The sequence below is a fragment of the Hyperoodon ampullatus genome (assembly GCF_949752795.1).
Source record: "Hyperoodon ampullatus genome assembly, chromosome: 1".
In the NCBI taxonomy this organism is placed as follows: Eukaryota; Metazoa; Chordata; class Mammalia; order Artiodactyla; family Ziphiidae; genus Hyperoodon; species Hyperoodon ampullatus.
The window spans coordinates 221642899-221713929 of record NC_136914.1 but is presented as its reverse complement, the minus strand read 5'-3'; the positions used below and the strand labels follow the sequence as shown (position 1 = coordinate 221713929).

Genomic DNA, 71031 nt, shown 5'->3' with positions numbered 1-71031 from the left:
CATTTCTAATTTCACATGTCTTCAAACAGACTGCATCTTGCTTCCTTGACATACTTTACGTTATAGGACTGTCCTTGCTTTCTTGCTGAGAGCCATGTAGGTGGGCGGGTTTCGCAGCAACCTGGTAAGCTTGTCTCAAGTAGGTTCTACTCTAATGGAAAACCACCGCCGTAGGTGTACAGGCTTGAGTGGAAAATCAAGTACTTAAATCCAGCACCAATTTACATTACAGTTACTACTGGAAATAATAAAATGAGTGGTTAGAAATAGTTTCTCCTCCCATTTGCTTTCAGAAAAAGAAAATTGTCGGTCGTGTCACAAAGACCTTTAGAATCTCGTGCCCATTGAGATTGCTGGGTGACCGTGCAAAGTGAACACAGTGGCAGCCTCTCGTCCACCCTGCCGCTGGTCGTTCTGTGCATTTTAGAGAGACTGGGGCACTGGCTGGGTGTCATCCGTACATCTGGCGGTTGCATGAGGGTGCTGGCGCAGGTTACCCTGTGGGAGAGTGAGCCATCCCAGAGGATATTAAAAGGATCCCATTTGCCCTCCCGCCTTCAGCTGGGTCAATGAGGCAGCCCCATTGTTAGGGTACATTTTAAACCAGCGCTGGTTTCCCAGCTCTGCAGATGCTCAGGGGCTGGTGGGCTTTGGGGCTGCCCTTGAAAGTGGTCTATGATTCTGAGTGGGCTTTTTTCTGGAGCCTTTGGAGCCTTTGTTCTGGAGTTAGATGGGATGTTAACGAGGACCTGGGTTGTGCATTTTTCATATTTGTCGCCTCAACAAACACAGTGCCCTGCACACCGTGGGTGCTTGATAAACGTGTGCTCACCGGTGTGGGCTACTAATAGGAGAGTGCACTGTGTGTTTGGGGGTTAATTGTCCAGCTTTCTTGCCTAGCATAAGGCAAGTACTGCACCAGCTTTTCAGTGCTTGCTGCAAAATTGTTGGCTTCCTAGCAGCCCGAAGACATAATAGATGATGATACTGGGTTTTTATTAGGGAGAAGTTAATTGCAAATCATCCACTCAGGAGTGTTAGGCTGAAAGAGGTAGTCCCGACTCCGTATTTTACATACAGTTTCAGAGATGCAGTGACTTGTCCAGGGTTACCAACCAGGTGAATGTCAGGTCCGGATGGGGACCACACTTGGGAATCTCAGCTCAGGGGCCACACCCCGTGGCACGCTGCCTTGTTGGAGACAGATGATCGCTGTGAGGGGGGCAAGCTTTTCCCAGGGTACACCCACAGCTGTCCCAGGCTCTCCAGGGCTCCCCACCCTGGTTATTGAGGCACCTGAATGATCCCAGTCAGCTCTGCTTTTTAACATCTTGTTTCTACTCTAAAACTTGGCTGTTATTCCTGCACCTGTGTGCCTGCCTGTAGCTGCCACCTGCCTCTTCTCACTCATTACTTCAGGTTAGTTGCAGACAGGAAAATCAGACATCTGTGCTAGAACTATATATACACCGAAAGCAGGTAGCCTGGAATGAAGGTCTGAGGGCCTCTCCTATAATAATACAAAGAATACATATCATTTATTGTGGCTTGGTGTGTGCTAGATGCTGGGTTAAGCATCTTCTGTATATTATCTCATTTCCTCTTCACATCCATGCTGGGAGGAGATAGTTTTATTCCCATTTTACAGATGAGGAAGTAGAGTCACGGAATGGTGAAGTTAGTTACCTGAGATCATAAAGCTGGCACAGACTTGAGTCGGATTGAAATGCAAGTCTGCCTGAGACCTTTGGCAGTCTGACTCCTGTAAGGCTTTGTTATGACTGCTCAGAGAATGTTTTTGCTACATCCCAACTTTCTACCAAGTTGCAAATCATTTGGTTCCCTAGGCCAGATGCACAGGAGGAGCTGGCTGCATATTTGTGGAGATTTGGTCTCAGAGAAAATGCCTGTTTCTTAAAGATATATTTTATGTAATGAAATAATAGTTTAGAATGTGTTTTCTAGACTGTAAATCATGTGAAGTGGTCATTACTCACAAATAAACTGTTGATGATGAACTTAATGTCGAGTCAAGTACGCTTTAAAAATAACTTTAAAAAACTGCCTTTGTTTTGTATGACACACATTTTGAGTGAGCCAGGAAGATCCTGCAGGTCACAGTTTGAGAATCCCTGTTTTAGACAAAGCATGCAGAAGGTGTCTTAGTCATCAGGAAAGATGAAATCTGGCAAGGAAACCATGAGCACAGGATGCAGGAAGGGCTTGCTCAAGGAGAGCAGCAAGGAGGAAATTATAGTGACTCTAAAAATAGGCAGGGAGGAAGGTTCTTCATCAGGGACTGGGGAAAATGTGGTCAGTCATCTGATAACTAAAACATAACAGCTGTGGTTCTTTTAAATACACATTTTGCCAGAAAATAACCTGATGTGTGACATTTGGGTAGTTTTGTCTTGATTTGGGAACAGCTGCCATCTGGGTTTCCAGCATTATTTTGGCATATCTGCTTTTGGTGTTAGCCAAAGCATTCTTCAAGGCCACAGCCTTGATTCAGTTGATTCACTGGGTTTTTGGATGAATTGCTTTGACCTGAATTGCTCACTTTACTCAGATAAAGACACTTTTTGGAACTCTTAAATGTATAATTATACCAGCTTAATTTAGTAACACCTATTGTTTGTAACCTGTAGAAGAGTGTATCAGTTAACTTTTTTTTTTTTTTGAGTTAAGAGATTCTTTTAAATTTAATCATTTTGGTTGATAATAAAGCTTATTTACACTTGTTCTTCCCTTAATAGGAACAGAAAATAAGCACCCACTATCAGTCCTACATTATCCAGTAACATCTTAAAGATTAACCAAATCTCCCTACATTTTTTTCTTTTCTTTTTTTTAATAAGTTTTTTTTAACGTCTTTATTAGAGTATAATTGCTTTACAGTAGTGTGTTAGTTTCTGCTGTATAACAAAGTGAATCAGCTATACATATACGTATATCCCCATAGCCCCTTCCTCTTGCATCTCCCTCCCTCCTTCCCTATCCCTCCCCTCTAGGTGGTCACAAAGCACCGAGCTGATCTCCCTGTGCTATGTGGCTGCTTCCTACTAGCTATCTGTTTTACATTTGGTAGTGTATATATGTCCATGCCACTCTCTCACTTTGTCTCCCAGCGTACCCTCCCCCTCCCCATGTCCTCAAGTCCATTCTCTACGTCTGTGTCTTTATTCCTGTCCTGCCCCTAGGTCCAATAGAACCTTTTTTTTTTTTTTTTTTTTTTTGTAGATTCCATATATATGTGTTAGCACATGGTATTTGTGTTTCTCTTTCTGACTTAACTTCACTCTGTATGACAGACTCTAGGTCCATCCACCTCACTACAAATAACTCAGTTTCATTTCTTTTTATGGCTGAGTAATATTCCATTGTATATATGTGCCACATCTTCTTTACCCATTAATCTGTCGATGGACACTTAGGTTGCTTCCATGTCCTGCCTATTGTAAATAGGGCTGCAATGAACGTTGTGGTACATGACTCTTTTTGAATTATGGTTTTCTCAGGGTATATACCCAGTTGTGGGATTGCTGGGTCGTATGGTAGTTCTATTTTTAGTTTTTTAAGGAACCTACATACTATTCTCCATAGTGGCTGTATCAATTTACATTCCCACCAACAGTGCAAGGGGGTTCCCTTTTCTCCACACCCTCTCCATCATTTGTTGTTTGTAGATTTTTTGATGATGGCCATTCTGACTGGTGTGAGGTGATAGCTCATTGTAGTTTTGATTTGCATTTCTCTAATGATTAGTGATGCTGAGCATCCTTTCATGTGTTAGTTGGTAACCTGTATATATCTTCTTTGGAGAAATGTCTATTTAGGTCTTCTGCGCATTTTTGGATTGGGTTGTTTGTTTTTTTGATATTGAGCTGCATGAGCTGCTTGTATATTTTAGAGATTAATCCTTTGTCAGTTGCTTCATTTGCAACTATTTTCTCCCATTCTGAGGGTTGTCTTTTGGTCTTGTTTATGGTTTCCTTTGCTGTGCAAAAGCTTTTAAGTTTCATTAGGTCCCATTTGTTTCTTTTCATTTTTATTTCCATTTCTCTAGGAGGAGAGTCAAAAAGGATCTTGCTGTGATTTATGTCATAGAGTGTTCTGCCTATGCTTTCCTCTAAGAGTTTTATAGTGTCTGGCCTTACACTTAGGTCTTTAATCCATTTTGAGTTTATTTTTTGTGTATGGTGTTAGGGAGTGTTCTAATTTCATTCTTTTACATGTAACTGTCTGGTTTTCCCAGCACAACTTATTGAAGAGGTTGTCTTTTCTCCGTTGTATATTCTCACCTCCTTTATCAAAGATGAGGTGATCATACGTGCGTGGGCTTATCTCTGGGCTTTCTATCCTGTTCCATTGATCTATATTTCTGTTTTTGTGCCAGTACCATACTGTCTTGATTACTGTAGCTTTGTAGTATAGTCTGAAGTCTAGGAGCCTGATTCCTCCAGCTCTGTTTTTCTTTCTCAAGATTGCTTTGGCTATTCGAGGTCTTTTGTGTTTCCACACAAATTGTGAAATTTTTGTTCTAGTTCTGTGAAAAATGCCATTGGTAGTTTGATAGGGATTGCACTGAATTGGTAGATTGCTTTGGGTAGTAGAATCATTTTCACAATGTTGATTCTTCCAATCCAAGAAGATGGTATATCTCTCCATCTGTTTGTATCAACTTTAATTTCTTTCATCAGTGTCTTATAGTTTTCTGCATGTAGGTCTTTTGTCTCCTTAGGTAGGTTTATTCCTAGGTATTTTATTCTTTTTGTTGCAATGGTAAATGGGAGTGTTTCCTTAATTTCTCTTTCAGATTTTTTGTTGTTGTGTATAGGAATGTCAGAGATTTCTGTGCATTAATTTTGTATCCTGCTACTTTACCAAATTCATTAATTAGCTCTAGTAGTTTTCTGGTAGCATCTTTAGGATTCTCTATGTATAGTATCATGTCATCTGCAAACAGTGACACCTTTACTTCTTCTTTTCTGATTTGGATTCCTTTTATTTCTTTTTCTTCTCTGATTGCTGTGGCTAAAACTTCCTAAACTATGTTGAATAACAGTGGTGAGAGTGGACAGCCTTGTCTTGTTCCTGATCTTAGAGGAAATGGTTTCAGTTTTTCACCATTGAGAACGATGTTGGCTGTGGGTTTGTCATATATGGCCTTTATTATGTTGAGGTAAGTTCCCTCTATGTCTACTTTCTGGAGAGTTTTTTTTTTTTTTTTTTTCTTTTAAATATTAAGTTTCCTAGTTCATACTCTTATTTATTTATTTATTTATTTATTTATGGCTGTGTTGGATCTTCGTTTCTGTGCGAGGGCTTTCTCTAGTTGCGGTGTGCGGGCCTCTCACTGCCGAGACCTCTCCCATTGCGGAGCACAGGCTCCACACGTGCATAGTCGCTCCGCGGTATGTGGGATCCTCCCAGACCAGGGCTCGAACCCATGCTGGAGAGTTTTTTTTTAATCATAATTGGGTGTTGAATTTTATCGAAAGTTTTCTCTGCATCTATTGAGATGATCATATGGTTTTTCTCCTTCAATGTGTTAATATGGTTTATCACATTGATTGATTTGCATATATTGAAGAATCCTTGCATTCCTGGGATAAACCCCACTTGATCATGGTGTATGATCCTATTAATGTGCTGTTGGATTCTGTTTGCTAGTATTTTGTTGAGGATTTTTGCATCTATGTTCATCAGTGATATTGGCCTGTAGTTTTCCTTCTTTGTGACATCTTTGTCTGGTTTTGGTATCAAGGTGATGGTGGCCTCATAGAATGAGTTTGGGAGTATTCCTCCCTCTGCTATATTTTGGAAGAGTTTGAGAAGGATAGGTTTAGCTTTTCTCTAAATGTTTGATAGAATTCACCTGTGAAGCCATCTGGTCCTGGGCTTTTGTTTGTTGGAAGATTTTTAATCACAGTTTCAATTTCAGTGCTTGTGATTGGTCTGTTTATATTTTCTATTTCTTCCTGGTCCAGTCTGGGAAGGTTGTGCTTTTCTAAGAATGTGTCCATTTCTTCCAGGTTGTCCATTTTATTGGTATAGAGTTGCTTGTAGTAATCTCTCATGATCCTTTGTATTTCTTCAGTGCCAGCTGTTACTTCTCCTGTTTCCTTTCTAATTCTGTTGATTTGAGTCCTCTCCCTTTTTTTCTTGATGAGTCTGGCTAATGGCTTATCAATTTTGTTTATGTTCTCAAAGAACTGGCTTTTAGTTTTATTGATCTTTGCTATTGTTTCCTTCGTTTCTTTTTCATTTATTTCTGATCTGATCTGTATGATTTCTTCCTTCTGCTTACTTTGGGGTTTTTTGTTCTTCTTTCTCTAATTGCTTTAGGTGTAAGTTTAGGTTGTTTTTTAGTGATCTTTCTTGTTTCTTGAGGTAGGATTGTACTGCTATAAACTTCCCTCTTAGAACTGCTTTTGCTGCATCCCATAGGTTTTGGGTCATCACGTTTTCATTGTCATTTGTTTTTAGGTATTTTTTAATTTACTCTTTGATTTCTTCAGTGGTCTCTTGGTTATGTAGTAGCATATTGTTTAGCCTCCATGTGTTTGTATTTTCTACATTTTTCCTGTAATTGATATCTAGTCTCATAGTGTTGTGGTTGGAAAAGATACTTGATACAATTTCAATTTTCTTAAATTTACCAAGGCTTGATTTGTGACCCAAGATCTATCTATCTATCCAAGGTCTATCCTCGAGAATGTTCCATGAGCACTTGAGAAGAAAGTGTATTCTGTTTTTTTTGGATGGAATGTCCTATAAATATCAGTGAAGTCCATCTTGTTTAATGTATCATTTAAAACTTGTGTTTCCTTATTTATTTTCATTTTGGATGATCTGTCTATTGGTGAAAGTGGAGTGTTAAAGTCCCCTACTATGATTGTGTTACTGTCGATTTCCCCTTTTATGGTTGTTAGCGTTTGCCTCATGTATTGAGGTGCTCCTATGTTGGGTGCATAAATATTTACAACTGTTATATCTTCTTCTTAGAATGATCCCTTGATCATTATGTGGTGTCCTTCTTTTGTCTCTTGTAATGGTCTTTATTTTAAAGTCTATTTTGTCTGATATGAGAATTGCTACTCCAGCTTTCTTTTGATTTCCATTTGCATGGAATATCTTTTTCCATCCCCTTGCTTTCAGTCTGTATGTGTCCCTAGGTCTGAAGTGGGTCTCTAGTAGATAGCATATATATGGGTCTTGTTTTTGTATCCATTCAGCCAGTCTATGTCTTTTGGTTGGAGCATTTAATCCATTTATATTTAAGGTAGTTATCGATATGTATTTCCTATTACCATTTTCTGAATTGTTTTGTGTTTGTTATTGTAGGTCTTTTCCTTCTTTTGTGTTTCCTGCCTAGAGAAGTTCCTTTAGCATTTGTTGTAAACCTGGTTTGGTGGTGCTGAATTCTCTTAGCTTTTTCTTGTCTGTAAAGGTTTTAATTTCTCCATCAAATCTGCATGAGATCCTTGCTGGGTAGAGTAATCTTGGTTATAGATTTTTCCCTTTCATCACTTTAAATGTGTCCTGACACTCCCTTCTGGCTTGTAGAGTTTCTGTTGAAAGATCAGCTGTTAACCTTATGGGGATTCCCTTGTATGTTATTTGTTGTTGTTCCCTTGCTGCTTTTAATATGTTTTCTTTGTATTTAATTTTTGATAGTTTGATTAATATGTGTCTTGGCATGTTTCTCCTTGGATTTATCCTGTCTGGGACTCTGCACTTCCTGGACTTTATTGACTATTTCCTTTCCCATATTAGGGATTAGGGAAGTTTTCAACTATAAGCTCTTCAAATATTTTCTCAGTCCCTTTTTTTTTCCCCTTCTTCTCCTGGGACCCCCTATAATTCGAATGTTGGTGTGTTTAGTGTTGTCCCAGAGGTCTCTGAGACTGTCCTCAATTCTTTTCATTCTTTTTTCTTTATTCTGCTCTGCAGTAGTTATTTCCACTGTTTTATCTTCCAGGTCACTTATCCGTTCTTCTGCCTCAGTTATTCTGCTATTGATTCCTCCTAGAGAATTTTTAATTTCATTTATTGTGTTGTTCGTCATTGTTTGTTTGCTCTTTAGTTCTTCTAGGTCCTTGTTAAACGTTTCTGGTATTTTCTCCATTCTATTTCAAGATTTTGGATCATCTTTACTATCATTACTCTGAATTCTTTTTCAGGTAGACTGCCTATTTCCTCTTCATTTGTTTGGTCTGGTGGGTTTTTACCTTGCTCCTTCATCTGCTGTGTGTTTCTCTGTCTTCTCATTTTGCTTAACTTACTAAGTTTCGGGTCTCCTTTTCTCAGGCTGCAGGTTTGTAGTTCCCATTGTTGTCGGTGTCTGCTCCCAGTGGCTAAGGTTGGTTCAGTGGGTTGTGTAGGCTTCCTGGTGGAGGGGACTGGTGCCTGTGTTCTGGTGGATGAGGCTGGATATTGTCTTTTCGGTGGGCAGGACTGCATCCAGTGGTGTGATCTGGGGTGTCTGTGACCTCATTATGATTTTAGGCAGTCTCTCTGCTAATGGGTGGGGTTGTGTTCCTGTCTTGCTAGTTGTTTGACATGGGGTGTCCAGCACTGTAGCTTGCTGGTCATTGAGTGGAGCTGGGTCTTATCGTTGAGATGGAGATCTCTGGGAGAGGTTTTGCCGTTTGATATTATGTGGAGCCGGGAGGTCTCTGGTCGACCAATATCCTGAACTCGGCTCTCCCACGTCAGAGGCAGAGGCCTGACACCTGGCTGGGGCACCAAGACCCTGTCAGCCACACGGCTCAGAAGAAAAGGCAGAAAAAAAAAAGAAATAAGGGAAGGAAGGAAGGAAGAGAAAATAAAGTTATTAAAATAAAAAAATAATTAAAAATAAAAAAATTAGAAATAAAAAAAGAAAGATGACAGCAACCAAACCAAAAAACAAATCCACCAATGATAACAAGTGCTAAAAATTATATTCAAAAAAAAAAAAAAGGACAGATAGAACCCTCGGACAAATGGTTATAGCAAAGCTATACAGACAAAATCACACAAAGAAGAGAAGCATAAGAGAAGCATACACATACACACTCACAAAAAGAGAAAAGGAAGAAAAAATATATATCTATATATAAAAAAAAGGAAGAGAGCAACCAAATCAGTAGACAAATCTACCAATGATAATAAACTCTAAATACTAAACTAAGGTAAACATAAAACCAGAAACAAATTAGGTGCAGAAAGTAAACCCCAAGTCTACAGTTGCTCCCAAAGTCCACCACCTCAATTTTGGAATGATTCATTGTCTATTCAGGCATTCCACAGATGCAGGGTACATCAAGTTGATTGTGGAGATTTAATCGCTGCTCCTGAGGCTGCTGGGAGAGATTTCCCTTTCTCTTCTTTGTTCGCACAGCTCCTGGGGTTCAGCTTTGGATTTGGCTTCGCCTCTGCGTGTAGGTCGCCTGAGGGCGTCTGTTCTTCGTTCAGACAGGACGGGGTTAAAGGAGCGGCTGATTCGGGGGCTCTGGCTCACTCAGGCTGGGGGGAGGGAGGGGTACGGATGCGGGGCGAGCCTGCAGCGGCAGAGGCCGGCGTGACGTTGCAGCAGCCTGAGGCGCGCCTTGCGTTCTCCCGGGGAAGTTGTCCCTGGATCCCGGGACCCTGGCAGTGGCGGGCTGCACAGGCTCCCGGAAGGAGAGGTGTGGATAGTGACCTCTGCTTGCACACAGGCTTCTTGGTGGCGGCAGCAGCAGCCTTAGCATCTCATGCCCGTCTCTGGGGTCTGTGCTGATAGCCGCGGCTCGCGCCCGTCTCTGGAGCTCGTTTAGGCGGTGCTCTGAATCCCCTCTCCTCACACACCCTGAAACAATGGCCTCTTGCCTCTTTGGCAGCTCCAGAATTTTTCCCGGACTCCCTCCCAGCTAGCTGTGGTGCACTAGCCCCCTTCCGGCTGTGTTCATGCAGCCAACCCCAGTCCTCTCCCTGGGATCTGACTTCAGTTAACATTTATCACATGACAAAACAAGACTCGGTGACTTAAAACAGAAACCGTTTATTATTTCTCATATGTCTGTGGAGATTGGCTGGGGGTCAGTAGGGTATTGGCTGTTCCAGGTTGGGCTCAGCCAGGCGGCTCTGGTCCATGTGTCTCTCATCCTTCTGGCCAAGCCGCCATGTTCTTCCCACAGCAATGGTCAAGGTGCAGAGGGTAGGTGGACACACTCGACCCCTCTTAAGGCCTGGGCTTGGGACTGGCCTGCTATCACTGCTGCCTCATTCTGTTGGCCAAAGCAGTTTCCAAACCCAAGCCAAAGGCTGGAGAAATGCATTCCACTCCTTTGATTGGAAGAACTGCAATGTCAGTTATGTGGTGAAGGTGGTGAATATAGGGAGGGATAAGAAACTGGAACCAAAATGCAATCTGCTATAAACAGTAATAAACTGCTACTTATCCAATACTTATTGTGGACCAGGACTATGTATATATAATAATAACTAACATTTATTTAGCACTTACTGTGAGCCAGACACTTCTACGCACTTGACATGAATTGTTTCATGTAATGCTCACAGCAGTGCTACGATATAGACCCTAAGGTTATTCCCAGTTTCCATCCAAGGAAACGGGAGGAGAAAGGTTTAGTGACTTGCTCAAGGTCAAAGCTGGGTAACCCTGCATGAGCACCAGGCTCCAACGCTGTACGTGATCTGTTACTTTTGAGAATACAGAGGCACAAATCACTTCAGGGACTTGTCTGCAGTCACTAGGTGGACACAACTTTAGCATCCTGGCCCACGTGACTGCTGACTGTATTCTTCCCACTGTGCTGTCGGCCAATGAGTGTTAATTGAGGAATGTAGCTTTATTCTGTTCACTGACTGTGATGTGGTCAAAGGCATAAAATCCAGGTATGAGATTGAAGCTGATCATCTGTTGTTTGTCCAGAACCCTCCAGTCTTGTTAGCTTTCGTCTCAGTCCCAGTGACAAACTCTAAATGTGAAAGGTGTTCCTTTTGCCACTTGTTGATTAATATTCCTTGAAAAAAACTTATTTCCATACGCATAGCCCAAAGAGAAGTGTCAGCAGTTAGACATACTAATGAGAAAAAGGCTTTGTGTTTTACTAAAGGTTAATTAAGACCCATCAATTTTTTTCCTTTAAAACATTAAAGTAAAATAATGTAATTAGCTATTTTTTTCCTCTTTACTCCCAGAGGGCAGATGTAAATGTTCTCCCTAAATGAAGCTATTTATTTAAATTCATCCAGATTTCTTTGGAAGTTTTGTACGTCTTTCTTCTGCCATATCAGCTTAGAGCTACAATAATTTAATAAGTTTTTCCTAGGGTGAAATTGGATGCCCTTTATCGATCTTACACTGAGGGGGCATTCAATTACTTAATCTGAAGTGGTATATCTGGGTCTCTCGATTACAATTTTGTTATAAACGGCTTGCTAATGATGCTCGGGGTGCATAGGTTAATAGGGGCCATTCTAGCCAGGGCTGGGTAATTGAACGCTTTCTATTTTGGGACCAGTTATGTGATCTCTTACAGTGGTACTAGGTTCCCACAATTACAGCCTGCGTCCACAGGGTACAGTGCTGAGCCCAGGCTGGGGAGCAATCTCACTGAAATGTATACCTGAGAACTCTGGTTTAATACCTGAATGGGAGCGCCAAGGGTCCTGTCTCATCTGAATCCACTGGCACCAAAATGTGGACATTCCAGACAGGTAAAGTGCAGTGATACCCATTGCTTATTTCTTAAGAAAGAATAACCTGAGCGTTAGGTTTTGGAATGACTGTTCTTGGGATAATTTGTGGCATATGGAAAAGGCCAATCCAGGAACAAAGCAGCAATCCATTTTCCTTTCAATCCAGTCACATGAATTTGATTTTTCTTCACCGAGTTATGTTAATTCATAGTTATATTTATTTTAAAAGATCTTTTTGAAACCATACATAGTGTGCATCTATGTATTTGGGCAAATACAAATACTCTTTGTGTTTGGACAAATCCTAGCCCTGACCCAGCCTTCCAGGCCTTCCAGAGTCTTGTCCCTGCCTTTTCTCCCATCCGTTTCCCCCGCCCACACCTGCCGCATAGCCCAGCGGTCTGCTCTCCTGGTGGTCCCCATGGGCTTTGATCTCCCGCTTCTCTTCTTCATGGGGTCTTCACTTCCCTGATCTCCACGTGGCTGGCTTCCTTCTCATCATTCAGAGGTCCCCTCCTGAGTTAGGTCTTCCCTGGCCATCCTCTCTACTCTATCTCCCCTTCCTCTAAGACATCAGCTCTCCCAGGGGATGGAGCCCAGGGATGCTGCTAAACATCCTACAGTGTACAGAACAGCCCCTGACAACAAAGAATTATCCAGCCCTGGTGTGGCATTCAGAGCTCCTGTTCAAGGGTTTCCTTGTTTTCTCCCTTTATATTTTCTTCCTACCCTTTATTAGCATCTGAGATGGTGTTATTCATTTGTGACTTTTTATTGTCTGTTGCCCTGCAGCCCCTAACTCCTGGTGGAATATAAACTCCAGGTGGAGAAAAGCCCTCCCTGTCATGGTCACTCCTGCACCATTGCTGTCGAGGCTGACAAGGGTGGCCTGGAAGCCTCCAAGCTCCAGGTCCTGCACTTACAAAGGCTCACAGCAACGTATTCACCTGGTTATATGGCTGTTGTTTTTATATTTATTTATTTATTTAATATGTTTATTTATTTATTTATTTTCTTGGCTGTGTCGGGTCCTTGCTGCAGAGCGCGGGCTTCTCATTTCAGTGGCTTCTCTTGTGGCGGAGCACGGTCTCTAGGTGCGCGGGCTTCAGTAGTTGTGGCTCGTGGGCTCTAGAGCGCAGGCTCAGTAGTTGTGGTGCACGGGCTTAGTTGCTCTGTGGCATGTGGGATCTTCCCAGACCAGGGCTCGAACCCGTGTCTTCTGCATTGGCAGGCGGATTCTCAACTGCCGCACCACCAGGGAAGCCCTGGCTGTTGTTTTCAATCAAGTATTTGACACACTATACGCTGGCCATATGTTTTGATGGAATTTGTAAGTGTAAGATAGTTTTACATTTTCTTCCTCCAAGAGAGCACCCCCCGGGGTGTTTTCCCACACCAACAAAATCTCCAACTCTTCAGACACCAGCTGGGTGTCCTACAATTCGGCTGAATTCTTACAGTAACTCCCTGGAATTAGCACAGACTTCACGGGTCAAGGGCTCAGTCCTCTGAGACTGCCCCCACTTCAGGCTCCAGTCACAAGTCTTGGGTCCCCAGGCTACCTACACTTCTGTCCTAATTGGCTGCAAATTCAGAGGTTCCCACAGCCCCCTCCTCAGGTTCCATAATTTGCCAAAATGATGCACAGAACTCAGGAAAGTGCCTTACTGACGATTACAAAGGAGATAATACAAGAACAGCCAGATGGAGGAGATGCACGGGGCAGTCTGCGGGGAGGGTCTTGGACCTTCCATGCCCTCTCTGGCTGCACCACCCGCCCAGCACTGCCATGAGCTCGCCAACTAGAAAGCTCTCGGAATCCTGTCACTTAGGGGGTTTTATGGAGGTTCCATTGTGTAGGCACAAGTGATTAAATCTTTGGCCATTGGTGATTAACTCAGTCTCCAGCGCTTCTCCTTTTCCTGGAGGTTGGAGAGGCAGGGCTGAAAGTTCCAAGCTTCTAACCAAGGTTTGGTCTTTCTGGCTACCAGCCCCATCCTGAAGCTGTCTGGGGGCCCCAGCAATAGTCACCTCACAAGCATAAACTGAGGTGTGGTTGAAAGGGGCTTGTTATGAATAACAAAAGGTGTTGTCCCTGTCACCCCTGTCACTCAGGAAGTTCCAAGGGTTTTAGAAGCTCTGCGCCAGGAACAGGGGACAAAGACCAAATACGTATTTTTTACGACATCACACCCCCCATCACATCCTGGTTTCAGGCCTCCACACCTGGACTTGCATCTCGGGCAGTGCCCAGTGCACAGTCTGCCTTCAGAAGGGATCTGGTGAATCACAGAAGGGAGGAATGAATGAATTATAGGAGAGTGTTTCTTTGAGGCCCTTAAGGCATCTGGAATTGTCTCCCCAGTTCTCTGCTCCCTGTTTTACATTTTAAAAGTGAGACGTGGGGGCTTCCCTGGTGGCACAGTGGTTGAGAGTCCGCCTGGCGATGCAGGGGACACGGGTTCGTGCCCCGGTCCGGGAAGATCCCGCATGCCGCGGAGCGGCTAGGCCCGTGAGCCATGGCCGCTGAGCCTGCGCATCCGGAGCCTGTGCTCCGCAACGGGAGAGGCCACATCAGTGAGAGGCCCGCGTACCGCAGGAAAAAAAAAAAAAAAAAAAAAAAAGTGAGACGTGGAGTGGGAGGTCTGGCTGGAGGGTGCAGCCTGCCCAGGGGACAAATCCTCTGGCTCACCAGGTCCCAGGCCTCTCGCTTGAGACTGTCCGCGTCTCTGCCTACTCAGGTCCATTTGTTTATTTTGCTTGTCAAAGGAAACCTTTGTTCTTGTCGAGGAATGTTTTGCCCATCCTGTTGGGTCCAGATTTTGTACATTCTTGTCTTGGAGCTTCAAAGACCATGTTTGGAAAAAAATTGAATTAGGCCTCCTGTAGCCAGAGAGACAGAAGGGTGTGACTGGCTCCCCTCTGCGATGCTGGTTGGAGCCTCATTTTAACCCCACTTGGCCTTGTTTTGGGCGTGTGAAAAATGTTTTCTTGGCCTAGTGAGGGGGTTTCCAAGTAGGGGAGCTTGCCCTGTTGTTTCTCCCATTGGGGAGAATTGTTTGTACCCAGTGATGGGTCAGGGGTGGTTGAACAAGTTGGGGGCAGAGGTTTGAGCCTTGAGGCTCCTGGCACGTCCTCCCACTGCTCTCTGGGATGAGCGGGTGGCGGCCCGAGGCACCGGCCTGGTTCCGGGCTGAACCCTCCCCCAGGCCCTGCTGCTCTGCGCTTCTCAGAACTGCTCTGACCCGCTTCTCAGAACTGCTGTGACCCGTATCTCAGCCTTTGCTCACTAGCATTCCTCAAACTGCTTCCTTGAGACAGCAGTGAGAGTTCTTTGGCCAATGATGTTTTGGAAACGTTGTGTATTATATTCTTCTCCTGTGAAAAGTCCTGCTCTAAAGAAGTCTGTGTAGTTTGGTCCATCTCACCTTTTCTCCAGGTAATTTAAGCACTGAAGACCTATCGACAACACTCAGGACATTTTGTGGAAGATAGTTTAGGAAACTGCTTGGCTATTTCTTGGTCATTGTGTTTTGACAAAACATGGGCCTTTTAGTCCAAGGGGAGGGAATATTTCTGGTGGTGAGTTCTGATTGTTCAGCCTTTCGGCCAATGTGAGAGGGGGCTTAATGCAGGGTTAATTAATATCACCTTCTCTAGGATTGTTGGAGGGGTGTGTGTATGCAGAATTGGAGGCGAGTCTGCCACCCTTGGGTAATTCTGAGGTGCTAAGGAAACATAATGGGATGGGATTACCCATCCTTGAGTCCACTTCAGATGTTCTTGGCATTCATTGACAATTAAAAAACAAGAGTAATAGTCATTGATGATGCTATTATTATTCATGTCATCTACCTTTTATCGGATGCTAAATACCTGTAGGCATTATGCAAAGTCTTCACAAGCATTAGCTGATATAGTACTTGTTACACGCTTGAAAGGGAGGTACTTTTTATCCTAATTTGACTGGTGAGGAAACCAGAGCTCAGAGAGGTTATGTGGCTGGCTCAAGGTCACATAGCTAGCTAGTTAGCATTGTTATACCACTGCTGGAAACTAAGTAGGTCTCCTTTTTTGCTCTTTTTACAACATCCACAAAGAAGTGTCATTTGGGCAACAATACAGTTTATAACCGCAGGATTCTATTAATGGATTTTGAAGAATCATGTTTTCCCCAGGATGATGAAAGTGAAAAATTGTTTCAGGGTCTAAAGTGTTCTGTTGCTCAGGGGAATACTGCACGTTGGATTTAATTGCTTAATTACTTAAAGTCAGAAAAAATTTTTTAATATGATACATTCTACTGAAGGAGAGAATCATTTCAGTGTTTCTAAATTTTCATTAACTTTTGCATCCTAAACTAGTAATAAATGTTAGCTCTAGGTTAAGAGACTGTTGGTGCTACTGGGAGAGTAAAAACCATTTTCTCTGCCTGCTCCCACCCTAAACATTCTCCTTCTTGGATTTTTTGTTGACTTAACAGCACTGATATTTGAATTCATCCCTCAAATTCATAGTCACTGACTGTGCATGAACCTGAGAATGACTGCAAGTCCTGGGATAGGGGGATCCAGTCACTTAGATGTGTCAAGGCAAAGGCATAACAGAATATGTGGGTTGTGCAAAGTAGGAGGTGTTTAATATGGTGCTGGTGGTGCTGGTGTTGGGGCCACATTTGGAGGCAGAGACTGAACTCCAAAACCAAGCACCAAAGACCCGAAACCTCTCCCTTTATCCTGTATGATTCTCTGTAACTTGCTTGTGACCCAGTCGGCTTGGCTAAAATTGAGAAGTGGAAAAGAAGCATGAACATCTCTCCTTGGAAGATGGTCCCAGGGTTACTGCTATCATCACATAATGTAATAAAACCTCTTTTCTTTGTTGTTTAGGTAATCTGACATCTTAAGGATTTTGAAGAGGAAACATTTCAAAGGAACACAGGCTGTAAAAGAAGAAATCTTCATGGACTCTGTGTGGATGGTGCGCCAATCCATCCTTCATTGAGGCCATGAGATCTTCTAATCCCTTGGGTGTTCCCATGTTCTCCAGTGAGAACTCCTCCACTTCATTTGGTGCCATGGGAAAAACCTGAAGGACAGCAAGAATTGCTCCCGACCTTGTGGCTTTTTCCAGGATTGCAGTGGCTCTTACAGACCATGACAATTGGAGATCATTCGTGTTGTCTTTCAGAGTCGAACCAAAGAACATGCTTCCTCATTCTCTGGTGTTTTAGCGCCTGATCATTTTTATATTTGTTTCTGTTGCTTGTGCCTTTCAACCATCGTATGTGATCACGAGACGTCCTTAAAGTTTTCCAGCACGACTTGCAGGCATCTGGACTCCCTGGAGGCTCGCCCATGGCTCGGCGGGCCAGCAGCCCAAGGGCATTACGATGAGGCACTGCATTAATTGCTGCATCCAGCTGTTGCCCGACGAAGCACACACACAGCAGGTCAGCTGCCGAGGAGGCCCCCGTCACAGTCGCCAGGAGTGCCCCACGTGCAAAGGAGAAAACAAAATTGTGTTTCGAGTGGACGGTAAGCAGATGAACTTACTTGCCGTTCTCGAAGTGAGGGCTGAAGGGAACGAGAGCTGGAGTGGGTTTTTGCGCTTCAAGAAGGGGAAGCGATGCAGCCTCGTTTTTGGATTGATAATAATGACGTTGGTGATGGCTTCTTACATCCTTTCTGGGGTCCACCAAGAGCTTCTGATCTCATCGCCTTTCCACTACGGAGCCCTCCCCAGCAATCCCAGCTTGATGGATGGTGAAAATCCGAGTGACACAAAAGAGCATCATCACCAACCCTCTGTAAATAATATTTCGTACGTGAAGGACTATCCAAGCATTAAATTAATTATCAACAGCATCACGGCCAGGATTGAGTTCACAACCAGACAGCTCCCAGACGTGGAAGATCTCAAGAAGCAGGAATTGCACGTGAGTAGCCTGGTGCTCATCTCTGTGGACTGATTTTTTTTTAAATTGCTGCTTCCTTTCCTGTCACCACCTCTGGGAAGAAAATGACCCCAAATTTCTCAAGTGTAGCAATGGTAATTTGACAGCCTTATGGATGAGAGTTCACTGGGGGGTCTGTGTCCACGCTGTTAGCCCAGAGAAGGGAATTCTGTACTGAATGGCGCGGCAAGCAATGTTGAAGGACGCCCCTCCTAGTAATTCCTTTCCGGGACTTTTTGCTTGAAATGTGGCCCTGGCAGTTAAAGTTGCGTTTGTAGATTACCGTCATCATGTTTCTAGTCTGTCCTAATCACAGGGTTTGCCTCTAACGGCCACTTAAATATCCAGCTACATAGTCAAAAGTTCCAACTCTTTAATTTAGTTAGATTGCTGTGTGTGTGTGCATGTGTGTGTGTGCGTGCGTGTGTGTGTGTGCGTGTGTGTGTGCGCAAGATAAATCATGGTAGAATGGATTCTGATTGAACTTTTATTTTCATTCTCTCCAAATTTTATTTTTATTTGGGGTTAAGGAAAAGCCTGGTCATTGGCTGTTTACCAAGTTTTGCTTTGTTTTAGTATTTAGTCATCATCCAATAATACTTCCAATGTGAACGCTGTAACAAGTCTCAGGACAGGATCATACTGTGGACGGAATGTGCTTGTGCTAATGCTTTCCCCTCGGTGCGTCTCTCCTCCTTTTTGTCTTTTGATTTTGCAGATGTTTTCAGTCATTCCGCACAAATTCCTCCCCAACAGTAAGAGCCCCTGTTGGTACGAGGAGTTCACGGGGAGGAACACCACCGACCCCTACCTGACCAACTCCTACGTGCTGTACTCCAAGCGCTTCCGCTCCACCTTCGACGCCCTGCGCAAGGCCTTCTGGGGCCACCTGTCCCACGCGCACGGCAAGCACTTCCGCCTCCGCTGCCTGCCGCACTTCTACATCATCGGGCAGCCCAAGTGCGGCACCACCGACCTCTACGACCGCCTCCGGCTGCACCCGGAAGTGAAGTTCTCCGCCATCAAGGAGCCGCACTGGTGGACCCGGAAGCGCTTCGGTTCGTGCCAGTGCGGTCCCCGGTCCTCGGCCCCCGTGGCGAGGGTGCACATGGGGGGTCTCTCACCAAGCCCGGTGCATCTGCCTCCTTCATCCAGTCGCTCCCTACGTGCACGTCGGGGTCGGGATCAGGGGTCACCGTCAGGTTTGGGGTCACGGTCAGGGTTGGCGTGGGAGCCCTGAGACTGACCCGAGCAGGGCTGTGCGAGTTCCCAGGAGGGATGCAGGGCGGGGAGATGAGAAAACACGCCGAGATGCAGAGATCAGACAATTCTCTGGTTTAGGGATCCCCAGGCAGACATCCAGCAGGACTGAGCACCCAGCTCCCGACCGCCCGGTGAGCATGTATGGAGCCCCAGCGGTGTGTAGGGCGAAGGAAAGGGGGCAGGATCAGCAGCTCTTCTTGTTCGGAAGGGCACACGCAGCACCTGGGAGCAGTGAGTGCTGGCCGGGTGGACGTCTGTCGGGGGCTGTCCATCCAGCTCCCAGCTCCGTGCTGTTCATGCTAGAGCCCGGCACCCACACGCCCACCCCCGGAGGTGGCAGGAGAAAGAAAGACGGCTGTATGAGCGGGGTTTCCGCTTCCTGCTGGTTCATCCCAGGGCCCGGAGCCTGTCATTGAGCTGCTTCGGGCTTCTTTTCTCTGACCTGACCCTTCGGCTTCGCAGGGTCAGAATGAAAGCCCCAGGGAGATAATTCTGGGAGACCCTGCTCACAGCACCCCACCCCTTTCCCGCGGGGTTGGCATGCAGGCTGCTTTCTGCTCGAGCCACCCGTCCGCCCTTGGGTCACTGTTTCCTCTCCTCAACCTTTTCCCTTCTGCCAGGAGACGTTTGGTCACTGGAACTAAGGGATGACAAATGCCAAAGTTCGGGAAGCCCTCGAGGGTGGTTTCCGTGCAGAGGACCTAGGCTGCTTGGAAGGGAATTTTGAAAGTTCTCCTTAGTACAGCCTAAGTTGAGACCAACTCTTAATGTGTTTCCCGACAAACGTTTGACTTAGTCCCTTTGATGTTCCTCCTGGAGTGAACAGAAGCGTAAATGTGTCTTTTGTGCTTGGCAGCGGCAGCTGTGGGAGCCAGGGTTTCTCTACTCGTCTGAAGAGCAGCCTCTCCTACGCAGCTCACCATTTTCCCCCATGAAAACCAGGTGCCCACTGGCAGAGGAGAGAGAGGCACGGGGGCATGTGGGCCTCTGGAGTCTGGGCTCCAGTGTCACCTTGAACTTCTTGCTGTCTTGCCCCTGGATGCTCTCTCTCCACTTTCCATTAACCTTGGTGGCTGTGGTTTAGGGCAGTGTGTTGTCAGTACATTTTCAAGTGAAATGTACCCACTTCTGAGGCAAGGGCAAAATTTAGGCTGCATGTGGCTGATGCCAGAATAATAATGCCAGGTGTCCGTCCGGGGACCATCGATTCCCCTTATTGTTTGGACAGATGGACAGACTGCTTGATGGTATAGAACCTCAGGAAGGTGCTGGTCAGCCCTGGTGAAGAAGACTCATCTGAGCTTCAAAGGATGCTGCCGCTCCGATGGGCTGCCTTTTCTTTTGATCCAGTGTGTGTATCCTGACACCACTGGTGCACTGCCCCTGGGGGCGCCTCACCTGGTGCACATGTTAACCAGCCCCAAACTCTCTGTTCCTCCAAGTAGACTCGATTATAGTTCTTGAACAGGCATCCCAGCCTTTCAGTGGCTACCGTGCAGCTTAATGGTGGTGCCTTCCACCCCTCGAAGTGCACGTGGGTTAAAAGATCATGGCCCATTCACAGACGCCCCACCCTCTCTTGCAGCTCCTTGGGCTGAGCCTTGGCTGCTGCAGCTGGGCCCTTGGACCTTTCCATCCCCCCGTGGTCACTCCCCAGAAGCCATCAGCCCAGCCGTGGCAGCTTTGTCCTAACTCCTGCTTCCTGGTTCTTGTAGGAATCGTCCGCCTGAGAGATGGTCTGCGGGACCGCTATCCCGTGGAAGATTATCTGGACCTCTTTGACCTGGCTGCACACCAGATTCATCAGGGACTGCAGGCCAGCTCTGCAAAGGAACAGAGCAAGATGAATAGAATCCTTATCGGTATGGCTTCCGTGTAACTCCCACGAGGGCCCCCCCGCTTCTGCTTGGGCCAGGCCAGGCTTCACTGCACCTGCGAGCATTTGCATGATGCCTGCCGGCGGCTGCTGAGCACACACTTCCCCGCTAACCATCACTCTCCCCCCCGTGTAAAATGTTCATAGTGCTCGTGCAACTTCAATAAAGCAGAAATGTTTAGTAGCCTCTCTAGTTCTGTGGAGACTCAAGCACACCTGAACTGGCTTTTTAGAAAATTTGCTATTTCTTTGCTTTTACTTGAATTAAGCTTGCATGCTTGATTTCTTTTCATGATACACCCTCACCCACCTGAGTAAGTTTGGTTGGGGGATCATGAACGTAAAATGAACCAGTTAGTCATCAGTTTAATTCTTGTGGCTTTTGTACTCCCTGGCCACTGGGACCCTGCAAAGACAGAGGTGGCCTCTCCTGAAATAGGCGCCGCCCTATTGCATCGTGGGTGACTAATTGCTGTTGAAAAAGCTTAGGCCTTGTCGAGCTGATGCCTGTAGACATTCAAAGTGAGGTGGTTTGATTAATAGTCATTTTTTAAAAATTCACAAGAGTGTTTTATAAAAAACATATCTATTCACTCTCTCTATTGGATTCAGCTTAGGAGAAGACATTTATCCACTTACACCTCTGAAAGGGAGAAATCGAATCACATATTTTGCTTAAATTGATTACCTGAGGCAGTGATCTATTTTTTTATGCTCCTAAATCTGTTATATTTTGATTCTCCAAATTCGGTGACTCTGTTAGTGACTAAAAGGAATTGTAATCAACCATTTGAAAGATGGATCTTTACTTGACTCCCATATCCAGGGGGACAGGCTTACATGCCTAAGCCCCAATTTATTTATTTATTTATTTATTTTTTTTTTTTTTTTTTTGCGGTATGTGGGCCTCTCACTGTTGTGGCCTCTCCCGTTGCGGAGCACAGGCTCCGGACGCGCAGGCTCAACGGTCATGGCTCACGGGCCCAGCCGCTCCGCGGCATGTGGGATCTTCCCAGACCGGGGCACGAACCCGTGTCCCCTGCATCGGCAGGCAGACTCTCAACCACTGCGCCACCAGGGAAGCCCCTATTTATTTATTTTTAACTCAAAGAAATCAAGTCCTAGGAGCCAGATGAGATCACACTCTCTCACCCAGTGTGAACTGGCTACTAGCTATTTTCTTGCAGCCTTGAGTTCTAACACCCCAAATTACAAATCTTAATTAATATTTGACTGTGACTCCCATACCATATGCCTCTGGGAAAATCTCATGTTCTTAGGAAAGAGCTAAAAATATGCATCCTAGGGTCAGGAAATAGAGCCTAAGATAATGATTGAAAAAGGAAGGCTTTAGTTTGGTTTCCTAGTTTTATTTATTTCTGGATTTAGAAATGAAAACTAAGGAATATATCTACGGCTCTGATGTTTACCTGAAGCAGAGTTTATTGAGTTTTATGGTAGATGGAAAGCTGGCATCCAGCTCTGATCGTGCCACCAGCCAGCTCTGTGCCATGTGACAAGTTGGTCTTTGTGTTTGTGAACTCAGTCTGCTCATCTGTAAAATGGGCTTGTTGGACCAGATCAGTTCTGGGCTCTTCCCAGCCCTGAAATGTGATTTAACTCTGCTTCAGCTTCTTTTGTTAGATCCTTGGTAGAAGCATACTGGTCTTTTTTCATCTTGGCCGATGGGTCAGAGAGGGCCTTTTCTCAATGGTCTGGGCTAATGGCTGGAGTCATGAAGGACTCAAGTGGCTGGGTTCTTTGGGCTGGGGAAAGGCCAGAGAACCTTTCCCCAGCGCAGAGAAAGGCCCCTGCCTCTGCTCTTATGGCCACCCGGCTCTGCCCTGTCAAAGTGCTCATGTGGGGCTCTGATTGTTTACTGAATTATTGATCTTCCCCTAGATTGTAAGGTTTGAGAGGGAAGGGGATTGTCTGTCTTGTTTCCGGCATCTATCCCCAATGCCAGGCATAGTGCCGGGCACATGTTAGACACCAAATCAGAGCTTTCTGCCTGGATGGATGAAGGATGAATGAAGGAAGGATGGATAGCTGGACGGGTGGATGGACAAGCATAGAAGCAGTACATTTATGGGACTAACAAAATTTGTGCTAACTTAGTTTTAGATACTTCCCTTGTCCTAATGTTTCCTTATTCATTGTGAGTAGAATTTTCAAAGGACTTCTGATTGACTTGTTTTTTCTGTATTCTATGGTATTATCACTTTAAAAAAATAGAAATAAAGATCAGAATAGTAATGCTCACCTGGACATGATTGCACATCCAACAGAATAAATAAGGCCCTGCTAACACTCTGCATGACTGTGATGTGCTCATCCCTGATCAAAGAGACTTAGTCTTTTGGCTCAGATTTTCACTGAATAAGTGACTTGGAGATGTATCATATAGTCCCATGTACAATGTTGGGAAATCGAATGTATAATTAATTGATTGATTTGTTTTTCTTTCTAAATCTATGAAGACTGTCCTGAAAAAAAAAAAAGTCAGGGAATTGGTTCAGTTATCTGAGATAGAAATGTTGAAATGTCTGTGTCTTGGCCTCTCCCCTGTCCTAGAATGTGTGTTTAACGTTATCATGCTTCATTCACACAGACTTTGATCAAACAGGGGCTAGAGCCAGCTTCCTGTTCATGCAGTCAGCACTGAGTGAATGCCACCTGTGTGCAGGGTGACGGGGTGGGTGGGCACGCAGGACCGAGGTTGCATGAGCCTTCCCGCAAAGTCTTCCTCTCGTTTGGTCTTAGAGTGTGCACTGGGACTGACCCTTGTGATTTCAAGGGAAGATTAATGCAGATTGCATGCGGTTTCCTCATGAGAAATGAGGATAAAAACAATGCCGGAAGCAATAACTGTCATTGAGAGGGAGAAAGGTAAATGATCAGCGAAAAAGGCTGCCACAGCAATTTCAAGGAGCAAAATTATTAATCCAGAAGTTTGGATCCCCGAACTTCTCCTTCATCCCTGACACTTTCTGAAGGGAACCATCTAGTACAGTCTCAGCGGGCCCTTAAAATGCCATGGAGCTATGCACTGTTAGCAAGTTAAACATCGTGAAATTGGGAGGCCAGATGCTAGCAGAGGTTTTTTGGCACATCCTGGAGAAAGGAGCTGGGAGGAAGAGGGATGCTCCGTGTTGCGTGGATCACCTCGATCTCCAGATGGAGGTCGTGGAGGGGAGGGGGTGACACAGCGGCAGAGGGTGGTCATCAGCCTCCTTCTCCCGGAGTCCCGTCTGCCAGCGTGGCAGACCAGCTCACCCGCTAACACCTATTTAAGAAGGTGTCACATCCAGGTTTGGCCCCTAATTTGGACTGCTCTGTGGGAGCCCATAACTCAGCACTGCTCACTCGTTTTCCGTTTCCAGGGGAGGCCAGCGCCTCCACCATGTGGGATAACAATGCCTGGACGTTCTTCTACGACAACAGCACGGATGGTGAGCCCCCCTTTCTGACCCAGGACTTCATCCATGCCTTTCAGCCAGACGCAAAACTGATCGTCATGCTCAGGGACCCCGTGGAGAGGTGAGCAGTGTAGATTTTTTGTTTTGGGAAAAGAAAAGGCATTTTGAAGAGCAGTCTTCCTTCTCATCAGAAACAAGATTTTGCTGCTGCTGCTGCTGCTTTTTTTTTTTAAAATAAACAAGCTTAACTTGCAATGTTACTGCTATTTCTTATGTAAACATTATTCTTGGGGCAATCTTCACTGCATCTAAACAAACCGAGGATTTTTTTGTTAGCCATTTTGACCCTGGCCTGTGGGCCTTCAGCCTCGGCCGGTCTGACCTCAGTACATGCCCCTTGGGTGATGTCCGACCATGAAAAATGCCCTTAGAATCGAGGATATTGAGGTTCTCCGCAGGGTTTAACTCCTAGAATTCCTTGTCTCCCGACTTGATTGATGCCTTTATCCTGTTGGCTCTGAATGTGCAAGCTCCACCTTTCCTTGAGACACCAAAAGGCAGAAAACGACAGACAGAGCTGCTTTGTTGTAGAGGGCAGGAGGTGCCCGGTGCAGATGAGGCCAGGCTAGCATGGTATTGAGCCGAGGGCTGTCTGAGGTGGCCAGGCCGGCACTGGGTGATGCTGAGGTCACTGATGATGCCTGTGTGGATGGCAGAGTCTTAGGGCTGCCCGGACTTTAAAATCATTTAGTCCACCCCTACCCACCCCCCGCCCCCGCCCCGGCCAGTACCCCTACACTAGAGATAAGAGGTTCCAGTATGGTCCAGGAGTTCCCCACCCAGGATGGCCAGTCCCGCTCAGACAGCTCTGAAAGAGCATCCTTCCTGTTTTGAGCCCAAGTCTGTCTCTTGGGAGCATCGACACTTTGGACCCATTTCTTCCCTACGCAGACCATGTCTACTCCTTCTAAATGAGAGAGCCTGCCAGATATTGAAGACGGCGGCCACAGCCCTGTGTCTTATTTTCCTTTGAGCTAAATGCCTCTTGTTATGGGTTTAAATTACACCTTCGCCCACAAAGATGTATTTGAATGTGACCTTGTTTGGAAATAGGGTCTTTGCTGACGGACTCACGTTAAGATGAGGTCACACTGGATGAGGGTGGGCCCTAATCCAAGAGCTGGTGTCCTTATGAGAAGAGAACATTTGGACACCGAGACCTGCAGACATAGGGACCGAGACCTGCAGACACAGGGACCGAGACCTGCAGACACAGGGAGGACACACGTGAGGATGCAGGCAGAGGTTGGAGTGATTCTGCCAGAAGCCGAGGCTGCCCGGGGAGGCCGGCAGCCCCAGCAGTGGGACACAGGCCCAGAACAGATTCTCCTCAGAAGCCCCAGAGCGAACCGGCCCTGCTGACACCTGGATTTCAGACTTCTGGCTTTCAGAACTGTGAGAGAATAAATTCCTGCTGTAATAAGCCACAAGTTTGTGGTAGTGTTACAGCAGCCCTAGGACACCAATACCCCCCAGTTCCTTCCTTGGATGGCATACATTCCTGGCCCCGTAGCCTTGCCGATGATGACAATTTAAAAAACACCTATAATCTCCCACCGAGATAGTCATCATTTTTATTTTGCTTAGTTTCTTCCAAAGTACGTATCTTTGTAGATAAGTGTAGTGTGTGTGTGCGTGCGCACGTGTGGTGTGCAGCTGTGTGAATATCCAGTCTTACATCTTGCTTCTTTCATTTCGAATTGTTGATTTACCTCCTTGTCCCCCTCATGGCGTCTCCGAACGGCCCCCGGGCACCACAGTCATCCGGTCAGAGAGCTGGATGGCCCTTGCTCCGTCTCCACCCCTGCAGCCCTCTTGTGTCACACCATGGGGCCTATCTCCATGCTGCACCTCCTCCAGCCTCAGGAATCCATCTGCTCTGCTAATGAGGCAGCCCTGACCTCGGAGCAGCTCGCCACGTCCTGCCTGCTAGTTCCCATACCTCGGGAGGCAGGAATTTGGCCCTTCTGCTCAGAGCGTGGGCTGGTCCCCCACGGCTTGAGAACACTTGACACAAACCAGCCATATTCTTGTGTGGACACAATTACATAACCGTCAGCCTTGAAAGGCCTGGTGATTAAGTGACCCCACGCTGCCCACTGAGGTGTTTTCACAGCTGCTCTGCCATGCCCCACCCCCCCGCCCCGTGGCCGCCCCTGCTGCAGTTCACGAGGCCGGAACATTCTCTCTCGGGGGTGCTCACTGATCGCCCAGTGTCTTCCTGTCACATCTCCCTGTTCCTCCTTCTGTGGAAGGTCACGCTGCCTTGACTCCAGAGGGCCAAGAGGGTGAAACTTCAGCCTCTGTCACTCCCTGGGCACAGAGGTGGGAGCCTTGGGGATGGGGCGCTCACAGGCGTGGCCGTGGTCGTTACTGTCTGTGGTTCAGCCTGGGTGGGGAGGGAGGGCGAAGTGTGGCACCAAAGAGGGAAGGCGCTCCTAGTCGGGGGTCCAGAAAGGCTGTTCTGGAGGAGCTGAGGCCAGGTGGGGTTTTGAGGGCTGAGTAAGAGTTTGCCAAGCAAACAGAGTAGAAAGGTGGTCAAGGGGAAGGAGCATTCTGAGTAGGGAGAATGGAGAGCACAAAGGGAAGGACCGTGTGTTCTCCTGGAGAGCGGGGCCAGCTTCCCTGAGTGTGTCCCTTTCTCCCCGCAGTCCTGATTCCACCTCTGAGGACACATGCACCATAAAGGCGAGCTTTTAATAGGTGGGGTCGTCATGCTGCCTGGGTTCAGACACTGAGTGGGGAGCTGGACCTGCCTGACTCTCCTCTCAGACCCCAGCCCCAAATCCCCCTTTTAGAAGGCTCTCGGGCCCAAGATGGCATCCTCTTGTTTCCTTTTTTTTTTTTAAGGAACAAATACTCTATTTATACCAGGAACTGAAGGTTCTTAACTTCCTGGTGCTCACTTAACAGAAAGAGTTCATCAGTTAAAATGTTCATCGATTCCCAGTCACATGCTGGGCACCGTGCTTGGTGCTGAGCAGACATGTGTAGGTGCCTGTCCTCCAGGAGCTGCACTTGGTCAGGAAAGCAAGACATTGACTCTCATGATGCATGTGATGGTACCAAGGAGAAGGGCAGGTTGCCATGGTGACAGCCTCATCAGGAAGCTGACCCAGTCGTGGGGTTGCCTACTGTATCTGTCATCTACTGCTGCGGAACAAATCACCCAGGAACTTGGCTGCTTACAACACCACACTTACTATCTCACACTATCTTCTGTGGGTCGGAACCTGGCACAGCTTTCCTGGGTCCTCTACGTCATGGTCTCTCCCAAGGTTGCAGTCAACGTGTCACCAGGGCAGGGCCTCATCCGAAGGCTTGGCTGGGTAAGGATCTGCTTTCAAGCGCTTGTGGTTGTTAGCAGAATTCAGTTCCTCAAGCGCTGTTGGAAGGAGGGCCACCGTTCTTTACCGGCTGTCAGCTAGAGGCTGCCCTCAGTACCTTGCCACTGGGCCTCAACAAATCGGAGGTTGCTTGCTCCATCAGAGCCAGCAAAGGAGAGAGCTGCTGCCAAGTTGGAAACCTTCACCTTTGGTAATCTGAGCATCAGAGTGACAGCCCATCACCTTTGCCACGTTCTCCTGATGAGAAGCAAGTCACGAAGTCCAGGCCATAGTCAAGGGGAGGAGATTACAGGGAGTGAATACCAAGAAGTGAGGCTCTTGGGGACCATCCTAGATGTTACCTCCCGGGACTTCCCTGGCGGTCCAGTGGCTAAGACTCCACGATCCCAATGCAGGGGGTCTGGGTTCGATCCCTGGTCAGGGAACTAGATCCCACGTGCCGCAACTAAAAGATCCCACATGCCGCAACTAAAAGATTCCGCATGCTGCAACTAAAAGATTCCGCATGCCGCAACTGAGACCCGGCGCAGCCAAAGAAATAAATAAGTAAATAAATATTTTTTTTAGAAAGGAAGTTACCTCGCACACCTCCTTTGCCCGTGCTGCTCTCTGTTCCTCCAGGAAAGCACACCCTTAGAGCCAGAAGAAGAGCAAGTACCAGTGTAGCACCATGTGTAGTGGCAGGGCCCGCACACGCGTAGGGGAGTGTGTGTGTATTTTCTGTGTGGGTTACTGACAGTAGCAGCTGTTCTATTGCTTTTTAAACATTTATAAAAGTATGTAGCAATAGGAATTTCTTCTTTTTTGAACACCGTGACTCATGGCCTGTCTGAAATGACTGGCTTATTTCCCATCCCAATCAGAAAGGATGATAAATTCTGGGTGGTTAGGTCACTCTTGAAGAAACAAACACTTGGGACCCAGGTTCCTATTAGTCTAACTGGGTCCTGTGCCGTTAGCCACTTCAGCCATTCCGTGACCTTGCACTTCTGCAAGTGGGAGATTCCCTGAGTTGCTTGCTGCCAGTGAGACTGGACCAAATTTTTCTTTCCTTCTACAGATAGGCTCGGAGAGGAGTGGGGAGAAACCTTTATTTCTAGTTTTAGATTGACATTTAGCCTTTATTTCTATAATTGATCAATGGCAGAGGGTTTGAAAATGTTGGAATTGTAAGCAAAATCAAATCAATCACTTTAAAGTTTCCAGAGGAGGTTGTAAACAGCAAGTCCATTTATTTTTCTGGAGGGGAAGAGAGAATAGTGGAAAGCGGATGGGATGGTTCTTAAGGGCCAAAAGGGCCAGCCAGGAATTCCTGTTGCAAGTTTCTCTATGTTAGAGATAACGATACTTTAAAATTCAAGTTAATTAATTTGAATTAACTAGGCTAAATCGGCCCAGTTAATTAAAAAGAAGCCACCAATTACAAGCAGGATTTTCCTTCATTTAGTTCAGTGCTTAAGTGGAAAGACTTCTTCTCAACAGTGATCACACTGGCCTCCTATCTCTTCATTTGTGAGACGGTTGATAGAGGCTGACTCTTAATGCAGAGGTGGTTATCTCCAATGTAGTTCATTCAGAAGGCGTTCGGAGAGTGGTCCTGCGCCATGGGTCACGGACTTTACCGTCTCTGTATCTTGGTCTTAATCCTGGGTGTAGTTTTACCACAGTGCACGGAAATGACCACCTCAGGAGCCTTTGGTTTTCACGGTTAATGAAGGTAAGTCAGAAGGGAAGGAGAGCTCAGCTCCATTAAGAGTAGAACTTGATTTTGACCCAAATGTTTTGAGCCTTGGAACCTAAGGAGTTGTTTTCTTCCTCTGCTTTTATAAACTGATTTCTTTTAACAACTCACTGGGCTGGTTAAATACTTATTCTACTTATGGTGATAAACTAGGAATGGAAGGAATGAAGCCCTAAATGAAATGCATCCATTTATGTACCGTTGGTCATTCAGAGAGTAATGAGTGGGCATGAACCTTTGGACTAGAACCTTGAACCTTTCATGAATTTCACTCCATCTCCAGAGTGGCTGGTGGGATGTGTGGGTGGTGAACAAGGACCCAGGATCACTGTGGTAGAGAGACAGCCTCAGGGACCAGATGGTCTGTATTTGAACCCCAGCTCTGCTACTCACTGGCTGTGTGACCTTGGGCAAGTTACTCAGTCTCTCTGTGCCTCATGTCCACATCGGTGAAATGGGGGAAAATAGTCCTACCTCTAGAGTTGTGAGAATTAAATGACTTAATGTGTGTAGCATGTTTAAACAGTGCTGGGCACATGGTAAATATTATATAATTATTAGCTATTATTGTTAGGCCACATTAGTGGCAAATAATAACAATAACCAAACTGAGCACTCATGTACTCATGAGACATTTATTGAGCACCCTTGATATGCTAGATGCACTGCATAGATTGGAGAGCAAAGTCCTTCCTGTCTGCCCTCCTGGAGGCTTCATCCAGTGGAGGGGTGGGAACCTAGCATTCATTGAGCACTTACTCCACCCTGGCTCTGTGCTAAGCCCTTTTCAGGCATCGCCTCCTTTGAACTTTGCAAGCAGGTGAGAGGGCTGTCATGATGCGTCACAGGTGAGGTGTGTGGGCTCACTGGGGTTAAGTCACCTATCCACCGTCACCTGGTTAATAAGTGGCCAGACTGGGATTCAGTCCGTGTGACCGAGGATCCAAGCTTTCCACCTCTATCGTAGGTCAATTAGTGGGATGCAGACTCTGAGACGGCATTTTGTGTGCAGGAGGTTTATGAGTGCTTTCGGGACAACCGCTGTGAGGGGCGACAGGGCAGGACTGACAGAGGGAGGGGTCACAACAGAGGTCTCAGCCAACCCCATGGGGAGCTGTGCATCTGAGATGGCCCTTCCGCGAGGCATCTCCCACCCACCAGCCACTGGCTGTGTCTGACCTGGGGAGGTTTAACCTCGGGTGGGGCAGGTCTTTTCAGTGAAGGGACTGAACTGCAGCCACGAGCAGGATGGCTCCCCACTTCTGCACAGTTCGTGAGCAGTAAGGATGCCAGTCTGTGTAGGTACCTAAGCCTGGACTCTGCTCAGTCACGTATCTCCATATCAGTGACATCAGGATGCTGACCCAGGGCAATAACCAGGTCTCGCAGGAGGGAACTGAGCCGGACTGAAGCTTCTGAATTGCTGTGGACCTCTGACTCAGGACGAGAATTTCTATCGTGACTCAACAGGTGCCAAAAACCTTCTCCAAACAGCCCAACTTCTCCAGGTCTCTGGAAGCACCGATTTAGTGCCAGAGACATGTTCTCAGGCAGAAGAGGAGTTCTGGCACTCCAAGGCCGTGAGATGTTTTCTCAATAACGGATTTGCACGAGGATTAAAAAGCAGGCTGTTCCTTAGCACCAACAGATTGATTTTTAATGTAAACTATCTCAAAGGGAGATTAGGAGAGCTCCCCTGTGGGCAAGAGATGGAGTTGCGGGGTGTAGGGGCGTTGGAGTATAAAGGTTGTGACAACAGCCACAGATCAATTTCCAGTTCCCCCCCCCCCCCGCCAGGTCCTGCTCTCTACCCTCTTCCGCCTTTAAGACCTTGGAGGGTTAGGGATCCTAAGGCAGCGGTCTTGAGGAAGACTGTTGCGGAGCGTCCTAAGCTGCTTGTTAATTTCCTGGTGAATTCAGGCATTTGGCTTCTCAGAAGCTGCCTGTCTGGGTGTCACTGACACACCTTTGTATGGGCCCTAGAAGTGGTGTGAGGTCACTTTGATAGAGCTGCGCTGTGAGCTGCCCAGGGCAGGCAGGGGGAACTGGCTGGGCCCGGGCTGGGGCCACGCGCCCTGTTCTCTGAAAGCCGTTCAGGCGTGACCGCCTGGGGAGGGACCACATCTTGTTGTTGGTGGGAGAAAAACCATCATGCTGAAAACTCCTGTGTGGGGAGCACTGTTTAGTTTGGGGGAAGTGTTTACAAAGTCATTGGCAAACCTGAGTGTTCCCACATGGATGGTCTGCAGAGGGGGTTTCTGTGTGCCGAGGGGCGCTGTCCTCAGTCTGCAGAGACTGGAAGGGGATGCGGGCACGGATCACTGACTCTGGGCCACCAGATGAAGTTCAGGCACCTCTGCTACCCAGAGTACGGGGCTGATGAGTGAACGCGGCCCGGGTCACGGCCTGGCCAGCCTGGGGGGTGGTGGCTGTCGCTCTGCAATGAGGTCCACCACCTGGGGATCTAGGTCTGGCTTCGCTGCTGCTTTACCCAGGGGTACCCCACCCATCCTCTGTGCGCCTGCCTTTCCTCACCTGTAGAGACACCTGGTATCGGGATCACGGGCGCATCAAGTGAAAGTGCTTTGTGAGCCATACCGGGCTCGTAGGTAGAGAGGATGTTGGCGTTGCCTCCATCTGTGGATGTTCACCAGGGCCCCGTGATTGGATGCCCAGGGAGAAACGGGGCGGGGGGGGATCCAGAACCCCTTTCGTGCTCAAGGGGAGCAGAAGGCCTGGCCCAGGCAGCCCCCATGAACTGGAAGCTTTGCATCCCTTTGGACCTTTTTAGGCCCAAGCCTGTATGTTCTTCTCTGGCAGAAAATGAGCTTCATCAGTGTCACCCGCAGGCACAGCCTGGGTGACTCGAGACATTTCCTCCAAATAAGCTGCTCTGGCCAGTGTCCTGCTTCAGTGTTTCTCGTGATGAGATGTTCGCGGTGTGTGATTCAGTGGACGAAAGGGCCTCCTTCCCAGCTACATTAAAGGGTGCTTTTTCCTGTAGGAAAAATAAATATAATCATTATTGATGACACCGTATCGGAGGTCGGGAAGTGATCAATCAGTGATTTGGATATGGATGCCAGCAAATGGAGAGTAATGTCGGGCTGCTCTGGCTGTCACTTTGGTAACCACGTGTATGTGATGGAACACTGTGCTCTCATGGCGGGGTGGATTAGAAGATGTGAGTGAGCCCACGCCGCGGGGCTGCTGGTGATGAAATGTGACCTTTCACACGTATGCGGCTGGCCGGCAGGTGCTCTGGGAGCACAGGGAGGCCGCGGCGACAACGGCCTGGGGTGAGCCCATCCAGCAGCCGTGGCCACCCCCAGCCGTCCACAGCTTCAGCATCTGCCCCGGGTCTTTCCTCCAAGCACGGCTCCCGAGATGGCCGAGGGGTGAGCGGAAGCCAGGAGAGATGGCGAAGCTCCAGGCCTCCGACAGCGTGCACTTGTCTGGGCGGACCTGACCCTGAGGCTCGAGCTTCTGGGGGCCTCTTGGGCTGGGGGATCCGAGTGACTTCTGACCCAGGCCCTCTGGGGACCGACAGGTGAAAGCCATCAGTCCCTTTGGGGTGATGGAAATGTTCTGGAATTAGATGATGCTGGTGTTGGCACAAGTTTGTGCATTTACTAAAAACCACTCCGTCGTTCACTTTAAAAGGGTGAATTTTACAGTGTGTGGATTATCTCTCAATTTAAACATGGTATGAACAAAAATATCACAAAAGGAAGAGAAACCCGCCGCAGGGGGTGGTCTCGCTGAGCAAGTAACGGGCGAGCCGGAACCTGCAGGGGCCCCGCCTTGAGGGAAGGCTGAGCAGCGTGTACTTTATCCTCTCAGAGCCACACGGGTAAAATCCAATGAACTGTTTGCAGTGACCAGTAGCTTATCCAAGTGATGAAAGGTCAGGAGGTGAGGATGGAAGCTGTGACAGGGACCTGAACCTCTGTTTGTTGTTGCTGTGATTTCTAGATGCCCGTGCAGTGCTCCGTAAACGCATCTGCTTTTCCTGGTCACGCCAGTGCCCCTCCTGTTCGTCCTGAAGGTTTGCTGCTCTATTACACGTGCAACTGCTCTTCAGTCTCCTGTAACTTACTGAGTAGCTCCGTAACAGAACTGACTCTTGCTCCCAGATCACTCTGCACCTAAAACAATAAAATCTTAAAAACAAACAAAACCCCCAGAGCATCAGCTGGCTAGTGCCCCACTCAAGTCAGCTGCTGATTTGGCTACATCCCTAAACTATGAGGCTGGGCCAGGTCCTGTTGGGTCAGTGAGCGTTGGGGTCAGGCAGGCCTGGGTTGGTTTGGGGCCAGCCCTGAGGCTTCCTGGGCCGCATGACCTTAGGAAGCTCTGTAAGACGGGTAACGACAGTGCACATCTCAAAGGCTGGCTATGAACAGGGCAGGAGAATACACGTGCAGTGCCGAGCACAGAGCCGGGGGAGGGCAGCCCTCAGTAGCCACGAGCAGGCATGCGGCGGGTGGACACCAAGAGGATTCTGGGAGCTGAACCTGTACAGCACTCGAGTGAGCCTGGCTGGAGGAGGGGCCCATGGAGTAGTGGTTGCCCCTGTTTTCCGGATGATCAATACACCCATATCTCTGCTCACCTGGGCTCATAGAGCAGTGCCCTGTCGCTGTTGGGTGCATTCAGCTGTGACCTTGGGTAACCACCAAGATTTTACATGTTGAGACCTGCAAGCTCACTGATGGCCACTCTTCTGTTCCCTTGGGAAGAGACGCGATCCCTTCCAGAGGCACCAGGTGGAGGGAGCCCCTGCCACATGCACTCCACTTCCCAGCAGTGTTGGGGTCCCAGGACCTCTGCCCTGCACAGAAAAGGTGCCTCACCATATGAGCAGGCCTGCTGTCCCAGGGCCACCCCAGCGGCCTTCAGAATAACCGTAGCACAGAGGCCTGGAATGTCTTTGGACTTATACTTGGAATTGCTGTTGGAAACAGTTCTGGCCACATATAACACCCATCTGTTTGGGAGGGTTTGAGAGTCAGAAGATGAGGTGGTCCCGAAGGAGGGGCGTTGGCAGCACCAAAACTCAGGGCTGGGGGCAGGGATCAGGGTCAGCTGGCCCTCACCCAGCCAGGGAGCTCTCAGCCCCTCCAGCCTTGACTTTTGCCGCTGGGGCTGCTCCCGTCATGCTGTACGGGATCAAACCAGCCTTTCTTCCTGACCCTTCTACCTAGGGTCAGTCCTTCAGGAGTCTGGGACCTGTCTTTTTCCAGCTCCGAATACCCTTTTAGCTGTTGAAGCTGGCACCCTTCTGGCTGAGTCCTGCTTCTCCAGATGGAACAGCCCCTTCCCCCTTACTGTTTGTCAGCCAGCACTGAAGGCAAGTGTCCTTTGGGGCTGGGACCTGCCAGGGTGGAGGAAGCAACACCCTCCCGCATTCTCAATGCCATACCTTTATTAATGTATCCCGAAGTTGCATCAGTGTCCCTGCAGTTCTGTGAGGATTCGTTATATACTATGTCAACTAAACCCCTTGTGTATTTTCCAGGTTGGCCTCTTTTCCCTACTTCCTCATTGTACAGTTGGTTTTAAAGACTCAAATGTGGACACTTAGGCTTATTTCTTTACATTTCCTCTTGTTACATGAGTATGCCTGTAACCGAAAGTGGGGGTCTGGCTGCTCGCTGCTCGAAAGCCAATAATAAAGAGGCCAGGTTGGTGGAAGGGAAAGTTTGCTTTATTTTGGATGCCGGCAACCAGCGGGGTGGGGGAGGGCGGACGCCTGTCCAAAGGCCGACTCCCCCCTCCCCTGACAATCAGAGGGCAAGAGCTTCTATAGACAGAGGGAGGGGGCTGCATGCAGAAACAGCACAGGCAGCTCTGACAGTCATCTTGAAATTGGTCATCGGTGGTCTGACCAGCATCATCTTGATTGTTTTAGGTACAGTTAATCTTCAGTTCCAGGGTCGGTTTGTTCCCATTTTCCTGAGGCCGGTTCTTGGAATTGTGGCAGCTTCTGTCGTGGCTACAGTCTGGTCATCATGTAGTTAACTTCCTCCACCTGGTGAGGGTTTCAGTATCTATAAGACAGCTCGCAGGATACGGCTCAGAATATGATCTATAGTCCTTGAGGAGGAACTAAAGGTCCTTGACTTTGCTTTATGACTAAACTGGTATTATTTAGTCTGTTGGACTGTTTTCCTTTGTTTCTGCATTTTCTCACTTCTCTGATTAAACTTATTCTTCGGCTACAGTTTTTCCACAGACAAAAGGCAGGCGGAGGACACGGGGGACGAGGACCATAGGGTGCTCCTCCGTTTCATGCTACTCTGGCGTTTCGAGGTCCGTTTGGATACTTATTCATGATATATTTGCTGTCCTTCTCAACGTTTTCTGAATGGTTTTAGCCCATCCAAGTGGCTCGCACTAATCCAAGGTCATTATCTGACTCTTTTTCTCTAGAGAGTAGTTGTGGGGAAATCATAGTATTGTTTATTGAAGACATTCTTATGACGCACCAGCCTGATATTTCGGGAGGACCCAGTAGCGCCCTCCGGGAAAGCAAGGGTCCTGTTTTGCTTTTCCTCCTTCATATTTCTCTGCGGAAGAGCTGGCCACATGGCCATCGTCCTCCTGTACACACAGGTCACTCTTCTAGGGTCTTAGGGTGGGAGAGAGGGCTGGCAAAAATGACTCCTCAGGAGTCCGGGTTTAGAATCTGGACTAGTTTCTTAGGGGCTCTTGTAACAAATTATCACACATTTAGTGGCTTAAAACAACAGAAACGTATTCTCTCATGGTTCTGGAGGGCAGAGGTCAAAATCAAGGTACTGGCAAGGTTAGTCCCTCCTGAAGCTCTGAGGGAGAATCCATTCCATGGGTCCCCAGCTTCCTGTGGCTTCCGCAATCCTGGCGTCCCTTGGCTTGTAGGTAACACTTCAGTCTCTGCCTCTGTCTTCACATGCCTTCGCCCCATGTGTCCCTGTCCAAGCCTCTTCTTATAGGGACACCAGTGCTTGGATTTAGGGCCCACCGTAAATCCAGGATGATCTCATCTGGAGATCTTCAACATAATTAGGTCTGCAGAGACCCTATCTCCAAATAAGATCCCATTGGCAGGTACTGGAGGTTAGGACTTGGGCATATCTTTTGGGAAATCTATAGAATCCAAATGGGAGAGGGGAAGGGGAGAGGCCCCTGCTCAAATAGGGCATGAAGGACTTGTTACAGACATGCATCTCAGCATGTGTGTGGGCTCTAGGAAGCCCACCACCCACCCTGTGGGCAGATCCGGGGTCCCTGGGGGACTGAGGGGCAGGAGAAATCTCCCCTCACCCTCCCGAGGAGGTGGGCCTGGCCATGAACCTGATTCACAGAAGGTGGGGTCCCGAGTTCATTTCACTGTACCCCAAACAGATGACAATCAGTATTCTCACCCCGGTGGGCCTGGGCTGGCCTGGTTGGACCACTGAACACGTCCCAGTTTGTCCCCTAGAATTAACTTCTTGATCTCTAAAGAACTGGAAAGATCCTTCATGAAGTTACTATTCATGAAGTTTACTATGTGTTTAAAATTCAGCCAGGTTTAGAGGCTCTTGTTTTATTTATGAGCCACACGCCTACAAGAAATGTTATTACCACAAAATAAACTCAGCATGGAAAGCTTGAGCCGAGGGTTGGGTTTTTAAGTGGCAGTTTACGTGATACAATTCCAATTCTGCCAACGAATTTGGATAGCTGTGTGGGAGTCCTTGGTAAGAACTCTGGACTTGGACTTCCAGTTAGGTACAGATTTTGATGACAGTTTCAGAGGCGTCTTTCTTGGACAAAGTTGTCATATCGACAGCACTCATAGGAAATGTGTGAGCCAGAAGAAACCTCCATCAGACCCATTGCCACAAGGTGCCCAGTTGCGTACAGCTCAACTGCACTTTGAGGTCCATGCAAATCTGGTTTTGGCGTTTATCCATCAGCTTTTAGATTATACTGTGACCGATCCTGCAGTGACAGGTGCCGTGTTTCAGTCTTGATGGAGGTCCTGTTTTTGAAGGGGGAAAACAGCACAGCCAATGTGGGGGGACACTTGTAATGGGGGGACAAATTAGTGTCATCTGGGTCCTGTATTTGGGTGAACATGGATCTGGGGGAGGATCTACTCACCTGAGCATCTCTAACGACTAGTCTTGAAGCAAGTCATTTTGGAGGTTTGGCTGACCAGGCTGAGATGTACGAACACTTTCCAGTGTGTGTTCGGATTCTAGGCAATCTGTGGGCAGGTCCCAAACATCTCAAGACTTCTCAGAGGTGTCCTCTGTGGACGCTGGCAGTGGATGATTTCTAAAGGGCCGTGTAGAAGGCACTGTGCCAGACGCCAGAGGGGAAGACAATCTGGTCCCTGAGAAGCACTGCTCTTGTTAGGAAATCTTTGGAAACGCCTGCAGCTGTAGCGAGAGGTGAGGGGTGCTGGAGAAGGAGTGCTTGCGGCTGACCTGTGCTCCAAAGGCACTGCTGTCTCTGCAGGCGTGAGGTTGGCTGAGTGCCACGATGGAAACCCTGGGTGCAATCAGCGGTGCACATCTACAATCCCCAGACCTGTGGGTACCTAATACGATTTGCTGAATTTCCTTCACTGGAAAGAGAGAAGATAGGTTGGAGAGGTTGGCAGAATAGAAAGTATAGAGCTGAGAAAGAGAGAAACATGACACCACAGAGCAGGGAGCCAGTCTGAATCAGCCTGGTTTCTGGGCAGCTGGGGGTTGAGTGTGAGTACAGGGTGTCGGGTAGAGCAGTGGGGGGCCCTAGAGGGTGTGCACTGAAAAAGGCATAAGACAGAAACAAAGGGGTGATTTTTGAAAAGCAAAAAAAGATAAAGACTTACCCTTTCTGCCTGCAGAAACAGAGGAGAAAAAGGCATAGGAAACTCACTCATGCATGCTCCGCAGCATGTGGGATCCTCCCAGACCGGGGCACGAACCCGCATCCCCCGCATCGGCAGGCGGACTCGCAACCACTGCGCCACCAGGGAAGCCCCACCCCTGGGATTTATATGGATTATCTTGTTTATACGTCAGGAGGAAAGCACAATTAGTAGTCCTGTTTTACAGACGAATTTAATGCTAGACACCGCCTCCCCCCTATGACTTAGAGTACGGGAGAGAGAGCGGGCCTGGGGATCAAAAGTTGAGACCACAGGGGAAATTGGGGCCAAAAACGTTGAAACAAAGCTGTGCTCATTACAGTGTTGTAACTTGTTTTGTTTTACTTTTTGTTTATTTGATATAAGAAAAGAATTATCCCATGGTAAAAGAAAGCATCTATCTGTAATGTTGAAAGTCCAGTAAAATATATTTCCAGAAGATTTGTGGAAAAGAAAGAAAGAAAGAAAATTATTCTGACTCGTGTTGAAGAATGGTAAGGCAGAGTTTATTCAGGGCTGTAGCAATAGGTGTAGGGACCACTGTGGTCGGGTCTTGCAGCAGGGGAAGGAGATTGTGGTCAACTCCAAATACAAGGAAGAGTGGGAATTTATAGCCAAGGAGAATGTGGGTCGGTGGATGGGAAGTTACTAAGAAGCAACAGCAGGGGTAAGGGGGATTTTTGGCTAAACCGACCTAGCAGGATTCTTGTTGAAATTGCGGGATACAGAGACCCACAAGGAAGTCTAAAACTCAAGGCCAAGTTGGGAAGAAGGTTCAGAGGAATCTGAGAACGGTTTGGTCAAAGAGAGACGCTGTCTGCTCCTGCGTGGAAACACTTACATACGTGCGGTGGGGTTTGTGTGAACAGATCCATGTGTGTGGACACACATGTAGGCCTACAGGCCTCTGCATGCGTACATGGGAGTATTTTTACACTGTGTTAAAAAAATAGGTCCCTGTCAACCTAGAAAGATACGTTTCATAATTTTTGTTTTAACGTTCAGAGCCTGTGGTAAGGGCTGGGAATTTCACGCGGAATTGTAATACGGGGAGAGCCACAGCTGTTCCGTTATTACTGCTGCCGGCAGAGGAGAGAGGAACCGGAGGGGACGTAAAATTTTCACGGCCTCTCTCTGCCTGAGGTGCCTAGAAAGAACCGGAAAAAAAAAAAAAAAAAGAAAAGAAAGAAACCACAGAAACTAGGGGTGTCTTGTCTGGGGCCAGGAGAGCGGGTGGCCCTGGGAAGGGTGAGGGTGTCCAGGGTGGTAGGGAGTGGCTCTCTGCCAGGGTGGGGGTGTGGCGAGAGGAATGGTTGTGTTTTAATGAACCAAATGAGGTCATATAATCGCTTGTAGATTTCCATTGTCACTCAAATGGCGAGATTTCACATTCCCGGTGGTAAAAGATACCCATTTGTTTTATTCACAGGTTGTACTCAGACTATCTCTACTTTGCAAGTTCGAATAAATCTGCAGATGACTTCCACGAAAAAGTGACAGAAGCCCTGCAGCTGTTTGAAACTTGCGTGCTGAGTTATTCACTGCGCGCCTGTGTCTACAACAACACGCTTAACAACGCCATGCCTGTGCGTACGCGGAGGGGGAGCTCGGCGGTTATTATGCCAGGGCGTTGTGCATCGGGATTTTAGCAGATCAACAGAGAGGCATTTTTTTTTTTTTTTTTTTTTTTTTTTTTGCAGTACGTGGGCCTCTCACTGTTGTGGCCTCTCCCGCTGCGGAGCACAGGCTCCGGACGCGCAGGCTCAGCGGCCATGGCTCACGGGCCCAGCCGCTCCGCGGCATGTGGGATCCTCCCAGACCGGGGCACGAACCCGTGTCCCCTGCATCGGCAGGCAGACTCTCAACCACTGCGCCACCAGGGAAGCCCCAGAGAAGCATTTTAATGTGCAAATGCCTCTCCCCGTGCCTTTGAGCGGTGGCTAGTGCAAAACAAATATTCATGGATGCAAAAACTGTAAAAGCTGATGGACCCTCTCAGCTGGCTCCCTGCTTTCTCCCGCGCCGATCTCCCAGTTACAATGCTCTCTCCTCCCTCTGCAAGAGAATGAGGGCGCATTTAGGAAGATTACTATTTAGTGAGGCTCCGAAAGCACACCCTGCAATTAGGGTTGGCAGACCAACTCTCTGATTGTCTTAAGAGCGTTCTCTCCAATGCTGGATTGTTTTGTTGGTTTAAAAAATTACCCACCGGTGACTTTCAGTGCTTCTCTGACAGGGTCTCAATGGAAACATATTTTCCATTGATCCCTTTTTTCTTTGTTCTTGTTCGCCTCCAGGAATATAGCTGTACGTTTCTTGCCCTTTTTTTTTTTTAAAGCGAAAGAAGCTGTTAATGGTGAATTCAGCACGGTTTAGCTAAGGGATGGTTTTCTGCTGCACGGCACCCGGGGTTGCCCTAAGTGCCTTTTCAGCAGGTTTGGCGCAGTGGGTAAGCCTTCTTCAGCGAAGCTAATATGGCACCTGCCCCGGAGTGTGGTTCACAGCCTTGCTCCGCTGAGCGTGCCATGTGGTGAGATCTGCTTGAGGTGGAGGCTTGGGAACCCCCAGGTGCGGTGGGGTTCAAAGTCAAGAGGGTTCACCCCCTCTTCCTCATTATCTAGGCCATCTTATCTGGCAGGATGCGCAGAGGCAGTAGGTAGGATTCCAGGCTGTCCCCTGGAACTTATAGCTTGGCAGGGAGGAAGCACACAAAGGCTCAACACAGAATCTGGCTGGGGGTGTGGGGTAGGAGTGGCCTTTGGAGCCAGAGAGTGGTGTGGGTTCAGTGTCCACTCGGGCAGCTGACTCTGGGCAGTTGTCTTAGCTTCTCTGAGACTCAGTTGCTTCATCATAAAACGGGGTAATAGCACTGCTTTACTAGGCTGTACTAGAGAGTGGTAGTTCATTCGCATTTAGGGGGCGAGAAGATAATCCTTTTCCTCTACCCATCTCAGGTTCGTTGACCGGGGCCCTGTAAATTAGACTGACGGAAGATAAACAAGAGAAATTAAACAGAAGTTTATTAACACGTGCATATGCACACGTGCACATATACACGGGAGCCCCGGTGATGAGTAACTCGGATGGGTGGTTAGAACTCGGGCTTATATAGCGTCTTAACAAGAGAACCATAAATATGTAGAGAAGTGATAAGACAAAGGAAAAGGACTTTGACTTCCTAGGGTGGCAAATTGTGGGAAGGCAGATGTCTGTGGGAGCCAGTGGTCAATAAGGGCTAGTTTTAGCAAGGTCTGTCATGTGGACTCCCTTGGTGCTGTCTACAGGCTGATCAGGGTCTAGAGTTGTCCCCAGTGATTAACTTCTGTCCTTCCTGCTAGAGAGAGGACGAGGGGCACCTTGCAGGGCATCATCGTGTTCAGTCCTCTCTGTTTCCCTGAAATCCAAGCCCATTTTACAGATGAGAACACAGAGGCTCACAGAGGTTAACTCTCCCAGCCAGAGTCACGTAGCTGGTGATGGGCAGGCTCAGGGTTTAATCCCAGGTCCCATGGCCTTTGATGAGACTCATGGCACTTCCACCTTCCCTAGCTGGCTCCTAAAAAGGAGGGTTTGAACCGGCGGGAGGCATGTGCTTTTTCATTCAATTCCATGTGTTGCTGAGGATGATGAGGCATCTCTGGTCAGAATGAGACCCCAGGGCAGGATCAGTGACAGGATGGCAGGGCCGTGATGTAATGCGGATCGCCGTGACCCTTCGGTCCCTGGGGAGCTCCTTCACAGTGGGAAGAGCCAGGCAGGCAAGAGCAGTCGGAAACCCTCCTCTTCGGGGTGAATCTTCATTTCTGGGATGAGAGAAGCGAATTTCCCTCCAGCTGTGAATCCCAGCTCAACCACAGTGCAGGGAGGCCCATCTTTTTCAAACGTACGTGGAGCGTGGCGCCACCCCGCTTAAGACCTTCCCTGCCTTCCTGTGGCCCCTGAGCGCACGAGCCCGCCCCGCCCACCTGTCCACCTCCCCCAGGCCACCTCCCCTGCCTCCCTGTCCACTGCCGCTCTCCGGCCACGCTCTCTCCTGCTAGGTCCTCGTGCCTCAGAGCAGGGCTTTGCAAGGTGCGCTCCCTGGACCAAGAAAATCAGCCCCCCCGGGAACTTGTCAGAAATGCAAACTCTCAGGTCGAGCCTCAGACCCCAGAATCAGGAACTTTGGGGGTGGGCCCATCAGTCCAGTCTGTTTAACAGCCCTCCAGGTGGGTGTGTTGTGCGCTTGGCTTGGAGAAGGCTGCTTCCAGAGCCTTCCACACTCCCCTCCCCTCCCCGGCACACGCTTCTCCTGGTTTTTGCAGGACTCCTTATCCTTCAGGTCTTGCTTTAATCTGACCTTCTGTTCTCTCTCTCTCCACACTATTCGTTTCCCCACAGCATGTGTCACAACTGGCGATTATAGATCATTGTTTCTTCACCATTTTAGCTCTGTCTCCACTAGATTACAAGCGCCACGTGGCCAGGGGCCACGTCTGTTACATAGGAACGTCTCTCCATTGCTTAGCAGGGTACCTGGCGTGCAGGATGCACTAGATTATTAGCAGAATGAATGAATGAATGAATGAATGGGGAGTTTGTAAAACTAGTGGAGAGGCTGAGTAGAGAGTTCCAACCAAACCCCTAATGGGGACCAGAGAGGTTTGGCGTGTGCCTGTCGGGGGGAGACCCTGCACTGGCTCCTCAGCTGCTTTCCCAGCATGCGGGGGACGGGCCCCAAGCGCAAGTACCTGGCTTCAGGACCAGGCTCTGGAGGGTCTTCTCTGCTGACCCTGGGCAGGCAGGACCCCGCACTCCCTGGGCCTTGGTTGGTTTTTCCATCAAGAGCCGGCTGAAGCAGATAACCTCAGAGGCTTCTCTCCGCTCTGGTGTTTTAAAATTTTAAATGTATCGGGCACTTCCCCTAAATAACCTTTTTATGTTCATTCCATTTTGATTCTCTGGCTGATACTGGGGAAGGGTGCGGAAAAAGTGTTGCGTGGGCCTGTCTTAGATTTGTTAGTAGTGATGCTGCACACACCGGAAACTGTCACCCGAGGTGAGCGGCGCTTCCCTTAACTGGTAAGGGGGCTGGGGGTTGGAGTAAGCCAGAGGATGGAGTGTTCAGGGGGCCAGGGGAGGCTTCCCCACCTCTCTTCCCCTGCAGAGCCCCCAGGTTTGTTCCCTGCCTGCCCCCAACGGCCCTTCCGCTGCTGGACCAGCCCTCCTGGGAAAGAAGACTCAGCTGCTGGAGGCCTGGGCCAGTGGAGGGGGCTCTCCCCACGAAGACACAGACACGCTTTCAGGGAAATACTGTCACCCGTGGACAGGTGCAGGGACCTCTGCAGCTACTTTAAAACACCCTCATCCTGCCGCAAACTCCCAGCTCCTTTCCTTCTAGAAGGTTCTGAGTAGCAAAGGCGGGTTCCCTGGAAGATATAAAGCTTATCAGGCTGGTCCTCCCTGGGAGGGGCCCGCCTGGGAGCCTGACAACCGAAAAGCTCTCAATGACTGAACAAGGAGACGTGCTCATAGCGGTTTGTCTGTGTTGGAGGCGACTCGTGTATTTATTTCCGAGGCTGGCACGTGCTCATTTTCTCTTTAGCTCTGGCCCAGCTTGACATCTTTTCCTGAGCTGGTGTCTAAGGTAGTGACAACCTGAGGGCTGTAGGCAGCTAATGGATTTTGGAGACAGCTTCTCCCCTCTAATTGTTTTTCTTCCTCCACCACCTCCCACACAATTAGAAAAACAATGAAATGGAGAGAGACTAGCGAAGAGATGAAACTAGCGTCTGTACCTATTTTGTCAAGCGTTTCACCGTCTTATTGTTGCCACCGCGTTCAGTGTGAGTGGCTGGGCGCAGGCCACTCGAGGCTGGGATGGTGGAAGAGCCTGGTCCCCGCCCTGCCCTGGAGGAGCTCAAGGTTGAGCTGGGAAGGAGAGGAAGTAGGGTGTGAACGTGTGGGCCGCAGGAACTGAGGCTGGACGCTGGGAGGGGGTGGGCCGGGAGTCCAGTCAGACCAAGGACCTGCCCCATGCGGAGAGCCAGGCGAGGCCAGGCCTTGGCGTGGGAAGCTCACGCTCAGAGACTAGAGGTGGGAGCGCCAGTCGGGGGGCTGTGACAGCGCCAGGCAGGCGCTGACGTGGCCTGAACAGAGACGAGACGGGGGCAGATGAGAAGCAACTGGGAAGACCACAGCAAGGCAGAGCCAGAGGCAGGACACGGAGCGGGGTCCCAGAGGACGTGGTGGGCAGGGCTGGAGAAGGGGGGCCTCAGAGCAGAAGGGGAAGGGCCTGTTCTTTTTTGGAGCCTTGCCAAGAGTTTAGAGCCCACTTTGAAGTTAGAGGGGGCGGTCCCCAGGACCTCTCTTCCTCCTGACACCATGTGCCAGTTGGGTGCAGTCCCCCAAACCACTGTCGGGTTCAGTAATTCACTCGAAGGAATCACAGGGCACGCTGATGGCTGTTACACTCGAGGTTACCATTTACAGCAGAGGAGGGACACAGACTAAGCTCAGCCAAGGGAGGAAGCCCATGTAATGATACACACAGAGCGTTGCCATCCAGGGAAGCCCACCCAAGCCTTCGGTGTCCCAAGCACTTCTTGAGGCTCCTCACGTACTAACTGTCTGGCCGACCTTTACTGTCCAGTCCCTCCTGGAGGTCAGGCCGGTACTGCGTGGCCTAAAGCCCCCATCGTAACTCACACTGTTAGACTGTCCAGTGGCCAGACCCCCCCAGGCAAGCAAGATACTCTTAGCAGGCAGGACATTCCAGGTGGCCTAGAGATCACCTTCCGGGAGCTGAGGACAAGGGCCAGACCTCTCTGTGGTCAGGTTCGTGCTTCACCACACACGCTTGCAGTTTGGCATGAGACAAGGCACAGGAGGAGGACGAGAACCCCGACGCATAGGTGGAAAGGGATGGCTTCGTACAACTCTGCTTATATTGGGGTGTGCTCACACACCCAAGGTCATGGACGTCCGTGTGGCGCCAGGCATTTGGCTGTTCCCTCTCGGGGCTTGTTGCTGGAGCATTTGCCTCCGGACCCTTTTGTCATTTGATTTTCTTTTTCCTTTTCTTGGAGAGCTTGTAATGTGATGGAGTGTGATTACTTTTTCCTTTTAAGGCCTAGAACCATTTGTCTTTGATTTGGCCACCTGTAGACTCTGTCACATTCATGAGCTTGTCTTTTCTCACGGCTGTGGTGCGCTGGGCATAGGAGCTGAGGCAGCCGGGATATGTGCAAAGAACATTCGCACCATCGGTGGGTGTGACCTTGGCTTCTCCCTTCTCCCCACTCCTCACTATGAAGTGGTGTGGAGCTACCTACAGGGTTAACCTGAGGATGACATGGGACCCTGAGGGTGGGAATCCTTTGTGCGGGGGACAGCAAACCCAGCGTGGAGAAGCAAGAACACGTGGCGTTTAAAATCCAACTTCTGAAGGCGGTTGTTTGCTGGGACAACTCTTCACTGTTGGTTTATAATGACGTGTGTGATACGTTTGGAAAAGCGCCGTCGGTGTCGGAGGAATTACCCCTGAACTAACGCCTGCCTTCTTCGGTCCTAGGTGAGGCTGCAGGTCGGGCTGTATGCCGTGTACCTTCTGGACTGGCTCACGGTCTTTAATAAAGAACAGTTCCTCATTCTCCGCCTGGAAGACCACGCCTCTAACGTCAAGTACACCATGCACAGGGTCTTCCAGTTTCTCAGCCTCGGTATGAATGTCGCACTGGAGGCCCACAGAGCAGGGCGCGAGCTCGGAGGACACCGGCTCTGTGAGGCGCTCCCCGCGTCCCACGCAGACCCCTGAGCCGAGCAGGGTGGGCTGAGCCGGGAGGCCCGTTAGTACCTGTTTGTCGAGCACCACGTGCACACGGGGCCTTGCGCATGGTGTGGGGAGCCGTCTCTGGGGAGGAAGAGGTGGCCTCTCGTCTGGGAGCTCCCTCACTGGAGGGAGAGGAGGAAGCCGAGGCTCGAATAACGGAGTATCTGGTAGAGTGACATGGGGGAGGTTAGCGATCTCCCAGTGGGTCCGTACACGTGACTTGGGGGCCCAGCCGCTGAAGAGATCCTGGAAGGGAGGGTGTGAGCTGCGCCTTGAGGATGGACAGGGTGTCTGGGCTCCTGTGACCGTCTTGCAGAGGCCTCAGGGCCTGGGGGAGGGGATGGACAGGTCCAGGCTTGTCTCAGCTTTGCTGGGAACCCCCGGAGGCAGAGCCATGTGCCTGGGTTTGGGCTCCTGGGCCTCTGGGGAGGGGAGCCTACCCCCAGCCAGAGGAGACCATCCCCCAGAGTCCCAAGTGGCACTTTGTGGCATCAGGCCAAGTCGCTGGCCACGGAGACGGCCGGTAGAGGCGTGTACACGGGTGCAGAGTGCTTCCCCGTGGATGGCACCCAGGACCGCTGCAGAGGCTGGAGCATCCTGCACACTCCTCCCCAGATGCCCCCCGCGGCCCTGTCTCATGAGCGTGCCTGGGAATTTTGTTAATTGAACTTTTCCTGAAATCTGTTTGCCCGCCACTGGGACTAGGGACCCTTTTGTCATTTGATTTTCTTTTTCCTTGTCTTGGAGAGCTTGTAATGTGATGGTGTGTGATTACTTTTTCCTTTTAAGGCCTAGAACCATTTGTCTTTGATTTGGCCACCTGTAGACTCTGTCACATGCATGAGCTTGTCTTTAATCCCTAAGATGGACAGTAAGGCCAGTTCTGTTCCTTCCCTGTCACGTAACCCGAGGACGCTGGGACGTAGTTTTTCTGTGCATGGGCTCAGGACTTCAGACTGATGGAGAGAGGCCGGGGCACAGAGGCCTGAGCAGTGGTCCTGGGGGTTAAGCCAGTGAGAGGCTTGCAGTCCCGAGGGCTGAGGGTGGAGGTGGCAGCACCAGCTGGCTGGTTCCCGGCCTCTCCCCATGGATGTGCCTGCTGCAGGTGGAGATTCAGCCAGTGGGGGGGTCTCTGGGCACAGGTGGCCTCTCCCCTCCCCCCATGGCCACTTCACAGCACGACACACAGGATGAAATATGGCCCCATCACGAGGCCCTTTGCATTGGCCTGAAGTAGAAGCAGTGGGGGCAGACTTCCAGTGGCTGGTGAGCAGGAGAGGCTACGTGCAGGGACTGTGTGTGGCAGGTCGCCCAGTTACCCAAGGACAGGCTGGCTCCCGTTTACGGGCAATTGGAAATGAAACTGCACCCCAGAGCCCCAGCCTTGCTTCCAAGGGCGGGGTAACACACCGGACCCCAGAATCTCTGCTCTTTCACCCTGGAATTTCCACCTTCCACCCTCAGCAACTCAGAAATGGATCCAGCCAAAGAATTTGAACCTCCAAACACATTCTTACGGGAAACTCCTGTCTCAACAGGAAGCACGGCTGGGATTTTCTCAAAGTTTCTTTTGCCTCCTGCCTCATTGGCTCTTTCCTTTGTGTTCCAGGGCCCTTAAGTGAGAAACAAGAGGCCTTGATGACCAAGAGCCCCGCATCCAACGCGCGGCGTCCCGAGGACCGGAACCTGGGGCCCATGTGGCCGGTCACACAGAGGCTCCTGCGGGACTTCTACGGGCCTTTCAACGCCCGGCTGGCGCAGGTCCTCGCCGACGAGGCCTTCCTGTGGAAGAAGACGTGAGGCCGGGTTCCCGCTGCCGCCATGATTTCCATGCTTTGAAAATCTCTCTTGGTGGGGAACCCTTTCGCTCAGAGCCTGGAGAAAACCTCTCCCCAGGCCCACGTTTATGGAAACCAGTTCAGAATTTCCTTTGTGATGTTAAACAGCCCGGCGATGGACCCTTCACCGAGCCTCGGATGGAGGCTGTTGGAAATTCCACCTGGGAAAGGGTCCCCTCTGCCCCGAGCGTGGCTGGGGTCCGGGGTGAGGCCGGCGGACGCTGGGCTGGGTGCCGGGAGGGAAGCATGGAGTCTGGGCTTTGGCAGTTCTGGGTGGAGGTCCCGCCCCGGGGCTGGCCAGACGTACACTATACATTCAGCTTCGAAACCCTCTGTTTAGATCACTAACCTCATTTTGGCGGAGAATGGAAGCTCCCATTTTTTTTTCCCTTTTACCCCAGAGTCAGCCCTTCCATCTCTTCAGATTTAAGCCCTGTTAACTTCACTGTTGACGAGAAAAAAGACACAAGTCGATGTTTGGTAGCACATTCGTGTCTCGGACCTCCTCCCCTACTGGCCTGTGGACTTCACTTACGTTTAACAGAAAACGAACGCATTTAAAACAAACCACTTTCTACACGTCACTGGCTGGAGCTTTCTTTGCTGCCCGTTTAGATGTTTTCTCAAGGGTTTTTTCAGTTTCTAATTGGAATATCACTTCAGTTTAAAATCGGAAGGGAAATTTTTGCTGTTAATGCCAGACCGAGCACCTCGAAGGAACTGATGGAAAATCTGGGCATCTTGGCGCTCGCCGTGCATCTGAGGTCCTCAGAGAACCGCAGCCGTTTGAGGTTTTAGTTCTGGGTGCGACAGGCTCCGTTGCTCTGCCTTTCCTCCCAAGTGAACTTGTTATCACATTCTCCGCCGTGTGTGGCCAGAGGTCCTTCCTCACTCAACGGACTGCAGGACTCTTTTTTTCTGATTCGGAAGCACAGCACATGAGCTATGCCTGGGCCGGACGTGCTGTGCGTTGATTTGGAACGAGAATGCCGGGAGCTGTGTCCTTGACAGAACTTTCTGGGCCACCTGGCAGCCTGGTTTACTGTTGGATGGGCCGAAGGTCTTGCTGTTACTTGGAGGTGATGGGAAAGATTGAACACAGTCCTTGCACGCAGCCCCAGGCGGGACCCCAACCAAGCTTTGCACGTGGTTGTCAAGGGAAGTTTCTGCGAATCAGAGCTCTCCAAGTCGAGGTCCCGGATGCACACCAGTCAGAGAGTGCAAATGCCTACACGCCCAGCCGCCAGTCATGGGAGTGAGGATTTGCTGAGCTGTCCAGCCCTAGTGCCGTTGGAGATGGGATGCTCGGCCCATTTGAAGGCGTATGGAGGGCTCTGAATGGCACGGCCGGGCTGTTTCTGCTGTGAAGGAGCCATGGGCCTGAACACCCGCTTTCAGGGACAGGCCCCCATTTCTCTCCTGGTGGCCCTCGGAGCAGCAGCCAGCAGGCAAACCTGGCCTGAGCACAAGGTGCCGTAGGGGACGTCACTTGCATGTGCGTGTGTATTTATTTGCAGCGCAGGTGCGGTGTGCGTGGGTGTGTGTGTGTGCGTTTCTGAGTGGGTTCCCTTCAGTTCTGTTGCTGGTCAGCTTTCTCCGCTCTGGACACACCCCTTCATGCATTTATTTCTCTTTCAGTTCGCTTGTCACTTTCAGCCCAGATTTTTGCTCTTCGGCCCCGACTGTAATTACAAGGACTTTTCTTACGCACCCCTGTGCATGTGAACAACATGTAACGTAATTCTGCTTCTTACAGAAGTATTACTGAAAGTCTTATTTCCAATATTATTTGGTTTATGATACAAATCTTTTTATAGATGATCCCTTGGTGCCGATCAGCGCCGTGCAGACCCGGGTTCTCCAGGGGCCTTTCTCCAAAGGGCTGTCTGTCTGTTCCTTTGCTTTCCTCTGCTCTCTCTCACTCGAGGCCCCACTCTTGGTGACAGCACAGCTGCCCTTTCGAGCCATGGTCCTCGAGCCTGTCATCCCAAACCAAAGCGAAATGGAGGATTTCTCACGGCCCCGTCTGGAAGTTCCTTTGTGTCCCCAAAGCTGTGCATCGGGTTGTATTAAATTGTACTCCCTTAGTCGCGTAAGGTATGTTAATGAACCACTGTTATGCTGTACGTTTATTAATGTTGAACATAATTAAATGTGGACCCCTGTGACCGGGACCCGGGGGTGCATGCCCTTCCTCATAAGCCGTCAGAGGGCTTGTGGGAGGTTTTCCGCCGTGTCCACTGTGCGTGAATGAACCACGGGAGCAGTTCTGTGTCTCACCTGCGTGTGATGTGCACCCGGTATGCAGGGGACCTGCCGCACGTGGTGACGGCGCGAGAGAGAAGAGCAGGCAGGAGAGGCCAGATGTTACCAGGGCCTCCCACGTGAGGCCAGCCAGGGGTGTGAGTCAGGGCGGCGAGGTCCAGCCCTGCCCACAGACGGGCCTAACGTCGTCCTCAGATGTTTAGATTTGATGGCTGGGTGACCGCAGGACCTGCTGCTCCCAGCAGGCTGCTGCCCTCATTCCGGGGGCCTGCCTGGCCCCTGGGGGCTGTGAGTTTGAGACCCCTGGTGTCACTGGGGGCACAGCATTGTCTGTGGACACTCAAGGCCCCCACGTGCAGCCAGGGCAAGCCTGAGAGATGAGGTCCTCTCAAGTTCGGGGCTCTGGAAGCCGGGGCCATCCTGGGGGCAGCAGGGAGCCTGGGTTGGTCCCCGAATTCTGGAAAGACTCACCCTGGGCGAGCGTCTCCCCAGCACTGTCCCCCCCATGGTTGTGTGCTGGGGGAAGAGGGGCTGGCGAGTCCAGGCCTGCAAATGAGGAGGACCCCAGCTCTTGCTGGCAAAGCCGGGGCGGCTTCACTCAGCACGGAAGATGCTGTGCCTGGGAGGAGAAGCGGCCGGTGGGAAACGGGGGTCTGGAGAGACGGGTGAGTCTGGAGGGCTGATGGCACAACCCCCTCCCCCGGGGCCTGTCCAGAACCCCCTCTGCTGTGGGACCACCTCCCGCCCTGACTCGGGAACCAGCTCTCAGGGAAACATTCTGACGAGGATCATCTCTGTCTTCGTGGAAACCTCCCCTCGGAATGACCTCTCCCCAGATGATCCGTTTGGGAATTGAAGCAAAGGCCACGTGCTGCTGGAGGAACCTGGACCTCGTCCAGCAGTGAGACGCCTTGTGTGTGGGCGGGTATTTTTCTGTTGCTGCAGAATCCTCACCCTGTGGGCAGATCCTGTTGAGACTCTAGGAAGACCTCACTTTCCCAGAGCTTCACCTGGCAGGGCTGCCTGCAGAGCAGCCTGGGGAGCTATGTAAGCTGCAGCAGGTTACACCGGACCGCGTGGCTTAAACTAACACCACAAGGTCATTACCTCACAGGTCTGGGGTCAGAGATCCAAGCTCAGTCTCACGGGGCTGAAGTCAAGATGGCGGCGGGCAGGACTGGCGCCTTCTGGAGGCTCTGGGGAGAATCCGTTTCCTTGCCTTTTCCAGCTGCTAGAGGCCGCCTGCATTTCTTGGCTCGTGGCCCTTTTCTCCACCTTGAGACTCTCTCTGACACTGTTTCCTTCATCTTGTCACCTTCTCTGCTTCTCCCCCTCTGGCCTCTTGCAAGGACCCTTGCCATGACTCTGGGTCCACAGGATGCTAATGCAGGATCATCTCCCCATCTCAAGGTCACATCTGCAAAGCCCCTTTTGCCAGATAACGTAACATTTATAGGTTCCAGGAATTAGAATGCAGACATCTTTGGGAGCCGTTATTCAGCCAGCAATAGGGGGGTGGGTCCAGTAGGCTGGTCGGCAGTCAGAGGATGGAGTGGGTGCCCACTGGTCGGTCCCTTGCGGCTGTGCCCTGAGGGGCCCACGCAGGTCTGAGTGCCTAGCAGAGGGCTGAGCTTCCCGACACGTCTGTTCTGAGATGGCGCATCTTCCTGTCCAGGCAGGACCCTGTGACTGGAGTGGGGGACAGGGTGAACGGCACGTTGTCCTTTTGTATGCTTCTCCCGAGTGAGCCACGTGGTGGCCCCAGGCCCGGATAGGGTTCTTTCTCCCTCAGGAGACCCACAGAAGCCACATGGGCAGTTTCGAATTTCTCCAGTTCAGCTGTTTCTGAGTGAGTTATGCTCCCAAGGGAGCAGCTTGTGAAAACTACAAATATGGTTAGAATGTTTTCTGGCCCCTGAGAGAGTCTCGGGGGCCAGTGGCCTCATGGCCCCATGCTCCAGGGATGCCTTTGGAAGGCAACCGCCAACCTCACTTTCAGTGCTCGTGCCTGATGGCCCCCGAGCTGGCCTTGACTCCACGACCTCGACTCTGTCCCTGCTCCCGAAGCCCCGCGCCGTCAGCCTGGCCCTTGTCCCCAGCCCTCCCGCCCCTCCCCCTCTGGGTTCCCATCCTTTGCAGAACTGCCCCTGCTCAGGTTCCGAGTGGCAGGGTGGAGGCTGGGCGGTCCTGGGTCTCTTAGGCCTGCAGGTTGCTGTCCTGAGAGCCTGCAGGTGACGGGGACGCCATAGGGGCGGAAGTGGTGGCATCTCAGTGACTGCAGCAGGCCCCCAAGGAAGAACAGTTCCCCCTCGGCCGCCACCTGGGAGTGTCTGAGTCTTCCTGCCGGGGGCCCAGGACCCGCTCAAGCTGCACCTGTGCTCATTACCCGCACGCTTGGGGCGAAGCAAAGAGTAGGATGGTCCATCCCGTGTGACCGCCCTGCTCTGTGGGTGCCCAGCTCCGAGTCTGGGGCACAGAGGAGAGTAGGAAGGGGGCTTCCTTCCCACGGTGGAGGACCCCATGGGTGCAGCGGCACAGGGAGCACGGAGGCCTCTGGGGCTCCTGGGGCTTTCTGGTGCACCCCCGGCTCTGTGTGCTCTGAGCAGCCCCTTTGAGATCAGGACTCAGTCAGATCTAGAAGTAGGTGAGTCCGAAGCCTGGGCCTCTCTGAGTCTCACGACTTTCCCAAGGCCTCACGTTGAGGTGGTAGTGGGGACCCAGCACCTCAGCTCCCTGAACAATTCCCTTCTCGCAGAGCAGAGAAAGGCTGGGTCCAGGGAATCAAGATGGGGAGGCTTCCAGCATCTTCTCCTGGAGTCATGACCCACCTTTCTTCACCATTCTTCCCCTAAAAGGGACAGTCTGACTTGCACCCATCAAACTCGGCTCCCACAGGAGGACAGGGTGGGGAGGGGGTGAGCCTTGGGCCTTGAGCCAGATGAGCTGGGTTCAAGGGCTGTGTTGTGTCCACCCCATAACCTTGGGGACACTGCGGGTCCCTTCCACATCTGCAGGTCTATGGGCCTCATGAGTGGGTGTTGGGAGTTAACGAGGCAATGGTACATGAAAGTATAAAGTGAGGATCAGAGAGGCTACACACCTGCCTGAGGTCACACAGCTCCGATCTCCAGAAAGAGCAGAATGTCAACTCAGATTTTTCACTTTTAACTTCATAGTCAATGCTTTTAACCATGGTGCTACAGCGTACATCCCCCCTATTCCCCCATCAGGCTCCCATCCCCAGCAGCCTGTCTGCATTTCACCTGTCAGCTCCCATCTCAGATGCCCTTAAGGTTGGGGCAGCAGTTCCTGAGTCTTCTGAGGCAGAGGTTTCTGCAGACCTGCCCATCCAGGGGTCTAGGTGGTGACTGGGGCTTCTAGGGAAAACAAAGGGAAATAAACATGGCTTTGTTTTGCCGAGAAGGTCTCGCAGCTGAGAGTCCTGCTGCCAGAGGCGTCCTCCCTGCCCTGGCCGGCTAAGCCTCCCACTCACAGGACCAGGCTGACCTCACAGGACCTCGGGCTGGCTGTAGCGGGGGGCTTCAGAGTCACATCAGAAGTGGATGGTCTGACCCTGGGCTCAGCCCCTCCTGAGGGCCTCAAAGGCACCAGGGGACACACTCAGCTAGAAAGTCTGCAAAGAGTCAAAATTTAATTTTTTAGCAAGGGTTTTCTGAACATCTCCTTTTCACAAGGCGCTGGGCCAGGCATTAGGGTGGGTGGGGGCTGGTCGTCTGCTCATTCAGTGATTCTTTCACTGGTTCTTTCACCACGTATTCGTGGAGCCCAGTCTCCGTGACGCGGGAGGCGGGGAGGCCAAAGGCCAAATGGTCAGAGGCCAGGATGAGGCGCGGAGCTGGTGTCCACGCTGGGGAGGACGGGCTGGGTTGGGTCAGAATTCTCAGAGCATCTGTAAATCCTACTTAACCACACATACATTTCTTAAACCTTTTATTTTTACTTAAAATATTTAAAGTACACTAATTTGTCTTTTGATAAAAGGGCCAAAGCCTTTTACCCAAACATAAGTCTGCAGATTGGAGGTTTGGGTCATCTTTCTGGCTGAAACCGCATCACGATGAATCAGCACTGGTTTCCGGTTTCGGTCCTCTAAAGGGGCATGAGAACTGGAAGGCCCCTGCGAAGCCTCTGAAAACAGTCTTTCATTGTATATGTGGTTATTCCCCTCATGTGTGCTGCGACTTTCCAAAACTTCTGACCTGGTTTTTAGAAATTGACTCATATTTTGCACTTGTAGTTCATTTGTTTACATCAGTGGTTCTCAAAGTGTGGTCCAAGGATGCGGGCGACCCTCGAGGCCCTTTGGGGAGATCCACCAGTCAAAACTAAGGCGCTGCATGATCGTACCAAGACATCATTCGCCCTTTATCCTCTCATTTACTCATGATGTGCACGTGATCATTTCCAGCGGCTGAGGCCCACTCTGATGCCTGATGGACTATGTGCTTGTGCATTCATGGGCTTTGAAAATCTTTCAGCTTTAATTTCTAATATAGTAAATACTGATAGATGTGAACCACATAAACAAAAGCTCTTTGGGAATCTTCGATAAGTTTTGAGAGTGTAAAGGAGTCTTCATTCTTAACAGTTTGAGAGCTGCTGGTTTCTATATTTATTAAATCACACATTTCTAATATCAAGCACAACTGGCGAAAGACTTGGGAACAAACAAAACTGACTTGTAATAAACTCAGAACTGACTGGAGGGCATTTTGCAGAATGGCCGAGAGCACTGAGCATGCCCTGAACATCAGCAAGGGTGCCTAGGCGACGAGGAGGCAGGCATCTGTCAGTGGGGAGGCCGGATGAGAGGCATCTACGGTATAAGCGGTGACAGCAGTAATACGGGTGCCAGCTGTTTACTGAGCACATGCTGAGTGCCAGGCCCCGGGCTCAGTGCAGCTCCAAGTGTTGTCTTGGATCCTCACCACCACCCTAGGAGAGAGGTCCTATCTTTCTTCTGGTTCTGTCATTGTACAGGTGGGGGAACTGAGGCTCAGAGGAGCCAAACAACAAGCCCCAGGCCCCCAGCCCCTAAGGAGCAGAGTTAGTCCTTGATCTCAGGTCTGTGGATCTCCAGGGCCCGAGTCTTCACCTGCACTTCTCACCTCTGAGTCCCTGAAGTCTCTGAGTTTCTAAGGAGGCAGAGCCTCAGGGGAAATCGGAGGCTGCTGGTACCTTCGGGACAGTCTGGGCTGGGAGGCCGACACACGCACCTGGGACGAGGTCAGGGCCAGTTGGCCTCTTCAAGGTCATTTTCTTGTGGAAGCAGCAGAACTGACCCGGACAGCACCCCACCCCACCTCCCAGCACCCCATCGGTGCCCAGCCTTGCAGGGGCCCTTGGGCAGAGACTCGATCCTGGCCTCTGCCGCCCTCTTACTGCATCCCTTCTGTGTCCTGCGTCCACCTGGATGGGAGGAAGCTGAGCTGCGTGTGTGCTGACCCTCAGGAGGAGCCCCTGACTTTTTGGGAGGTTGAACAGGTGGGACCGGCTGCTCCAGAGGCCCTTCCGTCTCCCGGTCTGAGGCTTTCTCAGAGCCCGGGAATCCCGGGCTGGTCCTATCCTGCCAGTTCTGAGGTTAGTCAGGGGCCCCCTGTGGCCCCCCGTGGCCAGCCGCTGCTGCTGCTGCTGTGGGTTGGAGCCGTGGTTGAGGAATGGGGAGTGGCAGCTGCCCTCCTCAGGGCTGGCCTCCACATCTCCGAGGGGCAGCTGGACATCCCAAATGCGGGGCCACGGTCACCATGGAGATCTTTTGTTTACTCCCGCCTCCACGTGAGATAATCTGCAGAACTGCCGTTTTCTACACTTTCAACATAGCGGAATTCAGGAAAATTCCACAGCCAGGCCAGCCTCCAGTTCTAAAGGCAGCAACCCAGGCAGCCTGCACAAGACCTCAGGATGCAGGCGAACTTCTCTGGCCTCTAACCTCCTACTTCCCCTAAGAGAGCACACGCTTTGCTTCTGCTCCACGTTTTCTGCCTCCGTGCCTTTGCTCAAGCCAACGCACCACCAGGAGGGCCCACCCTCCCCACTGTTCAACTGAGCCAGCTTCTTATCCCACCCCAGGGCCAAGGGCAAGTGTTACCTCCTCCTCCATGCTGGCCTCCTGGATTCCACCCTGCCTCCTGCCTCCCACCTCCTGACCTGCTTGAGGCCTCTTCCCCTCCTCAGTCTCCCTCCCATCTCGTGTGGTGTTGATTACTTTCTACGTGACTCTGCAGTCATTTGTGTGTTTTCATCTCGCACCCAGACAGCGAATCCTGGGGGCACACAGGCTGTTCCTTCCCCCACCCTCAGATACCCAGCCGTGGAGTGATGTCCCCAAGAGGGAGGCAGTGAGTGCCTAGAGAGAGAACTGACCTGGGGATGACAACGGAGCCAGCGACTTGACTTCTCTGAGCCTGTTTCCCCAGCTACTGAGCAGGGTGGGGGCCTGGAGGATTTCAAGGGGCCCTTTCAGATCTGCCCTTCTCTTTGTCGCCTTTTGAAGACTTGACACTTTCCCCAAGCTGCTTACGAGCCCAAGGTGTTTTGCAGAGGAAGTGTCTGGAGAAGGGGTTGGGCCGGGAGCGGCAAGCCCCTCCCCACTCTTCTGGGATTCCAGGCTGGCTGCCCTGGGAGCAGAAGGCACCGAAACACAGCCCTGTGCTGCCCCCGTGTGGCCTCTGTAGGCACTGCACCCAGGGGGCCTGTTTCAGCCAGCCTTTCCGAGGGCTACCCTGGCAGATGCACATCACCAATCTGGATGGCCCGCTTGACCCTCCACTGTCTTCTTGCTCAACGTTCACTTGGGCCAGGGAGCTCCTGGGGACTAGCAGTAACCCTAATAAAAGGACGTCCAAGGGTGGAAGGACTGCGGTCTCAGATCAGCCAACCAGGAGCCTTGTTCTGGGGGTGCCATTATGTGCTGAGAAGGATGGTCATAGGAGCCCTCAGAGGTGTTCACATATGCTTCTTGGTCTCCAGGCTCTCCCCCCGCCCCGACCTCTGCCGGGTGGCCTGCAGGCCGTGTAGGATCACGCCCACAGTGCCTGCAGGGAAAGGAAGGCTGGGAGAGGACCAGCCTGGCTCTCCGTCACGTGCTCCCGCCGCTCTATCTGGCGCGGCCAGAACACAGCTCCTAGTGGGCTGAGCGGAGCCCCTCCTGCCCCTTTGGGACTGGTAGCTGTCAGGCACCTCCCCAGCGCCTCCCCATCTTGATCCTTCCCACGCGTAGGTCTCCCCTTCTCAGCCACCCTTCCTAATACCCTGTCCTGAGCTGACCTGAACCTGGGTCCCGGGCACCCTCCTAGGACTGTGCATGGCCCAAGAGGGCCCTGGGGGAGCCCTCACCCGCCCCAGGGGGACCTCAGACGCGGGAGTATTGGTGACGGGAAGGGGCCGGGCTTGATGCTTCTGCCTGCAGACCTGCAGAGCTCCACCCTCGCCCGTCCCTGTTCCGCCGTCTCCACTCCTCCCAGCATCACCTCCTTCCTGGGCTCTCCTCTCTCCTCCCTGCAAGATGGCCCTCCTGGCTCCCGGCTCCAGGCCCCACCTCCATAAGCCGTGCTCTGTGGCCTCTTAGCCCTACCCAGGCAGGTTCCTCTGTTACCCTTGTCCTTGCCAGATGCGGGGGAGGAGCTCAGGGGTCCTAGGGGACCCCTTCTCCAGGGGTGTCCTGTGCTGACCCCCGTCCTTCCTTAGTGTAGATGAGCTGAGGTCTGGGACCTCCACGTGGCAGTGGGTCCTCCTCTTCTTTTTTTTGTGTGTGGTGCGCGCGCCTCTCACTGCCGTGGCCTCTCCCGTTGCGGGACACAGGCTCCGGACGCGCAGCCTCAGCGGCCATGGCTCATGGGCCCAGCCGCTCCGCGGCATGTGGGGTCTTCCCGGACTGGGGCACGAACCCGTGTCCCCTGCATCGGCAGGCGGACTCTCAACCACTGCGCCACCAGGGAAGCCCTCCAGGGAAGGATTTTATCTTTGCTTTGGTCTGGATCCAAGGGATCATTTCTCTAAAAACAAATTTTGCAATAACTTTTTGGTTTGGGATGTCCTTGCTTTATGGAAAGTATAAATTAAAACTGTCCATCTGGTTGGGTGGGGTGGGTTTGGAGCTTCCGTTTTTTTTTTTTTTTTTTTTTTATTCTCCAAAAAAAGTTTTATTCTGGAAAAAATCTGGCACAATTTATCCCATTTTCCATTTGTCCATAATGTGTAAAATCACTGAAGAGCACAGTGAGAGCATGGTTATTATCTGATACTTATTTGTTTCCTACAGTGTGGTGGTCTAGAATTAACTAAAGCAGCATTGGTCCTCATATCTACTTTCAGATGACAGCCAATATTTTGGAGCTTCCATTTTTAATGGGAGCTTTTATGCACCCTCATCTTTTCTGAGCAGAGTCAAGCTTTGCTCCTGAGATTGTGCCTGTATTTTCTGAGTCTTTCTTATAAGGAGAGGCCAGTCTTCCAGGGACCTGACTTTATTCAGAGTACCCAGTTCACCTCTGCCTCTTCTATGTCAGGGATGTGTTTCCTCTCTTCCCTGAGTGTTAAAGCCCAGCCCCTAGCCCTTAGGACACATATTTACCTTTGACCCCTCCCTGGGCTTCTGTGGTGTTGGCTCATGAATGATCCTTCTGGCTTGTGGTTCCTACTTTATTTCTGGCTCAAGAAGTGCCCTCTTTCCTTCTTCCAAACTTGCCTATGAATTAGAAAGAAATTGACATGTTTTGGGGTGCAGAGATGGCTAGCAGGGCAGAGGTGGGAATTTTCTAGTCAACTTTTGTTATTAATTCCTAGATTAATTTTGCAGTGGTCAGAAGACATCTCTGAATGATGTAAATCTTAAAAGTTGTGAGGTTGGCTTTATGACCCAGCATATGGTTCATTTTATTAAATATTTGTGCATTTAAAGAGTGTGTATTCTGTCATTGTTGGATGTAGTATAGTTCAAGCGAATTGTGCTGTTCACACTTATATCCTTATTGCTTTCCTATTTTTATTGAGAGGCATGTGCTAATGTCTTCTAACATTATTATAGATTTGTCTCTTTCTCCTTTTGGTTTAGGGCTTATCTGGCATAGTTTTTTCCCTAACCTTTACTTTCACCATTTTTTGCTTGTTTTTGAGGTAGATCTCTTGTAACCAAAATATAATCAAGTTTTAAAAATCTGATGTGAAGTTTTAGTCTTATTTGGAGTATTTAGTCCATTTACATTTAATCTAATGATTAATATATTTGGATTTATAGCTACACTTTTACTATTTGCTTTCTATTTGTTGTACCTGTTTTATGTTGTCTGCTCCCCGTCCCTTTCCCCCTGGTATTTGGCCATTTGGTCCTGTTTCTTGGCATACCTAGTAATTTTTCATTGAATTCTGGGCATCGTTCATCCTTTTCTCTGATGGGTGGATAAACTGTGTGTGCAGGGGTGGGGGTTAGTCATCTTAATCCAATCAGGAACTGAGTGGATGCTATTCAAGTACTGCTACTCAGGGCTGGGTGGCAGGATTGGAACACCTCTGCTCATGTCTGCTCCTACAGCATGGTTTTAAGGTGTGTTCATCAGGGCTCTTGCCCCATGACAGGTCCTGAACTCTAGTCCTTGTGTCCTCAGCACAGTGAGAAAATTAAAAAACTTCACTTACTTTTCAGGCTCTGTGTTTACCTTTCTAGTTTTCATCTTGTTCAGCTTCAGAAATCTTCAGATATTTTGAGGGGGAGATTGACTGAGATCTGGGCTTAGTTCTTTGCCCCCCCAAGAATCTCATTTTTGTCTTTCCAGATCCATAAGCCTATCAGCGTCTTTGTTAGTTTCCTTGATCCCCTGGTAGCTCTAACCTGGACCCCTTGCCTCTTGCTCTGTCCAGGATTCCCAAGTGCCCTGAGTAGAAAAGTACACATTTATTAAAAATTTTAAGTTTAATACAAAAATAAAGAAAAAAATTTCAAGACCTAATACTCAGCAAATGAAGCTTTTTCAAGGTTCCAGTGCAGGACCTTGGCCTTTTAGGCTTGATTGCCTCTCCAGGGCCTTCAAACAAATGTTTTTTGGTGTGTCATCAGCCTTCTTGTTGTCCTCAGTATTGGTCCTCTGCAAGATCTCCAAGAAACAGAAGTCCCTTTGTATTATGTTTCAACCACTTTATATTTTGGGGTCTATATGTTACCCCAAACTTTCCTATCCTAACTAATACATATTTTACCAGCATTTCTATATATTTTTAGGAGGAAGTCATCCATAATGACTAGTCTTCCAGTTGATTGAGCCAAATGGCCTAATATTGATTACAATTAGAAAATATGAAGGACGTACTGTCATTGGTCACGTGGTATAGGATACACAGTTAAGTACGTGTGAAGAGAAATGTTTAAAAATGATACGTCTTATTAAAAAGATAATGCACATTTATTAAACATTTTAAGTTAACACAAAAATAAAGAAAAATATGTCAAGACCTTGTACTCAGCCAATGAAGCTTGCTCATGTTGGAAACTCTGGACCCTGGCGTAGAACACAAAGCTCAGCATTTTGCATTCATCGAGTCAGGAAGTTATGCTACTTATCCAAAAAATCCTTTTAAGTATTTGCCCATGGGAGTTTCTAGAGGGCATTTACACCCAGCACTATACATATAACACTATACATATATTATAAATACATGTATGCATATACACACATTTATATATATATATATTTGTTCATTGCCACATACCCAACGCCTGAAAGAATGCCTAGAAGAAACAGGTGTTTAAAAAACCATTTGTTTGGGCTTCCCTGGTGGCGCAGTGGTTGAGAGTCCGCCTGCCGATGCAGGGGACACGGGTTCGTGCCCCGGTCCGGGAAGATCCCACATGCCGTGGAGCGGCTGGGCCCGTGAGTCATGGCCGCTGAGCCTGCGCGTCTGGATCCTGTGCATCCGGAGCCTGTGCTCCACAGCAGGAGAGGCCACAACAGTGGGAGGCCCGCGTACCGCAAAAAAACCAAACCAAAACAAAAAAAAACCATTTGTTTAATAAATGAATGAATAAACTAAAAAAAAAAAAAAAAAGCCCTTGCACTCTGTGGCAACTGCTATTGTCATATTTTTTTTCAATCTTATTTTTCTACACTTTTGATTAGTTGAGTCATATTATATAGACAATTCTATATGCTGCTCAAAGCAAAACACACATAAAAGAAAACTTAGTACAGCATGTGCTGTGTGCCTCTGGCCCATCCAATTCACCACATAGAGCCCCAGTTTCTTCCTCTGAAAAACAGACATATCATGACAGGGTTGTGGTGAAAATCCAACGGTAAAGCTCTTACCATTATTCCAGAGGCATAACCGCACAATACACTGTAGCTATTAGAATTTTAGGAGCAGTAGTATCAGTAGTGCCCCCAGTCTAGAGAGGGGTTAACCAACCTGCTACAGTCATGCCTGAGGTCCACACTCTGGTCTGCCCGACCCCAGGCTCTTCCGTCTCCACCTTCAGCCTCAAACCATACCTGGCACCATGCTGGGTCCTGAGACTTCAGAGAAACTGAAAGCTTCCTCTGGCAGCTGGAGTTGGAGTGAATCTGTCATCGCGTGCCGCGATGATGCTGCGTAACAAAAACCTCACCAAACCTCAGTGTCCCACTGTTAGCATTGATTTAGCAGGTTATGAGTCTGGGGGTCAGTGACATAGGCTGGGCTCTGCCAGACAGTTCTTCTGGTTGTGGCTGGGCTCACCAACATGTCTGCCAGTTGGCTGCAGGTTGGTAGACCCAGGGTGGACACAGCTGGGACAACTGGTGACCTTGGCTTTACTCCACATGGCCCACCCTCTGGCAGGCTGTCCTGGGCATGTTCTTGTGGAAAAGGCTGAGGAGCAAGAGGGTGAGGGAGAGATGCAAGTGTTTCTTCAAGCTTCTGCTTTTGTCACGTTTGCTAAAATCCCATTGGTAAAAGCAAGTCACGGGGCAGAGACTGAAATCTCTGGGGCAGGATACCAGGCCCACAGTGGGGGATTCTGAAACTGCCATGGCAAAGGGTGGGGTGCAGGAAAGGTGAGGAATGGGGACATCAATGCATTTCATCTGTTTCAGGGAGGAGAAGACACAGAAATCATCCAGTTAGCCAGGGGGGCAGACAGATCAGAACCCCCCTGTGTCATGCCAGCAGGATGACCTGTGATACATGAACAGATGGGCTCCTTCTAACCCCCAAACGCTTGGACTGGGCTGCTGGTCAGGAGGCCCACATTGCCCGGGGGCAGGTCACAAAGGAAAGTGTGCAGGTGGCAAAATCCTGGCTTTTAACTTCAAGAGCCTTTGACTGGGAATAAACAAAAGATTCAGAAATTTACACGACAACATGTTCTTTCATCAACAGGAATTTCCCTTCCAGATACAGCAAGGAGCAGACCTCCTAGGAGGAGCAGAGAGAGGGACGGTCAACAGCTGAACTTGAACTTGAACTTGAACGGGGACTGTGTGCTCCTGAACCAAGCATGTCAACTTCACCGAGAGCATCAGCCAAGGGGCTGAAAACAAAGGCGGCGACCGGCGGCGACCATTCTCGTGAAAGCTGACCAGGCCTGGTGCTCTCAGAAGAAGCGCTGAGAACTTGCCAAAAACCCAGGCAGAAGGCACAGGGCCTCCCTCATCCTTCTGTCTGCAGTAACCTTGAACTTCAAGGAGCTGAACGGGCCTGGTGCCGGGAGCTAAATTGGAGCAACTGCTGGCCCTAAATTAAGAATTTATAAGCAGCTCCGGGCTTATAAGAATCAAAAGCATATTCTTGCCCCAGTAGAGTTCGCCGGGATCCAGAAAGAGTCACACAAAGAGAGACCAAGAGAAACAAAATCTCTGGAGAGTTACATTTGGGGTGGCTGGAGGCTAGGTTGGCCCTAGGGTGACCTACGTGTCCCAGTTTCCCAGGACTTTCTTGAATTCAGCCCTGAAAGTCCTGCATTCTGGAAACCCCCTCGGTCTGGTCACCTGGTTGGCCTGGTGGCCCGAATTGCAGGACAGTGGAGAGCCATGGACTCCTGTTCTGTGCCTCAGCTGGGTCCTGCTTACCTGGCTGGCTGTGGGCTGGGACTCGAGGGGCAAGGCCTCCCAGCAGCCCCCATGGCTGGAGGCACCTGCAGCATTTGGGGGACAAGCCTGGTCCCTGAAGAGCACGGGGAGAGAGTCCCTCTTCTCGTGGCTGCCACTTCCCATCTGACACCTGGACGGAAATCTGTGTGGCCTGCGTGTCTGCAGAGGGACAAGGACTTGATGGAAAGCTGTCCATAAACACAGAACAGCAGGGCAAAGGGCAGGCGCCTCCCTGGTTGCAGCTGATGGTGGTACCTGCACATCCCTCGGTGCCCAGCATCTTCGGGACCCAGTCCTCACCACTGTGTCTCCAGCGCGAGGCAAGGCAGGGAGGCCTGGGGGGACGGTGGCACAGAAGACCCCCTCCCCTTCTGCCCTGATCCTGCTTCCTAGGCTGGGAATTAGAGGACATTTATTTAAATATTTAAAAACAGCACCCAAACAGTTTGACTGTCCTTTCCAGGAGAAAAGATGAAGCAGCCCTCCGCGCGCCGAGCTGGGCCCCTCTCCGCAGAGAACAGACCTCAGGGGCCTGGGAAGCGGTCTGTGAGGAGCAAGCTGGCAGCCAAGCTTCCTGCCCTGAGCCTGGAGCCCTGAGCACGGGTCTTCCCTCGTCAGGGATTTGCAGTGACACTGGGACGCTGAAATTCAGAACATCCTCACCACCCCTCACTCCCCAAATATATTTATATACGTTTGCACTGTTCCTGTTGTGTTTATCATCATTTTCAAGGTCTTCCTGACAATTTGAGAGATTTGTAAGATTGGCTCGGGGGTCTGGACAGGACACACTTCCCAAAGGCCAAGCTTACATCCTCTGCTGTGTCCCTGTTCAGTGGTTCCACTGTTTAAAGAAGTGTCAGCGTCACTTCTCATCACACATCAAGTTCACAATTGATACTTAACACACTGCATTACGTTTAAAAACTGCACACGGGTAGAGCTGGGTTTTTAGGCCTCCCCAGCCCCTTCCCCCCAGCAAAGCCTCGGGCCAGGGCTGAGAAACGGGGTAGGAGGAGGAAAAAAGGAGTTAAATCCTGTGAGTGTGTGTGTGTGAGTGTGAATGTGCGTGTGAGTGTGTGTGGCGAGGTCTTCTACCCCAAGGCCCCCGGGGCAGGGTCCTGCAGCATGCAGGAAGGAGGCCCCTTTTCATTAGGATCCCCCAAAGCAGCGGTGACCACCTGGGTCCCTGGGCCTCACCGTGGGAGCCCAGGTCACCTCCGGGATGCTCTGGCAGACGAGCAGCAGGTGGCTGTAGGGGAAGAGGGCAAAGAGAGGCCTGCAGGGGGCCGTGTTCAGCCACTGAGTGTCCACCGGGGGCGGGAACGTAGCGAGACCAGTGTCTGTCTTCTGGGAGCCGATGCTGTCCTGAGGGCGGGTGCTGGACACCACCGTGTAAGCACTCAAGGTCATGTCAAGGGCTACCGGGTGCTACGGCAGCTGGGAGACAGGGTGCCGCGGGAGATCATGGGTGGATAGGGGGCTGCCTGGACGGGAGACCAGGGCGGGAAGTGAACTTGGATGTTTGCAGTGATAAAGGACATGTGGGTGGCCAGGCTCAGGGGAGGGAGAGGAGTGGACGCCGCCTGGGCTGACTCTTAACCTTCAGGCCACGTGTCGGGTGGGGCGCAGACTTCTCTCCAGAGCGGCCGCCTCCTCCGCAGGGGTCCAGTGGGCACCTCAGCCTCCTGACCTTCCCCATCACCCACTCTCAAAACCTGCCAGCCTACCACCTTCCCTGCCTCAGGGGCCAGCCCCTCTGTCCTTCCCGTGGCCCAGGCCCCCAGCCGGGAACCGTCCTCGGCTCTCTCCCACGCCACACCCCTCTGGCCGGGGATCCCGCGGGCACATCCCTCAACTAAGCCCAGAGTCTGACCCCCTCTCATCACGTCCATGCTTCTGCCCAGTAGATGGGCAATGGTCTCCCTGCCCTCAGCACCCACCCCTGTCTCTTTACAATCAGCAGCCAGAGGGAGCCTGGCAGAGGTGAGCTGGGGGCTGTCAATTTGCTGGAACCCTGACGAGACTCTCCCTCGCCTGGATGATTGCTGAGTCCTTCCTGTGGTCCCCGGGGCCCTGCACAGCCTGCTGTCATCCTCTGCGACCTTGGCTCCTGCCATCTCCCCTCACGCCCTCACCCAGGCCCACGGGCCCTCTGGCTGGTCCTCAGTCCCCAGGGCTGTCCACATCTCAGGGTCTCTACACTGCTAATGTGCCCCATCACCTGGCAACAAGGCCACCTGATGGCTGTCCCCTGGCATTCTGAGTCCCTCTCCCTCTGCCTTTTTTTTCTTAATTGTATTATTTAAAATTTTTTTTTAATTTTTAATTTTTTATACTTTCTATTGGAGTATAGCTGCTTTACAATATTGTGTTGGTTTCTGCTGTACAGCAAAGTGAATCAGCTATACGTATACATATATCCCCTCTTTTTTGCATTTCCTTCCCATTTAGGTCACCACAGAGCACTGAGTAGAGTTCCCTGTGCTCTACAGTAGGTTCTCATTAGTTATCTATTTTATACACAGTAGTGTATATATGTCAATCCCAACCTCCCAGTTCATCCCACCCCCCTTCCCCCCTTGGTATCCATAAGTTTGTTCTCTACATCTGTGTCTCTATTTCTGCTTTGCAAATAAGTTCATCTGTACCATTTTTCTAGATTCCACACATGAGTGATGTTATACAATATTTGTTTTTCTCTTTCTGACTTACTTTACTATGTATGACAGTCTCTAGGTCCATCCACTTCTCTGCAAATGGCACAATTTCGTCCCTTTTTATGGATGAGTAGTATTCCATTGTATATAGTACCACATCTTCTTTATCCATTCACCTGTTGATGGACATTTAGGTTGCTTCCATGTCCTGGCTATCGTAAATAGTGCTGCATCCCTCTGCTTCTTTATGTCCCAGCACTTTTCATCTTCTGTATGCTCATCATTTGCTCATGAAGTTGGCTTACTGTTTTCCCATCTCCCACTAAATAGCTTCACGGAGCGGGGAGTTTGGACTGTCGCTCCCTGACATTTCCTATTACAAGCTCCCAGGTCAGCACCTGGCGCATGGCTGGGGCTCAGAAGATATTGCTGAATGTTGGATGAACATGAGGCCTTGTTGGTCACAAAAGGAACTGGAATTTTTTTTCTGGTCACTGGAATAGATGATGGGTGAGTTTAAGCAAAGGTGTGACGTGAGCCAGGAGGAGACAGGGACCATGGAAAGAGAAAGCATCTCTAGAGCTGAGACACAGGGTCCTTCCTGACATGAGCCCGAGGTGATGGGATTCTGTTTGCTGTTTTTAGGTAAACAGGGACTTGACTGTCAAATTAAGTCCAGGTTTAGAAAACGAATACCCAGGGTCCTGACCGAGGGAATGCCAAGTTAGACTTTCTTCCACACTTACTCAAATATTAGCAGCTGATTGGAAGCCAGTCTGTCTGGAAGCTGAGATTTCATTGGTGATTAAGTTTGGGTCATGAAAAGAGACAAGTCAGCTGGACTTCTGATCCTCTGTAACTATCCTGTGGGATCAGAGTGGGTTTATAGAGCTTGGAAAAGATCGAGCCAGACTTAAACAATGACATGACCAGAGTGGAAAATATCTCTCAACTAGCAACATGCTGTTGCCTTAACACACTGTCATCCTTGTTTCTAACTCGCCAGGGTCCAGCTAAGCCCCAAGTCAAGTGTTTTGGGCTCTTAGGTCTTGGGTGTCAATGGCCCTGGAGCCTGGACCACATCTTCCATCACAAGGTCCCTTATTAAGGACCTGTCAGCAGGAGGTCAAGTGGCTCTAACTTTGAAAGCAGAGCAATACTCTTGTTTCCATGTAAATTTGAATGGTCCCGACATGCTGGGGGTGGGGAGGTGACCTGGAGCCCAATGCTCTAACCCCTGCCTCTCAACACTCCCCTGCCTGACCCCAGCTGTGACAGAAATGTGCCACTCACAGATTTTATACAATTCAAGCAATGGTTTCATTGACAAGCGGAATGAACTAAAAGTTCTCAGCCCGAATAAGTGGTTAGAATGATGATAAACGTGTAAGCAGTACTGTACTGCAATTTTGTGAATTATCACTCAGTTTACGAGCATGGGCCTAAAAGGGGCCTCTGAGAAGCCACCTGAGGATGCTCTGTTTTCTGGTCCCCCAACAGGCCCAGCAGAGGGCAGGCTGAACATGGAAATGTGCTGGAGCTGCTGGGAATGAGAGGCAGCTGCTTCCCAGGCAGAGTCCAAGGATGCTGGAATCTGACTCTCTCCGAAGGCTTGCTCCGCATCAAAGAGAAAATCTTCTCTGGCAGTTCTCAGCCAGGTCCCCCTCCCTTCCTACAGTGCCTGTCCAATACCACCGACTGGTCCTGGCTGGCCTGGCTCTTGGGGCCTGGGGTACTGGACTGGAGTCTTGTGAGAGGGCTTGTTCCCTCCTTCCCTCCCTCCTGCTGTCCTTCTAGGCCAAATCACTTGGTCGCCACTGTGTCTGTGTCTCTTAGCCAGCTCCAGGCGCTGAGCCCACGTGGCAGCCCTGAGCCTGCCCTGCTGCCCACCTCAGCTCCAGCCCCCAGCTGCCTAGACAGCCTGGCACAGAGGGCAGAGCCTTCATTCTAGACCTGCCTGGGCTCAACTCCTGGCTCCACCAGTAGCAAAGGGACCTCAGCTCCCCACACCTTGATTTTCTCATCTGTAAAATGGGACTAAATCAGTTAACATTTGAGAAATGCTTAGAAGAGTACCTGTTATGTAATCTGTGAGAGATGGATGGATAGTGTCGACTGAAAAAAAAAGCACAACCTAAAAGTTGAGAACTATGTTTTATTTGGCAGCCCAAACTGAGGACTTAAGCCCAGGACACAGCCTCTTACATCGCTCAGAGGGACTGCTCCGAGGAGGTAAGGGAAGAGCCAGGATATATAGGGGATTTTGCAACAAATACCGGGCAGTTGAAACATCAAAAGATTATTATTAATTAAAAGAAAACCAGACATCTCAAGTTAATGAATTTAACACTTTTCTGTGTATGGGAAGATGCAAGGGTCTGGGCACACTGAAATCATTTCCTTGATATGCACCTTAGCTGTCTAGGGCCAGCGTTCTGTTCTTTCCCATCCTGAGTCCCCTGAGGGCTCACCATTGGGGGCAGCAGCAGTGGCTTGATGGCTGCAACAGCCCTTGTTTACTGATGTGGCAGGCAACATTTTTCATTCACAATAGATACAAAGTCTTCTCAAACTGTGAGACATTCTGTTTTTCCACTTGACACTTTGAGCCAGGGTTGACCCACTCACCAACCAGAAACCCGCTTGTGCCTGGGCTTTGCCAGACCTCAGGCAGAGGGGGCAACACTTGCCCCCCTCCTGGCTCTCTGGGCTTCTCCATCCACCGCAGTTGCTGTATTTTCTTTGAGGAGATTTTAAACCGCAAAGCTCTGTCCCAGCGTGCTATGGAAGGAAAGGGGATTGAGTTTTCCTCTTGTTTCTTTTAAATGCTTAGAGGTCGAATTTCAGTCCCAGACGCTGGCAAAGTAAGGAGACCCTGAAATTGTATATAGGTCTGGATCGTTCCAGAAGTCCCCAGAGATATGCAAAGCTACTGAGAGCTACCGGGAGCTGGGAAGCCTCCCCACTGCCCTCCCTGATGGACTGGGCACTGGCAGGGGATGCTCCTCCAGGGCTCAGCTGTGTCCAGAGGTGGGCGGGGCCTGGATGAGGCAGAGGATGCCATGATGCCCGGGCACCAGCGTCCTCCGTTTGGGTCAGTGGACCCAAACTGGACCCCGCACGAGGCCCCTTTAGTCCCCCAGCCAGTGTTTACCCCTGAGACCCGACCCACCCCACCCCATCCTGGGCAGGCCATTCTTTCTAACAAAGTTTACTGGAAGCAGCTCCCATTCCTTCTCTGCTTAAACAACACGGGCTGTGGCCTCTGCTGAGTCGGACCACGTTTCAATCGGTTTTTTATGGTGGAATGATTCCACGGTGTGTGCACTGTGTGAGTTCCAATACCAAACCTTTCTGGTTTCATCATCTTCATTCTGTTTAGTTTCCTCTGACTCATGTGATCAGTTGAAATATTAATTACAAAGAGAAGGCTAGACGCAGAGAGGTGGTCATGATTTGGTCTGGCTCTTCCATTTAACAAGGAGGAAACAGGCCTTGGGTGGGAGGAGGGACCTGGCCTGGATTCCCAGCCCCTGGTGGGGCTGGGGGCTTCACCGGGGCCTCCGGAGCCCCATCTGCGGTCCCAGGGGCTTCCTTCTATTCCGTTGCTGACTCGGCCCCCATCTCTGGTACCGATTTCCCTGCAAGTGGCAAAGCACCAGACGGACCCAGGCCCGCCAGGGGCCAGAGCCACTTCTCAAGTGCAGGGAGAACAGACCCAGCACCGTGCTGAGGCTTCGTGTGGGGAGAACGTGAGGATTTGGGTACCAGGTGGGAGCAGAAGCTTGTAAATACCCACGGCCTTTGGAAGAAGGTGGATATTAACCTTGGAGACGCAGAGCGCGGACAGCCCAGCATAGACACACAGACCACACCCCCTGCACCGCCTGTTGTTCCATCTGTACAAACCAAGCCATGGCCGGTCAGAGTCCCTGAGTAGTGGGGTGGCTGGCCTCCCTTAAATAGCCACGGCCCAGGTGGTATGTGTGTGTGAGGGTTTTAGGTGGTGGTGTCTTGGAGTCTGGGTTTGGAGCACATGGATTGTTCCAAATTTAGAAAACAAATGCGTGGGAGGTTGGAGAGGGCACTGGCAAGGGGTGTGGGCTGGTGCATCTCAGTGCCTCTTTTTAAGGAAGAGGAGTTCTTCGTCTGAGCCCCACTGTCTCCAACCACTGGGAAGCATTTCCCTCTTGGGGCTGTGGTTTCTCATCCAGTTTGGGGTGAGTTGGGGCCACTGGGCTTCTTGGGGGCCGGGTAGGAGTTGGATGATGTCAGAGGAGTCCTAGTGTCCCAGCTGAAGCCTTATTCTCCCAGGACCACAGAGTGGAGGTGAGATGGTCTGCAGGCTCCTGCCCTCTGTCCACTGGAGGAGCTCCAGCCTGTTTGCTTAGAGTTCTTCCTGTAAGTTTTCATTTGGAAGAAGGATTCTGTAGCTCTCTGTCATTTGGAAATCCTTGGAGCTCAGAGGGCTTTCCTGGCTCTAACATTTGATGACTCTGCAACAAGCCTTTATTCTAGGACAACAAAGCTTCCCAGGTTTCCCTGGGACCCAGAGTTTACCAGACAAGACTTTCAGTACTGAAACCTGGGGTGTCAGGCAAGCAAGGTCAGCTGGCCATCGTAGCACATTCTCACAGTGCAGCTTGGCTTTTGAGCCGTGCTTGCTTTGGAGAGGGAAAAGCACACCATTTAGAAAGCCTCTCTGATGCCTGTGTGCCAAGAAAAATGGGACTGGGAACCCAATCTTGTAGTAACACTGGATGAGAAGGGAGGGAAGCCCACCCCATCTCTTTCCAGAAAAAGCAGCATTTACTTTAATTTGCAAATCACAGAGCAGAAGCCAACCGGGGCCAGGTTTGGTGTGCCTGATGGGAGCTGAGGGGAAGGGGAAACTTTAAAAAGGAGAAGAATTTCACACTGAATCTCTTAATCTCTTTTTACAAAGAGACTCATAAAATCTTAATATAGCCCCAGGACCGTCATGTTTATAGACATGGCATCAGCAGTAATGGCAGGGCTGGAGTGTGACCAGAGACTTTGCAGAAACACACCCGGGTGGCATGTGGATTAAAGTGAGAGAACCACCTCCAAGCAGGGTAGGCGGGACAGTCAGGGCATCTCAGTCTGGTCCCCAAC

General features: G+C 50.0%; 1 protein-coding gene across 1 annotated transcript; it reads left to right on the top strand.

Moving 5' to 3' along the window:
• Nucleotides 1-17083: 17083 nt before the first annotated feature.
• Nucleotides 17084-47853, top strand: CHST15 (carbohydrate sulfotransferase 15; the record flags this gene model as incomplete). Its single annotated transcript, XM_079714469.1, has 7 exons — nt 17084-17629; nt 18366-18705; nt 20626-20772; nt 24170-24326; nt 39673-39829; nt 45796-45943; nt 47663-47853. The coding sequence occupies 7 exons, from the start codon at nt 17084-17086 to the stop codon at nt 47851-47853; spliced, it is 1686 nt and encodes a 561-aa protein (XP_079570595.1).
• Between the last annotated feature and the right edge of the window lie 23178 nt (nt 47854-71031).